General features: G+C 45.5%; 3 protein-coding genes and 1 pseudogene across 4 annotated transcripts in view; 2 read left to right on the top strand and 2 right to left on the bottom strand.

Moving 5' to 3' along the window:
• The window catches only part of Tmod3 (tropomodulin 3), a 58,388-nt gene extending 53,727 nt beyond the window's left edge, over positions 1-4,661 (top strand). The window contains exons 10-11 of one of the 2 annotated variants that reach the window (XR_015048983.1): positions 35-106; positions 2,314-4,661. Coding sequence is in view for 1 of the 2 variants with exons in the window: in XM_021173025.3 (XP_021028684.1) it covers positions 2,314-2,348 (35 nt within the window). In the remaining variant the exon portion in view is untranslated. The remainder of the gene's footprint in view (positions 1-34; positions 107-2,313) is intronic. The other variant, XM_021173025.3, reaches the window with a different exon arrangement.
• A 10,443-nt stretch (positions 4,662-15,104) lies between these two features.
• LOC110302645 (RNA polymerase-associated protein LEO1-like) lies at positions 15,105-30,365 on the bottom strand. The gene is made up of 9 exons (XM_021173440.3): positions 29,139-30,365; positions 28,425-28,600; positions 27,995-28,079; positions 25,255-25,349; positions 23,655-23,789; positions 21,649-21,781; positions 19,680-19,896; positions 18,167-18,265; positions 15,105-17,124 (listed from the first exon to the last, which is right to left on the bottom strand). The coding sequence occupies exons 1-9, from the start codon at positions 29,217-29,219 to the stop codon at positions 17,072-17,074; spliced, it is 1,074 nt and encodes a 357-aa protein (XP_021029099.2). The 5' UTR covers positions 29,220-30,365; the 3' UTR covers positions 15,105-17,071.
• Positions 30,366-35,579: 5,214 nt separating this feature from the next.
• Leo1 (LEO1 component of Paf1/RNA polymerase II complex) lies at positions 35,580-59,580 on the bottom strand. Its single transcript, XM_021171691.3, has 12 exons — positions 59,450-59,580; positions 55,034-55,792; positions 54,051-54,155; positions 52,840-52,934; positions 51,889-52,034; positions 50,815-50,899; positions 47,308-47,402; positions 46,256-46,390; positions 44,828-44,963; positions 43,773-43,959; positions 40,888-40,985; positions 35,580-35,772 (listed from the first exon to the last, which is right to left on the bottom strand). Exons 1-12 carry the CDS (start codon positions 59,505-59,507, stop codon positions 35,668-35,670), a joined length of 2,004 nt encoding a protein of 667 aa, XP_021027350.1. The 5' UTR covers positions 59,508-59,580; the 3' UTR covers positions 35,580-35,667.
• Positions 35,884-35,997, top strand: LOC115031978 (U6 spliceosomal RNA; annotated as a pseudogene).
• Positions 59,581-71,013: the final 11,433 nt, after the last annotated feature.

Raw genomic sequence — 71,013 nt, 5'->3', positions numbered from 1 at the left:
CTCTTATAACATCTTGTTGTTTTCTCACTCTCAGCTATCCACTGAAACCCTCCTCCTACTCGCCATCTCTCCAGCTGAGAAGTGTCACAGCTATAACAGAAAAGAGGTTGTATGGGACACATGCAATATGCACTTCACCTTGGCGTCTCGAGCTTTTCACCTGTGTGCTAGCTAACTGCATAATTAGCTTTCTGTGGATTTTTGTTTGCTGTGTTCTTTCTTGTAGATCCTGTCTGTAACATTTTCTAACTTTTTTTTTTGTAGCATGCATTTTAACATCTGAAATGGTTTGCCAAAAACAGCTAAACCCCACCTTAAGAATTGCCTGATGTTTCCCTTTTTTGAGTATATTCGTATTTGTTTCAGGTCTCCTTGGCTTTTCTCTCTCTAACTTTTCAGTAGACACTTGAAACGTGTTGCTCTTCCCTTAGGTTGGAGTCAGGGAAGCATGAGCAGCCGAGTACAGTTCACAGAGACTGTATCCTTTGCCTTTAGTTTCTGACTCCACCCAGACAATGGCGGGACAGTTCTTATGCACACCAGTGAATGTCTGGGCCCAGCAGTCGGTAGTCAGAATAGCATGGGAGCAGCCATTACTCTAGCTGGGTACAGAGAAAACAAGATCCCCGATGATGCTCAGCCTTTTCACAGGCTGGTGACATTGAACCACATATATGTGTGTGTGTGTGTGTGTGTGTGTGTGTAAACTTTTTTTAAGATTTATTTATTTTATGTATGTGAGTACATTGTTGCTCTCTTCAAACACACCAAAAGAGGGCTTCAGATTCTATTACAGATGGTTGTGAGCCACCATGTGGTTGCTGGGATTTGAACTCAGGACCTCTGAAAGAGCAGTCAATGCTCTTAACCATTGAGCCATCTCTCCAGCCCCATTAAACCACTTCTAAGCTCACTAGTGGCAGGTAAGGTCTTCAGCTTCAGGAACTTGCTGTTGTGACTAGCTCCTCTGACAGCCAATTTAGGCTAAAGAAAGAGGCAGTGACCTGTGCCTTGCATCCAGAAGAGAAGTGGGGAATAACCAGTCCTATTGACTCAGAGAATCTGAGTGCAAAGTGCCAAAACCAATAGCACAGGAGTGCAGATCCTCTAAGGTAGCCAAGTTGGCTGTCCTCATTAGAAAGGTGCCTCAGGGCCAGCGTGTAATCCGTGTAGTGGCTGAAGGTGAGCCCTCTGTACTGAGCCCACTGTCTGTGCAGCAGTTCTACCTTAACTGTGGCAGAGAGCATTTCGATTCCGTTATCCTCCTGCTACAGAGGAAAGTTGAGACAGACCAGAGAGCCACAGCACACACCATAGCAAAGTGGCAGAGCTGTGGTTATGTTCCTTTGCTGGTTCTGCAACTTGGTGTTGTGGCCTCTTTGAATAGTGCTCAGGCATAGTATGGAGTACTGAAATGGAGTGGTTGGTAAATGCCCTTGGTGACTGATAGTCGAAAGAGCAGAGTAGCAAGTTCCTGGAGCTGAAGGCCTTACCTGCCTGCCACTAGTGAGCTCAGCAGTGATTCAGTGTCACTAGAAAGGGCTGAGTGTCACCAGGCATGAGCGTATTGTTTGCTGTCATCTGGAACAGCTGGATAATCTCTTTCAGCAGCCAACATTTAGTATCCAGAAGGAAACTTTATAAAGAGAAGGGGAATTTGGAGAGCAGTTGCCAGTCAGTGATTACATTTAGAAATGGTTAAAGTATTTTTATAGATTCCTTCAGTGTAAGGACGTGTACCTCACCCGGGGAGCATGCATATCGTTCTAGTAAAACTTTAAGTTTTATTTTATGGTTTGCTGTTTTGCCTGTGTTTATGTCTCTGTACCGTGCGTGTGCCTAGTACCTGTGTAGAGTAGAAACAGGCGACAGATCCTCTGGCACAATTGTGAACTGCCATGTGGGTGCTGGGGATCGAACCTAGGTCCTCTGGAAGAACATTGAGCCATCTCTTCAGCCCCCTGATACAACTTTACCAAGGCTCGCCGATGCCATTGCAAACATTGTGCTAATTGATTATTTCCTTAGACGTAGGTGTGCAGTTTTGTTCTATAAGCAAATGGCTTGAAAACTGAGTGCCGAGTGCTCGGGTTTCTGTGTAAGCACCGGTGTCGGAAGGTGTATAGCTCTTGCTCAGGAGCCACTTGATTTTCAAGTAAATGACAGTGACAGGTGACCAAGCATTCTAATAACAGTCACATGCGTCCTCAATTCGTTTTTATGAGACTTTATCTGTATTATACAGAAGTTTGTTACAAGCATGTTAACATTTTATAACCAAATATGGATGAGTAACCGACTTTCTTCCCACAGTGCGCAAGAGGCGAATTGAAGGAGACCACCAGTAAGCGTGGTGACCTTTAGAAGACTGCAGATCACCAGAGGCTCGTGTTTGTGGCAGCAGATGTAAAAATTACCTGGGTGGAAGGGAAAGACTGGAAATCTTTTTTAACTATATGCATTATTTTCCTAGCTTAATTATATTTGATTTGTAAAATCAGTACTAGGTATTATTTTGTATTTGTAGCATTTCTACTGAGACCAGTTTAATTTAGCTTAATTGAATGGTTTATGATGATTTTTAGGTAAAAATGCAGTTGTGGAAAGTTTCAAAAGTCGTGTATGTAAGAATAATTTGAATGAACATCTTGAGGACCACTCTTTTTTAAATCAGAAGGGACACTGCTGGCTCAATATTAATGTTGCTCCTCATACACTAAGGGTAAGGCGCACGGTGGTTTCCTTTTTAAAAATCAATGAATTTAGGCAAAAGTATGCTTTTTCCTTATTAGGGAAATAAAATGTCAGAATTTTGAAAGGTGGCTCAGAATCCATTATATCTACATAAGCCAAAGCAGGCCTTCAGGAGACAGAACAGCCATCTGTGTTGCGGTTTCTGCACACATCTAATGAGTCTCAGCTGCACGGGGTTGCTTGTGTATGTTTCCAATCGTCCTTAGTTCTGTCCCACTGCATACCTTGTTAAACGTATAGTTACAAGTATTTTTCTCTGCTGTGGGCATTACAGTTTTGTAAAAGCTAATGGTTGAAAAGCATCCGAGTAGAGAGGTTCTTTTCCCCATAAAAGGCTCTTGGCCAATACTCAGTTATTGAGAGTAAAAGAGAAAAAAGAAAGGCGCTGTTAGATGTAGGAGAGTTCAAACCTGAAATTTGCAAGGTGGCCATCTCACTGATGAGCAGTGTCAGTCAGGAACTGACGTGAGCTAGCTATGGTGGGTCACTCCTACAATCTGAGCAGCTGAGAAGGTAGGATTGCCAGATATTCAAAGCCGGTCTGAACTACATAGGAACCTCCAGGTTAGCCTGGGCTACATATGTGAGAACCTACGTCAGGAAAAGGAAAAACAAGCTTGTTGTCTGATAAGAAGCGCTATATGTGATTCCATAGGTGCAATGTAGTACTGCCTAAACAGTTAGTCCCACTCCACAGCGTTCCAGCCAATCACAAAGACTGCTGTTCTTCAGAAACCCAATTTTAGTAGATGTTTCCTTTCATCTTGTTTTTTTTTAAGTCCATATAATACAAATTAATTTCTGTATCATAGGTTATCTTTATCACCTTAGCTTTAGTTAGAGTGAGGATTTGATCTGTGTACAGTGGGGTTGGGTGAGGCTGCCCACTGATGCCCTGCTAGAGGACGTGCGTCTGTATCTATGCTCTGCCCCATACAACTCCTACAGGAGTGGCAGAGGCACACACAGCACAGACAGTAGAGAGGAAGAAGGCCCAGGGAAGCATGAACAAGTCGACGGTTGCTTATACCATGCCAGTGCTGGTCTGTGAAGTATTATACAACTGAAGAAAAGACTTCATCAGTAACGAGAGTGTGGAGTCATCTGATTGAATTGATACCTTTTAAGAATTATAATGGAGAACAGTGTTTACCTTGATCTTTAAAAGTCTGGCACCTCATTTTGGTAGCAGTATTTTTAAATTCCTCTGAGATTTTTATGACATGGTAATAAATTAGGACTTTGTAATAGTTTTAATTTTAAGCTAGAGATTTTTCTAAACCTTCAAGTTTTATGCATGATTATCTAAGAGAATATTCTTCACATTTCTAAATCGCCCTTTTAAAAAGCCTTAAATTGCCCATTTTGTAAAACTATATATTCATATTTGTCTCAAATTATAATTTTCAGTATGTCTACATGAAATTGTATCCATTAAATTCACCATTAGTAGCTAATATTCATGCCTTGAAAATAGATTTGGTGCTATAAACTTATAGCTAGAACCTACTATAAGTAGGTTTAAAGAATACATAAAATACATTTTCTTACAGTGCCTATCATTTCAAAGACCAAATAAACATTTTGTGTTAAACATATTAGCAGACTATTTATTGGTCATTTCAAGGAGGATGTTTGTGATCCTTAAGTAGCACGTTTTCACTAATGAAATGAGCTGTGTCCTTTACAAGGGGTACAATCCTGAAAAGTTACATGTAATAGAACTTTAAAAATTGTTTTATGGGCTGGCGACTCTTCTGAAGGTCCTGAGTTCAAATCCCAACAAACACATGGTGGCTCACAACCACCTGTAATGAGACCTGACGCCCTCTTCTGGTGTGTCTGAAGACAGCTACAGTGTACTTACATATAACAATAAATAAATCTTTTTAAAAAATGTTTTATAACTGATAGTCCCTTCATGTGTTTTCTTTAAAGGTGATATAATAAAATTATAAAAGAAGAATGTCTGAATAAAATATTAGTTGTATGCCACATTATGTTTAACCTTTATTGCCACTAAAATAAGAAGTTATTAAGCTTCATAAAACCTTATGGTTCCCAGGGCTGGCTGATTTTTCTGTATAAAGTCAGGAACCACTGTTACCTCTCAGCAGATGAGTAATGGCTCACCTGGAATTACAGCCACCGCCAGCCTGGAGCCTTGCAGTGTCTGGCTGTACTCCTCCAGCGCAGCTTCGCTTTGAACAGCATCCACTGGAGACGTGGCACCAAAGAGAAACGAACTGTGGGTATCTGAGAGTCAACAGTTGCTGTTGCTGCCAGGCACGGGTGTGACTTCTTAGATCTGAACATGTTCAGAACTGTCTTCTCCATCAGCTCTCACAGGTCGCTCACTTCAGTGGGTGTCGTGTTTCCTGCACTGCACTGTTATTTGGTTCCATGAGTGCTTCCCTGTAAAAAAATCAAGCATGGGACCTGGAGAGATGCCTCCATCACTAAGAGAACTGACTGCACCAGGCTGTGGTGGTGCCACCTTTAGTCCCAGCACTCAGGAGGCAGAAACAGGCAGATCTCTTGAGTTCGAGGCTAGCCTGGACTACAGAGCAAGTTCTAGGACAGCCAGAGCTACACAGAGAAGCCCTGTCTTGATAAAAAACAAACAACATAGCACTGGCTGCTCTTGCACAAGTCCCAGGTTCGGTTCCCAGCACCCACAGCAGGCAGCTCCGGTAACTCCAGTTCCAGATATAGTGCCCTCTTCTGGCCTCTGTGGGCACCTGTACATATATGGCGCACAAGCAGAGACGCAGGCACACACCCATACACAGACAAATAACAAAAACTGAACAATATGCAGATTTTTATAGTAAACATTTATAACATTTCATTAGTTTTCAACTTTACCTTGCAGTTTGTCGTTTGAAGGACCAACCTTGGAGGTTAGCTTATAAAAAGTCACTTCTTCTAAGTAAATCGTTTTAATGGATGCCACATATTATCTTTGGTTTTTCTTTTGTCATGTGTTTTAGAAAGCCTTCAATAACTGTAAAGAATTGGACCTAGGACCCCAGCTTTCCAAGCTGGGTGAAAATAGACTATAACTGACACACATTCCCTCCCTTAGGGTGACCCCTCACCCAGAAAGACTTCATGCCTTTTTCTACGTTGTCAGTGTTTAGATACAGAGCAAATAATTCCCATAAAAATCTTCCAGATATTATAGTTCATATATTCAGACAAGTTTAAAAGCAAATTATCAATACTTTTCTAAATATTATTTATATGTGTATGTGCACGCACATGGTGTTTTTAAAACTCAGTTTTTTAAAAGCTCTTTTTAAAGTTCCTTTTTAAAAGTTCTTTTTAAAGCTCAGTTTGTGTATTTCCAACCCTTAATCCAGAGAGCCCAGTTACAGTTTTCACAAGGGGAATGTTCTTCCTATCTTGTTTTCATTCCAGTAGTTAGACTATATATACTCCCAACTGAATAAACAAAGTGACAGTAACTCCTAATTATTCAGATGCCTCAACTTTGGTTACTAAGAAAACACAGTTGAGTCCATGAAGGGTCAGGCAGCTGGATGTGCAGGCTTGAGCCACTCTGCACACTTCATAGAACGTGCGAGTGCTAGCACTAGTCAGGGCTAGTCTGGCTTCCCGGGAAGGCTTCCAGCCTGCATGCTCCAGTGTCCGCTCTTAGCCTTTCCGTCTGTGGCACTGATGGCCCCTGCCCTCCATGTGATGCAGAAGGCGCTGTGTGTTTTGTTCGCCTTCTGGGTCTACCTGGCATACTCATTGTGTCTTTTCTTATGCTCTCCCAATGAGATCCATGCTTGGGTTTGCTTCCTGCAGTATTAGTGAGGGTTTCTGTTGCTTATACTTTTAGAGGTTTAGTCCATTATTGTCATTGCAGGAAGTATGGCGGCACACAGGCGTACACGGTATTGGAGAAGGAGCTGAGAGTTCTACACCCAGATCAGAATGCAGCGGGAAGAGAGTGACACTAGGTCTGACTTGAGCTTCTGAGCCCACCCCCAGTGCCATACTTCCTCCAACAAGGCCACACCTCCTAATAGTGCCACTCCCTGGTGGCCCAGCATTCAAATCTGAGTTCATGGGGGGCCATTCCCGTTTAAACCACCACATCATCCAACAGCCGTTCCCACCTAAGAGAACACAACTCCCCTACACAGAAGCAAAACCAAGCCCCTTGTGTGAGTCTCACCTCCCGTCATCATGCTTTCACCCCTTGCTCGCTCTTTGCAGCAGGCAACAGAAGCTTTCCAGGGAAAGCAACAGCCCCTGCAACTGGTCCACATGATCCTGGTATGAGGCCGAGCTACTCCTCCATGTGCCATGTGTCCACCTCGTTTCTCCAGGTTGGATTTGTTAAGGGAAAGACTGTACTCAGTAGCCCTCAAAACAGTATTTTCTCCAGTGGTTAGAGGTGGCCGAGAACAGGACCATGTGTTACTACTGGGCATCACTTTATGTCTTGTCTCAGGATATCAGCAAAAAGCTTATTGCAGCTGCTGCCATAGGGTTCTCCCCTGCTTGGGGTTCTCCCCTGCTTTGCTCCCAAAAGGGATTCTCTATTTCTTCTTCCTATTTCTATCTAAAAAAAAAAAAAAAAAAAAAAAAGAGAAAGAAAGAAAGAAAGAAAGAAAGAAAGAAAGAAAGAAAGAAAGAAAGAAAGAAAGAAAGAAAGAAAGAAAGAAAGAAAGTGAGGAGGATGGGTGGGTGGAAATGAAGGAATTGGAGAAACAAAAAAATGGATGAAATGGGAAAACTAGAAGAGACACCACTGTTGGTACCAGGTCCTCCAAAACCTGTGACATCACATAGGCGACAGCATGACCTATACACACACCTGTTGCCATGACAGTGGTCACCATATTCCCAGAATCCATTGGGCTCACCTCCCACCTTTACCTGTAACCACATCACCATCCATACATATAAGAGGAATGCCCCTCCCTCCCTCTCTCTCTCTCCCTGCTGCCACCTTGACCTTTTAGCTAAGTTGGGAGCCTCTATTTCCTTTGCTCTCCCCACCCACTCTCCTGAACTGCTGCTCATCAGCAGTTCCTCTGCTTCTCCTCCTAGCCAGTCAACCTACTAACACGAACATGTTGTTTCCTTTACCAGCTTCTCAGGTGGACCCCCAAGTCTGGGACGTCCAGAGCCCCTCTGTTGCTAAACATCACTCCCCTGTTGTCATCCAGTTACTGCACTCTCCCAGGTACATCACCCAAGCCCAATGCCCCCTCTCTCTCTCTCTCTCTCTCTCTCTCTCTCTCTCTCTCTCTCTCTCTCTCTCTCTCTCTCTCTCCAGAGCCTCAGGGGACTTAAGCCTATCATTTCTGACTTAAGGAAAAAACTCCTTCACCCCACCTCTTCCCCCTTTAATACCCTTATACTAGCAGTTAAGAATCCCCTGGTTCGCCGTGCAGTGGTGGCACATGCCTTTAATCCCAGCACTTGGGAGGCAGAGGCAGGCGGATTTCTGAGTTCAAGGCCAGGCTGGTCTACAGAGTGAGTTCCAGGATAGCCTGGGCTATACAGAGGAACCTTGTCTCGGGGGGAAAAAAAAGAATCACGAATCACCTGGTTTGTACTGGCCGGTTTTGTGTGTTGACACAGTTGAAGTTATCACAGAGAAAGGAGCTTCAGTTGAGGAAATGCCTCCATGAGATCCAACTGTAAGACATTTTCTCAATTAGTGAGCAAGGGGGAAAGGCCCCCTTGTGGGTGGGACCATCTCTGGGCTGGTAGTCTTGGTTCTATAAGAGAGCAGGCTGAGCAAGCTAGGGGAAGCAAGCCAGTAAAGAACATCCCTCCATGGCCTCTGCATCAGCTCCTGCTTCCTGACCGGTTTGAGTTCCAGTCCTGACTTCCTTGGTGATGAACAGCAGTATTGAATTGTAAGCTAAATAAACCCTTTCCTCCCCAACTTGCTTCTTGGTCATGATGTTTGTGCAGGAATAGAAACCCTGACTAAGACAATCCAAGACCTCAAGCCCATTAATTCTGCAGTGGTTCCCCTCCATCCTGTTGTAGCTAATCCTTACACACTTCTTTCCACTGTCCCCTCTCATTTCTCAGTCTTAGATCTCAAGGATGCATTCTTCTCTATCCCTCCCGACGCCCAGTCACAGATCATATTTGCCTTTACCTGGACAGATCCTGACACCCACTTTTCTACTCAACTTACCTGGACTGATCTGCCTCGGGGATTCCGGGACAGCCACACCTATTTGGCCAGGCCCTGGCTTCTGACTTATTCTCTTTCTCTCCCTAAAGCTAAGATTGTGCTTTATGTAGATGATGTCCTTCTCTGTAGCCCCGCTCTAGAGATTAGCCAAGCTGATATCTCTGTTCTTCTAAATTTCCTTTCCAGTCGAGGCTACAGGGTCTCACCTTCTAAAGTCCAACTGTCCACTCCTCAGGTCACCTATTTGGGACTAACAATTACCCCAGACCACAAGAAAACGTCTGATTCAGTCTCAGACTGTTCCTTCTACAGAAGAAGAGATTTTATCATTCCTAGGAATGGCTAACTTCTTACGTTCCTGGGTTCCTTCCTTTTCCCTTCTTTCTCTCCCCTTATGTGAAAGCAGCATTAGGCCCCACCCACGAACCACTTCTCAAACCTGTTACCAAGCCCTTTCAGAGGCTCCAACAGACTCTCCTTAAGGTCCCAGCCTTACATCTCCCTGACCTGACTCGCCCTTTTGCCCTGTAAGTAACTGAAAAGGAGGGATTTGCCCTTGGAGTCTTAAGTCACCAACTGGGACCTTCTTTTGCACCTGTAGCATACTTGTCAAAAAGACTAGATTTAACCATCCAGGGGTGGGCACCTTGTATTAGTACCTTAGCAGCCGCTGAACTCCTTATTTGAGAGTCAAAAAACTAACCTTGGAGGCCGGGCGTGGTGGCGCACGCCTTTAATCCCAGCACTTGGGAGGCAGAGGCAGGCGGATCTCTGAGTTCGAGGCCAGCCTGGTCTACAGAGTGAGTTCCAGGACAGCTGGGCTACACAGAGAAACCCTGTCTAGAAAAACCAAAAAAAAAACCAAAAAACCTAACCTTGGGGTCACCTATAACTGTCCTCTCTATTATAATCTGTCACAGCTCCTATTTTACAAAGGCTTACAGACTCTACCTCCCTCCAGAGTTCTTTCTCTTCAGGTAGCACTAATGGAAGATTCCACACTCACCTTCCGATCATGCCCGCCTCTTAATATTTCCAATCTTCTTCCTCGGCCTTCACACATACAGGAGGGCACATTGCCTCAAGCCTTTTATACTTGGCATACAGGTAGAAGCTCCTTTCTCTATGAAGGGGCTAGAAAAGCTGGCTATGCCGTAGTGTCAGACACCGAGGTGGTGGAGGCACAGGCCCTTCCTGCTCATACCACCAATCAACAGGCTGAACTAAGAGCCCTTACCCATGCCTTTCAACTGGCACAAGGACAATCCCTCAACATCTACAGCTTCCAGATCAGCTTTCCATATCCTCCTGTCGCACACCACTATCTGGAAGGAGCATGGGTTACTTACCACAAAAGGAGGGTCAGTAACTACTTCAAACCACATTATGACCATGCTAAAGGCCTCCCAACTCTCCACAGCTATGGGAAACAACTGAGCCGATGAGGCAGCCAGAGCTGCGGCCCTTAGGGACCTAGACTCATCTCCCCCTCCTCAGGACATCCTTACACTGCAACTCACATCCCTACCGTCACCCCCTGACACTCGCAAACTCTGTCCTATCTTCACCAACTCTTTCATCCTAACAGCCAGGCATTGTTCTATTGTGTTAAGACCCACCTACAGCCTACTCCTGAAGACTTAAGTTTCTTACAATCTATCACTGCTTCTTGCAAAATCTGTTAGATGTCAGACTCCAACTCAAGGTATCGTAGTGCCCTTTTCCTATCAGCCTAGAGGTTCCCTTCCTGGAACTGACTGGCAACTTGACTTTACCCACATGCCCACTGTCATGTGCCAAGTGCCTCCTGGTCTTGGTGGCCACCTTCTCGGGGTGGATGGAGGCATTTCCCACACTAACAAAAGGGCTCACAATCTGTGATCTCCTCCTGTGAGAGATCATCCCCCAGTTTGGTGTCCCAGCCTCCCTCCAGTCAGACAATGGTTCCGAATTTACTTCCCAGATTTCTCAAATTCTATCTAAGGCCCTGGACATCCCCTGGTATTTTCACATTCCCTACCACCCTCAATTTTCAGGTAAGGTAGAAAGAACTAACTGCTCTTTAAAAACCACTCTTGTTAAGCTGTCACAGGAACTTCACCTTGATTGGGTGAAACTCCTACCTCTGGCTTTTCTCAGGCTACGAGCTCTCCCCAAGTGACCTCTCCTCATCTCGCCCTTTGAACTCATGTATGGACATATGGTCCTAACTCCTGGACTTCACCTAAACGCTCTCCCCTCCCAGACCATCTACTCATCCCATTACTTTGCCACCTCCATTCTCTCCGATGGAACTTTGCTGACCACCATCTACCACAGCCTCACAGTCACCTGTCCACTGTCTGTCAACATTGGAGACCAAGTCCTCTATCCTCTCCAGATCATCAGCCTTCACCCCTCTCTCCCAAATGGCAGAGCCCTTTTAAGGTAATCCTCATGACCCCTACAGCTGCTAAACTCGAATGACTCTCTCATTGGGTCCACCTGTCTCACCTCAAACCTTTCATCCCTCCACCTAAAAATGACTCTTCTTCCTACATGTCAACCCTAACAGGACCCTGCTCTGTTAAGCTTCGGAGAGCATCAAGACCACCCACCTTGTCCCCAATTCCAGAAAATGAGGCTCCACTCTGGCAGCTGAGCTCCACCTCACTGGATTAGACACGGGCTTCTCATCTTCCCCCTACTATTTGTTTCCATCCGGGGTAGCCCTTACATCTGGAGATTCGAGGTTTCAGAAACCCCCACAGATGATAAACAGTTTCCAAATAGGGTCAGGAAACTGATCCATAGCTGGATGCCAGGAACAGATCCAAATCGCTATCATCCCTGTATCTGTTATCCCATCTAAATATTATGATCTCTCTACTTGCTTTCTCTTTGGACCAGACAAAAGATTATTGTAGAAAATGGCCAGATGAGTATGGGGGCTGCCCATATTGGTCTTGTCAGATACATACATATGCTAGGATCACAGACCAATCATTTTTTCTATCAACACCAAAAGACACACAATTGTACATACAAGACCCATGGGATTCCAGGTGGGAGACAGGAGTTGTCGGTAAGCTCTACCATAAATATCAGCCTAGTTCCCCAGTAAGTACTATCCATATTCAGAGAAAATATGTCTCAAAAATATGTCGCCTAGATATCAGAAAAGTAGGGGAGATAATCAAACCCTCCTCCGAGGTCCTTACTTCTTTGACATCACCCCTCATAAATGGTACTAGTCATTTCTCCTTTTGCTTCAGACCTTCACCTCGACATACCAACTCCTTAATGTCACCAGGCCCGGTTGCTTTAAAGACTGCTGATTATGGGTACCCCCTGGAATTAACTCACAATTGTCACTTACAGCCTCTCCGGTGATACTGCCAAGTAACCTCACCTCACCTTTTGTCAGCTGCCCTGACTCTGATGTTGCCATGACTCCATACCTTACCTCTATCCATCTCTTTGGCATGGCAAACCTCCAGGAGACATACTGTAGGAACACTAAGCTCCCTAGACTGCAATAGAACCATAACCTTGATATATCATCTCTGCCACAATGCCCTGCAGTCCAGATCACGTCAATCCTCTGTGGCACTCAGGCATATCGCCTACCCGCCAGCTGGTCAGGTACTCCTGCATGTTGGTACTCCTTTTCCCTGAACTGGGAGTAATCCAGGGCAATGAGCCCCTGCCAATCCCAGTTGTAGATATGATAGCTGCTCAACATAAGAGGGCAGTTCAAGTTGTACCACTCTTGGTCACTACGGGAATAGCCATAGGTGCTGGCACTGGAAATGCAGGGATAATGACTTCCGTGACCCAATATAATAAGTTCACTTCCCAGTTTAAAAGCGATCTTCAAGAAATGTCTGGAATTGTGCTTGAAGCAATCGATTCTTTGGCAGTCATGGTGCTTCAGAACAAATCGGGGCTAGATGTCCTTACAGCTAAAGAAGGTGGTTTTGCCTGTTCCTCCAAGAAGAATGCTGTTTCTATGTAAACCAATCTGGGATAGTGAGAAATAAAATCCAGGAGCTACAGTCAGACATCAAGAACTTCAGAGACCGTGAGAACTCCAGTTCTGGGATTTTCAAAAACCCAATATGGAAGTGGGTACTCCCTATTGTAACGGCTTTTCTAGTCATCCTCCTGGTGGTATTATTTGCTCTCTACCTCATTAATCTTGTTTCTACATTCCTCTAGTGACAAATACAAAGAAACTTCTAACCAAACTATTAGTCAGTTCCTGTTATAGGATTACCGGCCACTGTCCACAGAGGAACCTGATGCAAACATTTACCATACCAAGTGGATCCCAATGGTGAAAGTCAACTACACCCCAAAATTAACGACACCCCTAGACAGCAGGAAGCAGTTTAAGAGACACATCACCCTTGTTCCCTTTTCACCATCGGCTTCTCCCTTCTCTTTTCTTCTCTTTATAATAAGAAGGGAGGACCATTGGTCCCAGGACCTCTGAAACCTTTGACATCACATAGGCGACAGTGAGACCTACACACCTGTTGCCAAGACAATAACCACTATATTCCCAGAATCCACTGGGCTCACCTCTCACCTTTATCTGTGACCACATCACCATCCATCCATACATATATATATATGGAATATATATACACATATATATATGGAATGCCCCTCCCTCTCTTTCTCTCTCTCTCTCTTCCCCCTCTTCTCTTTCTGCCGCCACCTTGCCCTTTCTCCTCAATAAACCTCACGTAGAATGGTTTGGCCTGGTGTGGTCTTTCTGGAGCAGCCACCGTGATACCAACAACCATTCTCTTGTTTCTGAAAGGGTTGCATAGTTGGCTGTGTGACTGGGGAGGTGATGGGTAGAAGTGGGAGCACTTGGAAAGTGAGCAGTGCTAGAAAGAAGGAGCAAAGGGACTCAGACCCAGGGGCTGAGAGTCAGAGCTTCCCATGGGATCAAAGAAGGAAGCAAATGGAGGCAGAAGGCAGATCTCAACCTGCCACTGAGTCCCACGGCCCCTGGACCGGGCAGGGAGCAGGATGTGCAGCCTCCGGGAGCGGGAGGCCATGCAGGAAAAGCAAAACCCGCTGGGTTTCAGGGAAAGGGTCTGCCTGGAACCACCTGTACCTCCGCAGGGGCAGCCTCAGGTTATGAGGTCACCACCATTAGCTTTCCTGCCATCTCAAGACCCCATGCAAGCCTTTTCAGACTAGAGTGGCCAAGAATCACCAGGTTATAGGGGAGGAAAAACTGATCCAAAAAGTATTTGGTTCATTGATTATGTCTAGTTATAACTTCTCACTGAACACAGTACAATTAATGGCATGAAACAGAAGAGGAGAAATGTAATGAGAATTTTTTTTTTAAGCCCAGTTATGGGCTGGAGAGACGGCTCAGTGGTTAAGAGCACCAACTGCTCCTCCAGAGGACCTGAGTTCAATTCCCAGCAATCACATGGTGGCTCACAACCATCTGTAATGGGATCTGATGCCCTCTTCTGGTGTGTCTGAAAAACAGCAGCAGTGTACTCACATACATAAAATAAATAAATAAGAATTTTTAAAAGAGTAAGGTGTGGGATATGGGGCTGCTTCGGATTGTCCACTGCAGCTGACTGTGATTTGTCTTGTGCTCTGGCAGGAACGCGATTCTGCCCAGTTGAAGACAGTTTATGATTGGCCTTCTGGGGAACTCTATGAGAGGCACCTGCTGCTCCTCCCACTGTCCCCCTCCCCTCCCCCCCTCCCCCGTTGCTCCTCCTAGCTGCTGGTTTTTCCTGGTTGGAGATAATTCTGAGAGCTCTCCGTCCTGAGCAGCTGGGACTTCAGACAAGCATAGCTTTGCCCAGCTGAGCAATACCTTTTTTATTTAGTAGTTTTGTGTGCTTAGGACTTCCTGATTCCAAAGCATTACCCTGGCTGGGGTGGAATCCCAGCATGCAGTCTGAGCTTTCCCATTGCCTTGTGTGCTAACCTAAAACCTTGCCGTACTCTTTTAAAACGACCAGCTTGTTGATTCCGCCGAGCTACTCTTTCCTATCAGTCATTGTGTCCTCCCCAAATCCTCATGCTGTAGCCCCAGTATGCAGGGGTGGTGGGATTTAAAGATGGGCCTTTGGAAGGCAGATCAAGAGAAAGAATGCACACACTTAAAGCCCTTGCAATTCCACATACCCACTTTATTTGTCTCAGTCTTATTCATGAGTTACATTTGTCTTGGTTTTGTTTGACGCCTGAACAGACCTTTATGGCCCTGTATATTTCTCTGTCCTTTGAAGTCAAGTATTAAAGTTTTTCTTGTACTAACATATCGAAACACTCGAAATGTTTTATAAGTAGAAAAGCAATTAATTTTCTGACATTTAAATAACAAGTATTATCCGCACAGCTTATAACACAATAAAGTGTCTTTTGAAGACTAGACCATAGGCATTTAAACATTGTATACTGAAACAAGTAGCTTTATAAAGTTCATCAAATATCCTATATTCAGACTTTTTTTTTAATCTCTTTAGTTTTAGGACCTGACATTCACTCCTTATGCCTCCTCCTTCAGAAACAAGCTTGCTGTGGGGAGGAGAGTGAATGGGAACAGAGTATAGCATGTGTATGAAGATGCCACTGGGAAACCCTGCTTTGTATGCTAAGCTGACTTATTAGTAAAAGATAAAGCTTATTCATTCCCCTGAGATGCTCTTTCCTGCCTTATGGACTCTATTTTTATCCTCCCCAAATTCCTGTGCTGAAGCCCCGACTGGGAGTAGTGGTGGGATTTGGAGATGGACATCTGGAAGGCAAGTGAGAATATACAAGGTCCCCAAAGTGGGACTCTCATCCTAGAACTCATGGTTTAGGACCAGCAAGAAGGTAGCTGGCCATCTGTAAGCCCTCACTAGGACTAAGCCTTGGTGTTAGGATGTGAGGCATTAAGTCTGTTGGAGCCACCCAATTTGTAGCCTGTACTGCCAGGGTTGAACCATGCAAAATGGTCAGTAGTAGGCCATCTTTGTATCAGTGTGCAGTTGGGTCTGTCCATAACATGTTTCACTGACTCTGAGGGTGGGGGGTGGGGTGACTAACGCCCAATGTCCTTTGCCTTACTGCAAATCATGTCTTTTGTATACGCCAATTTAGTTTTATGGACAGACAAGAGTGTGTGTAAATTGGACCATATGAAATTATTTTTGGTTCAAGTACATTCAGTAATCAACTTGAAGTACATTACTAACGGCCCCAGGCTGGCCTCAGACTCAAAGTAGTCCTCCTGCCTCAATCTTTCAAATGCTGCAATTAAGCCTGAGCTGTAAGTCAGCCAGACCTGGCTGAAATCACTGTTTTATAAATAAAAATGGCCGTGTTTATCCTCCTGGGGATGGTGAGTCATGAAAACTCATGCAGCCCAAGGTGCAGCTCTCCTGATCGTGAGAGGCCGAGAGGCCAGAGAGTGCTATGGGCGGGGCCTGATCAGTGCTCCCTGAGTGTTCCCTGAAGCATCCCAGTTAAAATTGCAGAGCCCAGGGATGAAGTCTGCATGGCTAAACCACCTGTAATGCCAAACTGCCGAACAGTTTTGCCCTTCAAATGTTAAGCTTCCTTTCATGGTCTGTAGAGCTAGCCTAGAGGTTCATGGATCTATCAGAGGCTCCAGATCGGCACAATGTACAGGAGCCCTGAGCCTGAAACTGAAGTTAAGGACCTCTGGGTATTCTAGATAAGTCTGAATGCTTTCTAGAGCTAGTAGTGGCCAAAATGCTTTTACTAGACAACCACAAAATAGTGTTATAAAAGAATAAAGGGGATGGGGGTGGGGCCGCACACAGTTAATCCCAGCCATCTGGAGGTAGAGACAGGTAGATCTAGTGAATTCCAGGCCAGCCAGGGCTACATGGTGAGAGCTCATTTCAAAACAAAACAAAAGATGCATAATACATGCATACATACATACATGAAATGAAAATGGAATCTAGGGGTTTTCTGCATAGCCCATCTCACTGTTTCATGTAGGTCAAAGGGATTGTTCTGTCTTGGATAGATTTGATGGGCTAGGGATGTACCTAAGTAGTAGGAAGCAGTTCAGCACACACCAAGCCCGAGATTCAGTCCCAGCACAAACAGGGGTCTAACAACTCGACTGTGCTGGACACCAGTGCAGAGCTACAGCTCAGCTCTCCTCTTTCTTCTTTGTCTTCTTCTGGAGGGTTTGTCTCCTGGAGAGACATGAAGCACGGGTTATAGAATTCAGTGGGAGGCATTCCTCGAAGCTTTGTCCACACTAGTTCTGAACTGATGGGAGAAATCTGCCAGAGACCTGTGTTCAGGTCACAACACCTGGGAAGACAGACCCCTGGGACCTGGCTGCCCTGGGTGGCCGTCATGGTAGGAGGGACACTTCATTCAGTGTGGCATTTCTATCACATTACTTGAAGTACATTATTTTCTTTAAATGCTTCTATAAATTCGGTGTTTTAAAGTCTGATTTTAGAGGCTGAAGAGATGGTTCTTTTGAGAGGCCTCAGGTCCGGTTCCCGGTACCCACATGGTGGCTCATAACCACCTGTCCCTCTATTTGGGGTAGGGAAGGTTCCATCATTGTTTTCTGGACCACAGGCGCTGCGTGCATGTGGTATACATGCAAGGAAAACACTCATAAATTAAAAAAAAATCTTAAAAGACTGAATTTTCAGAATGCTTATGTATGTTTTAAAATTATTTACATCTGTATACACACATAAAAATGAATTGACAACACTACTTAAACATTAATGCAGCTGTGAAGCTTATCCCCCCTCTGGAACGCAGGGCATGCTAAATGCTAGGAAGACAATGACTTAGTATGTCCCAGGAGTGACAACATAGGAACCCTTACATAATTATGACTTAAAGTGTCTTTGCTCTGTGATCTTACAAGAGAAAGGGAAACAAGGAATCCATGGGAAATAGCACAGACTGAAGCAGCCTTCGCTTGCTGTTCTATCCAAATGTCAGGCACCTGTCTACCCACACTGAGTGCCTGCCAGTCTCTAGATGAACGGTGATGTCTCGGGCCCTGTGTCCTGCCTGTACTCTCTGTAGAGCTGGAAAGCCTCACTCTTGTCACACCTGTGCAAAGCTTCTCTTCGTTCTTCAGGGTCTGTGTGGCCTCGCAGGACCCACCCCTGCCAGGCATCATCTCACTGGGTGTCAGTGAACTACGGAGCTGGCTCATGGACACAAGGCCACCCTAGAATTGAGTAATCGTAGCTTACCTACCTCGGTCACTCCTGAATCTCTTTGCTTTGAGTAATCCTCTGGCTTTTTCTTCCCCTGGTCCCTCATGATTGCAATCTGAAGAAGACATGGCTTGGTTCTCTGAAAGCAAAAGGACTTTAGGAACGGGGTTGCCCGGGCTGCAGCCACCTTGAGTTGTAATTTCCATGTTCGCCCCTGAGTAACCCTTGTCTGCCTTCCCTACTATTTTCTAGCACACTATAGAGGGCCACAGCCATTAGAACGGCTGTGGAGCTTTCTGTACAGATGTGGTACTATCTCAGGCAGGATGCGATCACGCCATCAGGATTTGCTCCCTGCAATTGGTACTTCCTTCCTTGAGTGAAAGCCAGCTCTGTCTTGATTGCTATATGAGTTCCTGCTGCTGTGCCCAGACTGTGAAAACCCCACAGAGACCACCAGAAACCACAACCCACTGTAATCACATGAGGGTTTTTATTCAAGCTAGAGCTTGGGCCACCAACCTTCCTGATGGAATGAACAGGAAAGAGAGTGAGCCCCCAGGTCTAAGTGAAGGGGGTTTATACAGGAAAAAAACCACAAGCCAGTATTCTTAACTGTTAAGCCATCTCTCCAGGCCTCTCCTTTTTTATTTAGTCTTCCACATGAACTGAATGGCAGCTTGAGACATTCTCGGGTTGAGCTTTAAGTGCCCCGAAGCCTGAGAAACACATAGCAGTGTGGGTTTCAATTGTTGGTTTTAGGGTTTTGTTTTATTTCTTCTGCTTTATTTTGTTTTTGAGACAGTCTACCCTGGCTTGCCTAGAACTTATTAAGTAGCAGCCCAGGCTAGCCTCAAACTCAAAATCTCCTGCCTCAGCCTCCATAGTGTTGATGGTGAGCTTGCACACCACCCTGTCCAGTTATTCATAATAGCTTTAAAAATAATAAGGTTTAAATACAGAGTTAATTGTGCTAATGCATACATTTCCCTTCACAGTGCACGCCACGTTGTTTTATGTCTTCTTTCTTTCTCTCTTTCTTTTTTTTTTTTTTTTTTTTTTTTTTTTTGTATCCCAAACTGTTTATTGATTGTTCATCATGGAAAATGGATGCACCTTTTTAGGGTGAACCAGAGATTAAATACCTTTTGCAGGAAGGAATATCTGGGAAGGGAAGCTTATTGGCTAAACCCTCAGGGCCTCTAGATACCTCATTAGCATGGACAACTGTCTGGGCTACATAACCACAGGTCATGTTTCCTATGTGGGAAGTGCGGCATGTGTTCCAGGCCAGGAATCTGGTAGGGAGCAGGGAGCCGCCTCCTGTCTCAGGCGGTGCCAGGGTTTTGTGTTTCCTATGAACAGGTTTTGTATTCTTTGGAGAAGTCTTACTTTCAATTAACCTTTTCTATGGTGAGTGTCCCTAACCAAAGCAAAATGAAAGAGGGTGTGTGTTCTACGGTCATAAGGAAATAATAATAGCAAGATGAAGATCTCACCAGAGTGAAACTAGGCCCTGCCTACAATGAGGTGTGGCAGCTGCACTGACTTACTTTTGGCTGCGCCCTGGTAACGGCTTTTAGTGGTAACCTCGCTGGAGGCCTTGCCTTCCTCATCTTCTTCCTCCACCTCCTCTTCGACAACATGGTTAGGCTTCTGGATGGTGGAACTCCGACCTGGACGCTGCTGCTGCTTCTGCCTCTGCATCCGGCTCTTCCTCCGCAGACGGACTTTCCGGGGAGTAGATACCCTCAGTTCTTTTTTCTGCATCTATTTTAAAAAAAAAAAGGCTGGGGCTGGAGAGATGGCTCAGTGGCTGCTCTTTCAGAGGTCCTGAGTTCAATTCCCAGCAACCACGTGATGGCTTACAACCATCTGTAATGGAATCTGATGCCCTCTTTTGGTTTGTCTGAAGAGAGCTACAATCTACTCATATACATAAAATCAACAATTCTTTTTTAAAAAAGGCAAATTTTCAACTTAAAAAAAAAAAGACCTACTTTCAGCAGGATGTGGTAGCATGCACCGGTAGTGGAGACTAAGGCAGGAGGATATCTTAAACCAGGAGTCCAAGACCAAAAACAGCGCATGCAACGTGGTGAAAGTCTTTCCAACAAAAAGGGGAAGGAGAGAAAGGGAAAAGGGAGCCAGCTATTCTGTGCCCATTCAAACCCACTTTTAAAGCTGTGTGACGCCAAGTGTCTTCTACCCGAGTGGCTATAAGCCCACACAGCACATGGTTTGGTGGAGTAAAGGCAACACACAAGTGGGAATGGGGGAGGAGTGCTGGCACCTGATCTCTGTGTGTGTGTGTGTGTGTGCACACATGCGTACACGTGCAAGAGTGCACCTGGGAGCTGTGTACATCTCTGATTATGTCACTCACAGCTCAGAAGTAGCAGTCGGAGAAGCCCCTTCAGACACGCCCCTCTGGGGCAGTAGAAGCTACCTGTGTTCTTCCCTAAGCTGCAGACACCTGACCTGCTGAGACTGCACCAAGCTCCCATGCTTCCCAGACATTCCTAGTGTAGCCTTCAATGCAAATACTATACCTCAGCTTCCAGAACAGGCTGAGGCGATTAGACCTGCTCAGCATGCCAGACTTAGGAGCTAAAAGAGCTAGCTGAGCCAGTGTCGTACATGGCAGAGGGTTCTACAGTCTTTTTTATTTCCTTCCTATTTTCTTTTCTTTTTCTTTTTAAATATTTATTTATTATATGTAAGTCCACTGTAGCTGTCTTCAGACACTCCAAACACTCCAGAAGAGGGCATCAGATCCCATTACAGATGGTTATGAGCCACCATTGTGGTTGCTGGAATTTGAACTCAGGATCTTCAGAAGAGCAGTCAGTGCTCTTAACCGCTGAGCCATCTCGCCAGATCCCCTATTTATTTATTTTCTTTTTACTTCTTGTGATACCAGGAATCAAATCCAAGGCTGTACCCACTCGAGAGAAAGCATTCTGCTACTGAACTTGGCTGTACTTTTTTCTATAGTTTTTTTTTTTTTTTTTTTTTTTTTTTTTTTTTTTCCGAGACAGGGTTTCTCTGTGTAGCCCTGGCTGTCCTGGCACTCACTTTGTAGACCAGGCTGTGTACTTTTTTCTAATGTTGGAAGGTTTTCTGTGGAGTCACACAGAGATGAGAGTGATGTTATCTGTAATCCCACTGCAGTCATTGGTAGTGGTAAGTGTAACTATAGGCAGGAGAGTAGGATGGTTCCCCACTGATTACAACAAATAAAATAGCAACAATAATAATGGACCATATAGTAATGGATAATAATAATAATAATGGACCGTCAAGAAGTCTCAATGGGTCAAAGCTTGCTGCACTAATCTGACTACCTGAATTCAACCCCCAGAGTCCTCAATGAAGGAAATAACAAAGTCCTGAAAAATTGTCCTCTGATGCACACTTCTACACATCACACACACACACACAGGGTAATTTTTTTTTCAAACTTCAGGAAAACAGCTCTAAATGTACAAAAGGTCCCAATATAAAGCTGAGTTAATATACCTTGATCAAATCTGGGCATAGCCACTCAGGATCATGATCAGCCATCGGGAGAATTCTGATCTGTGTCTTTGAACTTCTGTTCCCAAATGAAAGGGTCATCTTCTTGTATGTGGCCCTGTCTGTACAGTAAGGTCTGCCGGGAAATGAAATATCTGTCTCACATTTATCAAAAACACCAAACCTGCCCATGGGTAGTGATGACCTCACACTAGGCAGAGGAAACAGGCAGGATTACAGTTCTGGTCCATCTGTTCACTGCTCAGGAAAATGGGGTGGGTGACTCAGGCTGCAGGAGGAGAGGCAGGTGGCCAGATGGAGTGCTTTTACAAAGAAAACCCCCAACTACAATGACAGACAAGGAACATGAAATCTCCATTCCACAAGAGGGGAGCATGCGCAAACAGGAACATTTTGAGAACTGAGTTGCTCCCTCTACTCAAAAAAAGCAAAAATAAAATGTAGGCAGCCAAGTGTGTGATCCTGTTTCAAAACCAAATTGAGCCACAGTGGCAGGAGGGGGCCTCAACAGCTCAGGCCAAGTCGTGAATCTCAGCGGGGAAACAACCTGTAATCCCACCACTCAGGCAAAGGCAGGAGGATTGCAAGCTTGAGGTGAAGGAGAGTCGTGAGTCCAAAGCCAGCCTGGGTTACGTGGCAAGACTGTCACACACAGTAAATGCTTCTTGAGCATGGGAAGGCAGCTCCTGACTGGGTCCAGAAGTGAAGAAAGGACCCGAGGAAAGAAACCTTACCCCAGTGCAACTCAGAGCAAGTGGTAAAAAACAAACCCAGAACCAGACATGTTTCAGGATGGAAAGGTTGGGCTTCACTTCCTATGCCAGGTTTATGCGCCAAGTTAACACAATACCCCTGTGACACGCACATTAGATATCTAACGAGCCTGCAAATCTGTGAGCTTGAGATCCTCAAGACTATATAACCTATGTAATTGGGTTTTTAATTTTTTTTTAATTTACAAAGTTGCACAACCATGCCCACAATCTGATTTTAAAATACCAAAGCATCTTCAAAGGAAGCATGTGCCCACTGTAATGGAAAGTGCTGTATCTCTCTCTGTCTCTCTGTCTCTCTGTCTCTCTGTCTCTGTCTCTCTCTCTCTGTCTCTCTCTCTCTCTCTCTCTCTCTCTCTCTCTCTCTCTCTCTCTCTATCTCTCTGGAAGTTGGCTAAAGGGAAAGGTGTCCAGAAGGGGCCAAAGCACCCACCCACTGCCACCTCAGAGCCAGGCCCATGTCTTGAGTGGGCAAAGGCTACAGCACTTTGGTCACACCTGTTGTAAGCACACCTCAGCACTACACTCTGTTGACAAGTTTAGCTTTCTTGGGTCAGTTTCACTAAAGAGTGAGAACCCAGCAGACAGCAAGCTACAATGGTGGTAAGCCTTTCCCAGGAGCACTGACCAGCGACAGGCCATGCACCAGTCCCTTGTAAGTGTCTGTAACATGAGCTATTTCCCTGAGAAACCTGTAGTTATCTTTAAAAACTTGTCGGGGCTGGCGAGATGGCTCAGTGGGTAAGAGCGCCCGACTGCTCTTCCGAAGGTCCAGAGTTCAAATCCCAGCAACCACATGGTGGCTCACAACCATCCGTAACGAGATCTGGCGCCCTCTTCTGGAGTGTCTGAAGACAGCTACAGTGTACTTACATATAATAAATAAATAAATCTTTAAAAAAAAAAAAAAACAAAACATTGTCATCCTGGACCCAGCTGTGCCTGTTGCTGAACTGCACTAGGGGATGATGTCAGGGAAGGGGCGGGCTTTCCGAGCACAGCTCTGCTTGGCTCTTTAACTGCAAGGAGCAGCATGTATGTGCATGTCAAAAGTTACCAAAAGGGCCGAGTAGTGGTAGCACACGCCTTTATTCCCACAGAGGCAGGAAGATCTCTGAGTTTGAGGCCAGGCTGGTCTACAGAGTTGCAGGTCAGCCAGGGCTACACAGAGAAACCCTGTCTGGAAAACAACAACAACAACAACAACAACGTTACCTAAAGGTAAGTCTGGACTGAAAGATGGCCTGACCACGGAGACCAGTATCTTCCCGGATAAACAGGTGGTTTCGATTGTCCTGCAGTGGGGTTTTGTAGATATCATACACTTCCTTGCCTAAATGCAGGGACATGCTGGAAAGGGGTAACAATTCAGGTATTAGGATGCTTCGTGAACAGCCCAGGATCCTGTCCTCAGAGAAGTCATAGGAAAACAAACACAGCCTGTTTCCAAACGGGGAAAGTCTGCCTGTAATCCTCGCGCTTGGGAGGCGGAGCAAGAGGATCAGGAGCTTAAAGATCATAGCACAGGCTCAGAATCAGCTACAAAGTGAGCTCTGGGCCAGGATGGGCTGTGAACCCCTGTCTTTTGTTTGTCTGTTTGAGACTGTGTAGCCTTGGGTGGCCTGGAAATGAGTGTGTAAGCCGGGGGATGGGGGGGGCACTATTTTATAGAGATCAGCCTGCCTCTCTCTCTCCCACAGTGCTAGGATCAAAGGTGTGCTCTACTACAGGAGATGAGACCCTGTCTTTAAAAAAAAAAAAAAAATGAAATCTCTTCTCTTTGTGGTGGTTTAAATGAGAATGTTGCCCTAAATGGTCAGAGGTACCATTGAGTACTTGGTCCCCAATTGCTGCTGTTTGGGTAGGGGTAAGAGGTATGGCCTTTGAGAGGCCTTTCCTTTAAGAGAAAGTATGTCATTGGACGTGGCTTCTGAGGTTTCAAAGCCACTGCCAATGCCAGTTAGCACACTTTCTGCCTCCTGCATGGCTGGAGAGAGGTGAGGGCCACTATCCCTGCTGCCATTGCCATGATGGCTTCCTATCCCTCTGGAACTTTAAGTCCAAATAAACCTCTTCTATAAGTTGTCTCTGACATGGTATTTTTATCAGAGCAATAGAAAAGTAACTTAATATGTAGTTCAGAGTAAAAAGTGGTAAAATCTACTTTTTAGCTTATAATAGAATCGTCTTATAAAAATCTTCCCATATATACCTTTAAATTAGTAAACTGAAATGAATTTTAAAATATTTCAGCCGGGCAGTGGTGGAGGCAGACCTTTAATCCCAGCACTTGGGAGTCAGAGGCAGGCGGATTTCTGAGTTCCAGGCCAGCCTGGTCTACAGAGTGAGTTCCAGGACAGCCAGGACTATACAGAGAAACCCTGTCTTGAAAGAAACAAAAACAAAAACAAACAAACAAAAAACAAACAAAAAAAACAAAAACCAAACAAACAAAAAAACAAAAACAAAAAATTCTGTTTAGGGGCTCAGGCTAGGGTCTCGGGCTATCTGTAGCCTAGTTTAGGGGCTCAGGCTATCTAGCTCAGTTGGTAGAACGCTTGCCTTACAAACATGCAGCACTGGGTTTGATTCCCAGCACAGGTTATTTCAAGTTGCCCTGATCTCTCAAAGGCGAGCCTTGTAGCTGATGGAATCGAGCCAGACTTAAGCTCTCCCACTACCGGGCTGTAAGGCCATAACTGCTTCTCTCTCTCAGGCTTCCTAGGTAAAGGCAGCAGCCTAGATTTCCCCAATTCTTAAGTCCTACAGAACACTTCAAGGTATCCAAGCCTCCCTCAAGTGTTCTAACACTCACCTTCCATCTGACCACTTGACTATCCGAGCATTGCTTTCTTTAGTTTTAAAACCTTCTTGATCCCGGCAGATCCTCCAGCGTATAGTATTTTCCACCTGGTTCAAAATAGAAAGGTATTAGACAACCAATTTACCTAGCTATATGTTCTTTGTTCCTCTAATAATGCATAATCATACACTAAAAATTGATGGGTGATAAGAAAGTGGCTGATTAGCTGGGTATGATGGCGCACGCCTTTAGTCCCAGCACTTGGGAGACAGAGGCAGGTGGCTTTCTGAGTTAGAGGCCAGCCTGGTCTACAAAGTGAGTTCCAGGACAGCCAGGACTACACAGAGAAACCCTGTCTCAAAAAACCAAAGAAAGAAAGAAAGAGGCTGACTGTGCAGCTCTGCCACTCATTGACGACAGACGTCTGGAGGAGTGGTAGCTAACCAGGCACTCTGTGCACGCTTCCAGAGGCCTAGGTCTGAGCAGTGGGAGGAGGCTAAGACGGACGCTGCCTGAAACCACACCTAAGAGCTCCGTAGGAACAGAGAGGTTAGTCCACACAAGGTAGGCTGCCAAAATCCACACCAACTGAGGGTGTAACATAGTGCTAGAGCAATTGCCTAGCATATATGAGGTCCCTAGTTGTTTTCAGTACACGCACGCACACACACACACAATTTCTTGGAAGGACTGTGGGCCGCTCACAGGAACTGATCAAATAATCATGGATCCATACGGTCTGAGCTAAGGCCTCTGCATATGCATTCTGGCTGTATAGCTCAGTGTTCTCGGGGGACTATGAACAGTGGGAGTAGGGATGCTGCGGACTCTTTCGTGCTTGAGACTCTTTTCCCCCTACTGGGTTGCCTTGTCCAGCCTTGATATGAGGGTTGGTGCCTGGTCTTATTGTAACTTGTTATGCCCTGTTCAATTGGTATCCCCGGGAGGAAGAGTGGATCTTGGAGAGAGGCAAATTTGGGAGGAAGGACTAGGAAGAGTGGAAGGAGGGGAAACTGTGGGTGGGGATGTAATGTATGAGAAAATAAATAAAATTCCTCCTTTTCCAAAAAAAAAGTGTGTATGTGTGTGTCGGGGCCAGTGCCATGGCTCACTGGATAAAGGGGCTTGCTGCCAAGCCTGACTACCTGAGTTGAATCCCCATGATCCATGTAATAGGATGTGAGAACTTCTGCCCATTGGTTTTTGATCCATGTGCACATACACGTGCATGTTCTTACACACACAGATAAATGGTTTTTGTTTTAAGAAAAAAGGGTTTCTTAGTCTAATGACAAAAGCTCTATGACAGTTTAAGTTGTTTTTTTTTTTTTAAAGACTAAATAACTAGGAGCTAGAGAGATAACTTAGCAATTAAGAACATTTGTTGCTTTTTCAGAGGACCCAGGTTCAGTTCCCAGCACCCATATTAGACAGCTCACAACCATCTATAATTCCAGCTCCAGAGAAACTGATACTCTCTTCTGGACTTTGCAGATACACACACACACACACACACATGATCTACTGACAGACAGACAGATACACATGAGAATGATGATGATGTTCAAGAATGGTAAAACAATTACCAGCAAATTAAAATCTGAGCCCAAATTTATCTCATGAAGTCGAGAACTGCAAGTCAAAAGAGACCACTAAAAACAGCCCATGCCAGCGTTACCCTCTGTGTGTGAACAATGGTGGTCCTTTGTCATCCCAACATTCTCAAGAGAAATCCCCTACTGGCAAGGTCTGCTGCTGGGCACAGTCTCCATGTGGTGGGAGGTTGCTGGAACATACCTGGGAGGGAGTGTGGGGCGGGGCCACACCTTCCACTGTTCATCCTGGGGGACGCTAATGAGTCTCAACAGTTTCCACCTTTACTTATTATACCGATATTATAATATAGGTTTAATTTAAGTTAAAACTTAAACTGAGATGGGCAGAGGCAGGCGGATTTCTGAGTTCGAGGTCAGCCTGGTCTACAGAGTGAGTTCCAGGACAGCCAGGGCTACACAGAGAAACCCTGTCTCCAAAAAAAGCAAAAACAAAAACTGAGATGGGGCTAGTAGGTGCACACCTTTAATCCCAGCACTTGGGAGGCAGAGGTAGGTGGATTTCTGAGTTCGAGGCCAGCCTGGTCTACAGAGTGAGGTCCAGGACAGCCAGGGCTACACAGAGAAACCCTGTCTCAAAAAACCAAAAAAACAAACAAACAAACAAAAAAACTGAAAACATTAGGAAAGTGTCAATTCTAAAGGAGGGAGAACAGGTGTATGCTTACTCCCCTAAAGATATCTGGAAAGCCGGTTCACCTACGTGTTCTAGCGGTGTCTGTTGAGTAAGTGGGAAACGTTAGGAACGTTCTTAAGCTCTAGTCTCACATTATCACCCGTGTTTACTGTCTAAAGGAAAAAGAAGTCAGGGGATGGAGAGATGACTTAAGATTAAGAGCACCTGATGCTCTTTCAGAGGATCCAGACTTGGTTCCCAGCATCCACAGGGTGACTCACACCCATCCACAAATTCCAGTTTCAGAGGATTTGATGGCCTCTTCCAACCTCTGCAGGTACTAGACACAGATGTGGTGCACATACACACACATGCAGTCAAAGCACTCACTCATGAACTAAACATAAGAAACAATGTGAGGAAGAACTCAGCCGGCATGGTAGAGCATGCCTGTGGCCACAGCTACTCGGAGGCTGAGGAGAGGGGGGACTACAAGGAAATGGAACAGAAGATGGCACAGTACCTTCAATTTTAACCTAGCTTTGTCTTCCTCACAGAGCACGTTCTCATCTTCAAATTCATCTTCATAATACTGAGGATCAAATGGTCTAAATTTTTGCCATATTAGTCATAATTAGTGATTGAATGACTATAAACTGATCGTCTCTAGAACAATATATCACTGCTGAAAAGTGACTTCATGAGAACCTTCAGGAAGTATGCCAATACTATTTCCTTGAAATTTCTTTTTAAAACAAATTTCTGGGGGGTGGGGGTGGGGGGTTGGAGAGATGGCTCAGTGGCTAAGAGCATGGAAAACCTGGGTTCCATTCCCAGCACCCATATGACAGCTCACAACTGCCTCACACTCTCTTGTTCTCAGTCATCTTATGGGCTCATGACAGATAAACTACACTTTTCAATCTCTTGAACCTTTTAGTCAGTTCTCTTACTTAGGATCTATCCTGAGAAACCTGGGTAATTTAACAAAATACAGTTCATTTCCCAAGTCCGAGTTGATGCTGGGAACTGCTATTTTCACTCTGGTTTCAAAGACGCGGCGTTCCAGCTGCTGTTTCCAAGACACTCCAAAGGTTCCAGCTGTGCTCTGCGAGTGGCAGACACAGGTCTGAAAGGAAGTGATGTCACACACACTTTAGGGACAGCCACTCCTTCCTCCAAGCCTCTCCCTAAAACATCACCCCAACCACACCCACAAGGAAAAAGAGCAACAATAAATTTCATGGGGAAATTAAGATATGTTAACCTGAATATATTTTGTTGGCATAGCCATTATTCTATTTTGCAGGAGACATTAAGGAGTATAAATAATTCAACCCATCATTACTAAGTAACTGCCCAAAATCAGAAAAGAACAGCAATGTTGCTCACATGGCACATCATAAGCATGGGTAAGAAGACCTTTTCAATCAAAGGTGTCCATGGTAACAGTCCCATAGTCCCACCCCTCAAGTTTGGCACTGCTCTCATTCTAATGGTTCCTCCTGTGCCTTCTAATTGTTTCCCTAAATGACTAAATCAGCTGGGAATGTCACATTAGTCCTCTCTGAACACACTCCCTCTCAACATGAGAGACTCATTACCCCCAGAATCTTTTCTCTTAGCCTTCAGTCCTGTGAACAGTTGTGACTGGGGATTGTACTCACAACAGGCTGTCTTGGAGTAGGTGCTTGCTGGTCCTCATCGCTCTCTGAGGAAATGTCATCTATATCTCCAAACAGATCCATGTTCCCACTGTCATCTTCAGTGTTGAAGGAATATACATTACTAATTGGTCTAACTAAAGTTATTTTTGATTTTTAATTATGTATATGGGGGAGAGTGATATGTGTTACCTGAGGGCAGGTCAGATGGGGGTCAGGTCCCCTGGAGGTGGAATTACAAGTGGTTGTGAGCTGCCCACCACAGGGGCTGGGAACTGAATTTGGGTCTCCTGCAAGACCAAGTGCACCCCCTCCCTGCCTCTAGCCCCCTCACTGATGTTCTTAGTGCAGATCCTCAACACTTTCCCAATATTTACAAACCAAATCTGTACCAAACCATCTTGAGCTGGCTCCTCGAGCCTGGCCTTTAGCAAGGCTCCCTTGAGTGTCACCAGGAGAGCCATCTTGAAGAGGGTTCCCAGAACTGGGCATGGTGGTGCACACCATGCGTGGTGGTGAGCCCAGCATTTAGGAAGCAGAAAGGGAGTTAGGACTAGCCTGGACTACATGAGACCCTGGTTCTAGGGATTCCACTGGCTGTGACACTTTCTCATGGCCTGTTTGTCATGTCATGCTTATCTGTGGGATCAACAAACTATCACCTCACTATGAATAATGCCATGGGTTCTCTGCCTTGCTTGTTTTCCTAGGGTCACTCATCACTAGGAGGGAAGCGGTTGCTTTGATGTGAAAACACACACCCTGCCTGTGGGGACTCCTACCCGCATAGTGAAAAACAGCTGTATAAGCTAGCTCCTGTATAACAGATATGTATAAACAGATCCTTCCGCTACAGACAGGCCTTCAGAGAGTGCAGCCCTGTGAGTACCTGAACAAGAGCCTCACAGCTAAGACATTTCCATGTTCCTGAGCGCAAGGATCTGAGTGAGAGAATTCCTATGCTGTTCTAAGCTGTTGTGCACCGGGATGCCTGGACATGGAACAAAGACACTTTCTCCTCTCATCCCCTGTATCTCTCCCCATTCTCTTTATTCTCCAGGATCCCTAATGGCCTCATCCAGTCTTAGGATACGTAACATGGACACTTGAGCCCTCCACACTCAAGAGGATGAACTACAACAGCCAGCTTTAAAAAGATTATTAACGTGACTAGTAAAGGAGACGCTGGAGCTATGAGGCCCTCTGAGACCCTCTGACTTTAAACTCTGCCATTATAACCACGGACCAGATAATGATGTTCTCAAAGTTCCCACCATTCCAAAAGGTCTTCTATAGGCCCCCATCAACTCTGGAAAGCAATGCTATAGCCCATGACTGAACAAAGCCACTTTATACTTATACTAGTTACCTGTGCGCACGAAGACCAGCAACCTTAAATAGTAAACAGTCTAACGGAACAGCTCGCCAATATAGCAAGACCGAATTCTAGCCCGGAAACATTGCCTAGATTTTAAATACAAGGTTTTTAGCATTCATTTGCATGTTTATGTTGTGGAAGTCAGAGGACAACCTGCAGGAGGCAGTTCTCTCTACTGTGTGGCTTCCGGGAATCAAACCGAGGTCATCAAACATGGCACCAAGCATCCTAGGCCACTGAGCCATCTCAGTGGCCCGACTGAAAGACCAAGAAGACACAATGACAAATACCTTGAGTAAAAGAGGGCTATACCACAAAATGTAGCTACTCAAAATAACAAGGGGATAATACAAATAATCCAGTTACCTGATGATTATAAACCACCGAAATTTACTACAGAAGAAATCACCAAAACAACCCTGTCTCTATTAAGGAAACCAAACTGGTAGTTAAAAAGCCTAAATAAATAATAAAATAAAAATTCAAAAATTGGGCATGGTAGCACATACCTTTAATCCCAGAACTGGTAAGGAGAGGTAGGCAGATCTCTGAGTTTGAGGCCAGTGTGGTCTACAGAGGGAATTCCAGGACAGTCAGGGCTACACAGAAAAACTATCTCAAAACAAGAAAAAACAATAACAAACAAACCTTTATTTATGTATGTATGTATGTATGTATGTATGTATGTATGTATGTATTGGTTTTTCGAGACAGGGTTTCTCTGTGTAGCCCTGGCTGGCCTCAAACTCAGAAAGCCATCTGCCTCTGCCTCCCAAGTGCTGGGATTAAAGGCGTGCACCACCACTGCCCAGCCAAACAAACCTTTTTATCTAGAGGCTCCACTGGATTTTGATAGCTGGATATACTTAATATAAGCCCTAACCAGCTATCGTAGCAGAGCGGTGATAGACTTTTTAAAGTACTTTTCTAGTATCTTATCCTTACAGGAAAAAAAAATGTAAAAATATTTTAACATTTCCTAAATTGTTTTCTTCCTTCAAATATTTCGGCAAAGCAGACATAGTAGCATACCTGAATCTAGGCTACATACTAACAACTGTCTTAAAGAAGAGAAAAAAGGGGGCTGGAGAGATGGCTCAGCAGGTAAGAGCACTGGCTATTCTTCCAGAGGTCCTGAGTTCAAATCCCAGCAACCACATGGTGGCTCACAACCATCTGTAATGGAACCTGATGCCCTCTTCTGGTGTCTGAAGACAGCTACAGTATACTCATATACATAAAATAAATAATTCCTTTTATTTTTTTTAATGTAAAGAGAGGGGAGGAGAGAGGGGGAGAGAGAGAGAGAGAGAGAGAGAGAGAGAGAGAGAGAGAGAGAGAGAGAGAATGGGCTACCACTCATGTCAGTAATCCTAGCAATTAGGAGCCTAAAAAAACCTAAGTTCAAGCACAGCCTGGGCTATACAGCAAAACACTGCCTAAATAAAATAAATAAAAATTTAAAAACAAAATCTAATACATTTAAAATTACATTAAAGCTTAAAGTTGTTTGCTAGGTTACTATAAAAATATAGAATTTTAATTAGAAAGATAGCTAAATACAGAGAACAACATCCAAATGCAGGCCTGAGAAAATACTGGGAAGAGGTAAAATTATTAGAACTTAAACATTTAGCCAGATATGGTGGCTCACACCTGTAATCCCAGTATTTGGGAGACAGAAACAGGAGCACTACTGTGAGTTAGAAGCTATCCTAGGCTACAGAATAAGACGTGGTCTCAAAAAAAAATTTTTTTTTTTTTAACTAACAGCCTGGAAGCAGGCAGATCTCTTGTGAGTTTATGGCTGGCCTGGTCTACAGAGCAAGTTCTAAGACAGCCAAGGCTACCCAGAGAAACCCGGTCTCAAAAAACAAACAAATAAAAAAAAATAAAAAAATAAAAAAATAAAACAGAACAAAAAACCTTCCCCACCCCAAACACACAAACTTAAAATTCCTCAAGAAAGTGGCCCCGAGAGCCAGGACAGGTCTGCAACCCCAAAGCCTGGGGGGCTGAGGCAGGAGACCCTCTAGGGTAGCTTCAGTCTGTGAGGACTACAAAGTGAGGCTGCCTCAAAAGAACAGACCTTCCCAGAAAAACCCCTCGTACCTGAGGAGAGCAGCCTCGTACCTGAGGAGAGCACTGGCCTGGAGACTCTGGGGACTCTGGGGACACTGCGGTTGGCTCGGCTAGCCTGGCTTCACAGGGGACTCGGCTGCTGTGGGAAGGAACTGCAACTCCTCACCTGAACTGCTGGTGGAGCCCTCACAGAAACTCGAACAGGAAGTCCCCTGAAGGGCCCAGGAGCAAACAGGAAGGAGCTAACCCCACTCTGCTAGCCAGCCGTCCAGTCTCCCTAGAGCGCCCCCAACAGGCTGGCTGGCAAAGATGAACACAGCATCACAAAACTCGATTGATCGGCTTAGAGGACACACACACACACACACACACACACACACACACACACACGTTGCCTTGGGAAGGCTGGTTGGCAAAGATGAACACAGCATCACAAAACTCGATCGATCGGCTTAGAGGACACACACACACACACACACACACACACACACACACACACACACGTTGCCTTGGGAAGGATGGAGGCAACAAAAGGGCTCTTAAACCGGGCAGAGGAGTTTCAGCTCACCTACAAAATACACAGGAACTTAAATTCTAAGTAAGAAAAGGGGTGGGATGGTTAGTCAGGATTTTTTTCTTTAAAAAGGAAAAAAAGTTACCATACTTTTAAAGATTAAAATTAGTGGCAGGAGAGACGGCCCCTGTCGTTAAGTGTGTATGCTGCTCCGGCAGAGGACCCAAGTTCGGTTCCCAGCACCCATGTTAGGCATCTCACAACCACGAGTAACTCCTGCTCTAGGGGATCTGACGCCCCCTTCTGGCCATCTCAGGTGCCCCACCACCACGGTACATATACACAAACACACATAAATAAAAATGGTTAACTTTTTTATGTTTTGTTCATTTTACATGTATTTTTAAAAAGTATAGGGCTGGAGAGATGGCTCAGTGGTTAAGAGCACCAACTGCTCTTCCAGAGGTCCTGAGTTCAATTCCCAGGAACCACATGGTGGCTCACAACCATCTCTAATGGGATCTGATGCCTTCTTCTGGTGTGTCTGAAAACAGCTACAGTGGACTCATATAACATTAATAAATAAATCTTTTTTTTTTTCTTTGGTTTTTCGAGACAGGGTTTCTCTGTATAGCCCTGGCTGTCCTGGAACTCACTTTGTAGACCAGGCTGGCCTCGAACTCAGAAATCCGCCTGCCTCTGCCTCCCGAGTGCTGGGATTAAAGGCGTGCGCCACCACCACCCGGCTAATAAATAAATCTTAAAAAAAAAAAAAAAAAAAAAAAAGATATATGGGGCTGGAGAGATGGCTCAGCAGTTAAAAGTACTGTCTGCTCTTCCAGAGGTCCTGAGCTCAATTCCCAGCAACCACATGGTGGCTCACAACCATCTGTAATGGGATCTGGTGCCCTCTTCTGGCACACAAGTATACATGAAGATAGAACACTCATATACATGAATAAGTACATCTTTAAAAATAGAGTCTTTTTTTGTTTTGTTTTGTTTTTTGAGACAGGGTTTCTCTGTGTAGCCCTGGCTGTCCTGGAACTCACTCTTTAGGCCAGGCTGGCCTCGAACTCAGAAATCTGCCTGCCTCTGCCTCCCGAGTGCTGGGATTAAAGGCATGTGCCACAACGCCCGGCATAAAATCTTTTTTTTTTAAGTATATATGACTTACTGTAATTATTCAAGCACGTTGAATTGTAACCCTACAAATGAATTCATGTCCACACAGAATCTGAGAGTGTGACTATTGTAGATTGCCCTTGTGCTGTCTGTATTTTGATGCTAATTCTGTTTCCCCCTGAGGGGCTGCCTTGGATGAGGACATACTGGGGTGACTTCATGGGAACCTTCTCCCCATTTTTAACTGGTAAAATAAAGGCTAAAGCTGTAAGCTTTAGAGAGGGGAAAAAGGAAGAGACAGGAGGCAGGAGAGAGACGAGAATGAACCAGAAGAAGAGGATGGAGCTGAGCCAAATGGTTTGGAGAAGCTGCAGGTAGCCAGGGATTTCATAGCTGGATGATAAGCAGTGTAGGGTACATTTGCCCAATCTAGGTATGCAGCTTGTATTTATATTAATTGAGTTTTGTGGTTTTCTGTGTGGGCATTTTGGGGTTGGAGATTTACCATTATAAATGTGGGTGGTTATTACAAGTCTCTAGTGTTATCATTTTACTGGGCTAAGGGGAGCTGAGTGAGTGGTAGCTGGCTTTCTGCAGGCAAGTCACAGGGGGTGGACGGCTTGGGAAGTGTCAGCAGCTAGACAGCAAGCTGGCCATGGGAGCCATGGGGGGTGGGCAAGACTGCTGTTGCTGGTGCATAGCTGGCTTAGCATGGATCATGTTATTAAAAACAAAAAACAAACAAACAAACAAAAAACCAAAACCCAAAACTACACACTACATGTGACCTTATTTGGGATAGGTTTCTGCAAAAATAATCAGTTAAAATAAGGTGATGCTGGATTAAACTTGGTCCTGGGAATAGGGATTCTTGTTATTGCCAACAGAGTGCAGTAGAGAGACACAAAAGTGTACAAGAAAGTAAGCTATGTTGACATACTGCCACAGCCAACAAATTCAGGAAAAGGAAGGAAGGGTCCTTGGGAAGGAGAATGGCCACACATTCTCCTCAATTTCAGTCCTACAGACTACCCACAAGTCTGAGGAGAATCATCTCTACTGCTTTTCAACGTTCTTTAACTGCTGAGCCATCTCTCCAGTCCAGGCTTTACTGCTTGAAGCCAACCACCTTGTGATCCTGTTAGGGTGACCTAGGAAACGGATCTTTGTGTGGAGTGAGAGAATGGTTGGCAGAGCAAAGAAATCCACCAAACCTGGACTCTCTAAAATGCCTGCAAAGTCAGCTTGCTTTTTAAATTTTTTTTCTGGGAAAAGCAGTTTTCTTAAGCATAGGGACGTGCCTTAAATGTTTTATTACAATCAAAATTTCACAAACACAGATCAATTAATCTCAATCAAAATAACTCATGTTTATATTGTATTTATAGACAAGCTGTACAATATATATATAAAACGCATTCACAGTTTGTAGTTCAGTCATCTTCTTCTTCTTCTTCATCACTGATCACATACTTCTTGTGCTTTTTATTCGCTTTATCATCGTCTTCTGCTTTCCTCTTCCCAGAAGATTCACCTTCCTGAACAGATAAAAACATTTACAGTCTGAAAGTTAGAACATTTCTAGGGAAGTTTATCAAAATAGCTGAGTTGAATGACTCATTACTAAAGTAACTTTAAATATCTTGCAGTTGCTTGTTTCAGCAGCAGCACGTGTACTAAAATTGGAATCTAAAACTGCAGACAAGATTAGCTTGGCCCCTGGGCAAGGATGACACATAAATAGTGAAGGGTTCCATATTTCTAAAAAAGAAAAAAAAGAGTGCAAGGCATGGCGGTGCGGGGCGTGGCGGGGCATGCCTTTGATTCCAGCACTTGGAATACAGGAGGCTAGGACAGAGGCAGGAGGATATCTGTGAAGTACAAACAAGCCTGGTCTACAGAGTGAGTTCCAGCCCAGCCAACTCTACAAGTGGTAAAAATAAATAAATAAATGGTGATAAAATAAAAAGATAACTTTGCAGAGTTCAAGCCCAGCATATTATCTTGTACAGGGAAACCACTGTAGACACAAAAAACCACCACAACCTGGGCTATGGGGTCTGCCCTAGAAAAGGTTAGGACTCCCTTAGGACTCCCTCAAAGAAGCACAAGCACACACACACACACACACACACACACACACACAGTTTCTTAAATGAAGATTCACTTGTCCTGATGGAACATTTTGTCCATGATCAGGTACTTAATCAACAATCTCTCTTTTCTCAGTATTCCACTTCTTTTCCCTATCTAAAATTTATTATTTTAGTAAGTATCAATTTTTAAAATAATTTTTGTTTGGATATATTAAAATCATAAAGGTTTTTGAGAAAATATTTATAGACATCGAAGGCCTATATACACAGAGAATCTATTAAATTCTATTAAATCTATTAAAATCTATTAAATTCATTTGCACAATCCTCTAACAGCAACATCACGTAGGAGGTTTTCTAAGGAAGCAGTTTCGACAGGCAGAATTCAGCTTCACATTTAAGTCAACACCCCCTCAACAACTTTGACACTGGCTGACACTTCAGAACTGTCACAAACCACACACACACACACACACACACACACACACACCCCTGAGTTAAAGACATGAGAAGCTGGATTACATAGACCAGAGGCTGGCTGCTGGCAGGATGAACACGACCTTGGACTGGGTCCCTAGCAGAACAAAACCAACTTCCATGGACACACAGTCAGGGACGGCTGCAGAATGCTTCAAGATGCAACGTGGCATGCACACTCATTTCCTGATCTCCTTGGCTGAGCTTCTGAAGACAGGCAACACCCTGCACTTACTTCTTGCCTTTCTATCCCAAATGTATTCCTATAGACTGTGCATGCCACAGCAGGGCTCAACAAAGTCTGGAGGCCTCACAAGAGCTGGCGGCAGTAAAGCAAACTCAGTAAGAAGATGGATCATGCCTCCAGGATGTGACAAGCCGCCTCCTTTCCACTCTCCAGCCTAGAGTAGACCCAGCTCCTTCTCTTGGGCCCCCATCGAGAGAGGCAACACTGACTTCTCTTCCCACTGGAAAATCTTGCAAACACATTACAGCCTGCACATAAACAGGGTGTTTGGTGTCTAGCTGTAAAACTCTTTAATGGTAGACATTAGATCTGAGTGGCTGAAAGAACTGGCATGGTACTTCCAAAAATGTGTAAGGTTTTTCCAAAAGCTCTTAGAAAAGGTACAGCATCAGCCCAAGGTCAGGGCCTCCCAAGGAAGTCTAAACAGTGCCAGGTCCAGCTCACTGTCAGGGCTGAGCAGCTGTGGAAAGCCTGCCAAGACCGACTGATTCCCTAGAAGCTACATGCAACATGGGGGCCCCAGAACTACAACAGAGCCATCAGGATGACCTTACTTCAAGCATGCAGAAAGCTGTCTTACTGAACACAGCTGAAACATGCCCCTGTGCCGTACATACTGAAACAATAAGAACAAGACTGAACTAGAGCTTGATAATGCAGCCACGAACACGGGTTCTTACAGACACAGGCAGCTGTGACATAAGGCAGAGCAACGAAGTGGGTTTCAGAAAGGAGAGCAGAAGAGGGAAGAGGGGAGCCAGGCCCTTCCGACGAACCCTTCCCACCTTCACTTTCCAGCCTCCATCTGATCAGTTCAACTCAGTGTCCCCTTTTCTTAGCCACCCCCTCCCCGGGGAACCGAGAACAAGGCAATCCCACTCTCCCCATTTCACTGCCTTTGAAGGGAGAAGCAGGGTTTCCACAGGGTTCCCTGTGAGCAAAGGGGAAGGCACTAAATAAAGCACCTCCCTTTACACTGCTCTCCATTTAGGCTGGGGAAAGAAAGGCAGTGTTCCCTGTCAGTCTCAATGTCACCATGTCCCCACATCCTACAGTACTGACTACAGTACAGTTAGAAGGCACTCAGCAAAAGGACAGACTCAGGGAAGACAGCTGCCTTGCCCCGTGGCATGGAAATGAGAACTGGAAGGATGGGTAGCCCTCAAATTCAATGATGCAGCTGATGATAACCTTTTTTCCCCCACATTTGTTTTTTGAGACAGAATTTCTCTCATTCATAGCACAGCTGTCCTGGAACTCACTATGTGTAGCCTCTAGGGAGCTACGAACCACCACAGGGTAACAACCTAACTTGCCCTTAGCCTCCAAGGCCTGTTCTGGCAAAGCAGTAGTTCCTGATGTGGGTACCATGACACCTGAACATTCCCCTACAGCTTAGAAGCACAGCCTGTTCCTGGTCTTTGAGAGGGATTTGTTATGCAAAACAGCAGGAAGGTTCCTCTCAGTCCTCACTGTCACCCACCACTGAGCTGCCTCATAGCAAGAGGAAGAGGTGTGTGTCTGTCAGGAAAGGTACAAGAGTGCAGAGATTCTGAGAGTGTGCTGGGGGGACCTGGAGGAGGGGCTGCTGTAAGAGAGCTTGAAGGTCACCCAGGGTGTTTAAGCCACAGGTCTGCACATTCTCAGCCCAGCCAGCCACAGGGTAAGCTGTCAGGCATATTGCTTACTAGACAGTTCCGTGGCACTTGTCAATTCTCACAGCTCTGCTTGCCAAGGATCAGCAGATGCTTAGAGGAGAGCCCCCGTTTGCCAACTGTTCATCCCACTATAAACACACGATTGAGATGCTGCTTCATCTAACTCACAACAAACATGGTGCAGAATAACGCGAAGAAACTCTGTCGGCAGCAAGCTACTCCCAAGAACATCACAAAACATAGATGCGGTACGCAACAATAACCTAAGAACATACTTTTGCTTCACATGAGAAGAGTTCATAAAATCCCAAAATGAGTAAATCAGCCCTAAAGCAAAACAGGAAACTATCCACTGCTACATACATATGGCAGACCAGTACTCAGAACAGCCCTCTCACTGAAAACAGCGAGCGAGGATGGCAAGGCAAAACAAAGCACACCAGAGGCCAAAACATAAGCGGAAGCAAGAAAAAAAAGCAGGCTCCTCCTCGGAGACACTGAGCTATGTGATCTCTCTGGGTGGCCAGGACAGCAGACAAGGGCCCCAAGCCTTCCCTGTAAAAGCAGAATGGGGTAGAAGCCTAGCGCTGGTTCTCTGAGAAAGGGGTCTACAAACTTAAAGTATTTGTGTAGTACATTAGGGCAGGGGGCAGGTCCACTTGTACTGCAGTGTGCATGGAGAGGTCAGAGAACAAGCTGTGGCAGTCAGCCCTCTCCTTCCACTCTGTGGATTTCACAGACCAAACTGGGTTGTCAGGCTTCACAGCCAAATCAAGCACTTTCATTGTCTGAGTTATCTAGAGAGACTTCATTCTGGGAACAGTTTCAGGTGGTCTTAGCCAACTGCCGTGCAACGCACCTTGCAGAGACACATACAAATAAGCCAGGCCCGGCTGTGCAAACTTGTAGTGTGAGTCTCAGCACTAGCAGGAGATCAAAGTAAACTCAAGGCCTGCCTGAACTACACAAGAATCCAAAAACCAAACCCCAAACCAAATCAAACCGAGGAAATCATCTTCAGAGAAATGAATCTAGGCATCAAAAACTCCCATGGAGGGGCTGGAGGAGAAGGCTCAGAGGGTAACAGCACTTGCTGGTCTAGCAAAGGACCTAAATTCACACCCATGTCAGGAGGCTTACAAACCTGTGACTCCAGCTCAAGGGGATCAGATGTCTTCTTCTGGCCCTTGTGGGCCCCCACATATATGTGCAAACTCACATACACAGAGACTCACACATACAGACATAAATAATAATAAGTCTAAAAAAAATTCTCATGACTATCAACTCAGTAAACCAATCCAAATTAATCATTAGATCAGAGAATATAAAAAGAAATATGGTACCTTATTTCTTTGAAGGAAGAAATAAATACTGCCAGAAAAATGCCCTGGTCTGTCTTGGGCTTCAAGACCCACAGGCTGAAATGCTAGCCTCTGAGATGAGGAGGGATCTTGGAAGGTGAGGGTTGTAGTAACTGTCTCTCCCTAGGATTGAAATATTCCATCCCACAGGACACTTCTTAAGTAAGAACAACTCCAAGCAACTTCAGGAAGCCCCTGAAACTGACCAGATTCACAATACCCATTCCTAAAAAGTAAGCAATAAGAGCTGAGTCCCTCTCAGAGGAAGTGACTCTGAGATGAGCAGAGCTGCCAAGACTGTGACAAGCTCTAAGACCACACCAGCCACCTGGAAGAAGCAAAACCCAGGCAAGCTGCTGGAAGTTTAGACCGACGGAGGCCCCTGGAAAGGACACTCCAACCTGTTGAGCTGCCTGCAGACCAAGCAGTGTGCTGCCCCAGATCCCAGCATCTGTGGGTGGGCCTTGGTGGTAGAGTTGTCTTTGAGTCACATCTGGTCCTGGTAGTAACCCCAGTAGAGCTCCCTAGTTCACCAAATTGAGCTTTGGTGGTGTCTGCACATTGGTCTGCCATGAGTTTCCTATCTGGGGTGAGGAGTTGTGTCTCTCCAGGGAAGGTTTTCTCACACAGAGTAACCATGAAAGGAGTGGGTACTTACACAAACGTGAGCCCAGAGCCTGGCCTATCCCAGGCAGTTTGTGGACTAGGACCTTTCTGAAGAAGTCATTTGTGTCTGTCCTGGAGCTCCTGTCACCCCAGGAACCCAGTCCTAAGTACAGGGTAAGCCTCGAATCCAGGACGAGTGGCTTACCTCATCACTATTGAGCTTCTTTGCTTTAAGTAACCTTTGAGCTTTGTCTTCCTCGGAGCCCTCATCACTGTCCGAGGAGTAGATTCTGGCTCGTTCCTCTGAAAACAAAGGGATTGCACAGAGTCATTTTTAAAGAATCTATTCATTTTTGAATTTTCCCTCCAATAACACCTTCAGTTCTCTCTGTACATTTTCCACAGAGGAACAAGATAGTATCTATTTGTCCCATTCTTCTGTGTCCACAGAGGAACAAGATAGTATCTATTTGTCCCATTCTTCTGTGTTGTGCACATGTGCTATGAACATGCGTGCACATGCATGTGGAGGTGTCAGGACTCACCCTCCGCCACTCTTCTAGCTTATTTAGTGAGGCAGGGTCTTCCTGCCAACCCTAGAGCTCACCAATACAGCTCATCTTGCCAGCCAGCTTGCTCTGGGAATTTCCTGTCTCTGCCTTCCAAAGCTGAGTTACAGGTGGCCCCAGATGGGCACCACCCAGTATTTACACTGGTTCAGGGAATCTGAACCCCAGTCCTCATGCCTGTGTGGCAAGTGTAACTGAGCCTCCTCTGTACCAGTTTTAACTTTCCTTTTGTTTTAAATATGTTTTAAAATGAACCAGGCTGGGCAGTGGTGTTGCACGCCTTTAATCCCAGCCCTTGGGAGGCAAAGGCAGGCAGATTTCTGAGTTCGAGGCCAGCCTGGTCTACAGAGTGAGTTCCAGGACAGCCAGGGCTACACAGAGAAACCCTGTCTTGAAAAATAAAAAAATAAAAATAAAAAGAACCAAGACTATTCTTTCCTAATAGAATGCCTTCCCAGCTCCCTATATCTTTGCTAGGTGAGTACTGTACTATGCTAAGAACCAATGACCTTGTCTACCTGGTTTAAATCTCTGATGAACTGGATATTAAATACCCTAATCCTTGAATGCATCTCTAACATTCTACATAAAAAATGTTAAAGTTAAGATTTTTGTGATAGGTCTGGAGAGATGGCTCAGTGGTTAAGAGCATTGACTGCTCTTCCGAAGGTCCCGAGTTCAAATCCCAGCAACCACATGGTAGCTCACGACCATCCGTAATGACATCTGACTGCCCTCTTCTGGTGTGTCAGAAGACAGCTACAGTGTACTTACATTTAATAATAAATAAATAGCGGGGCGGAGCAAGCAGAGATCCTGAGTTCAATTCCCAGCAACCACATGAAGGCTCACAACTAGTACAGCTACAGTGTACTCATATACATGAAATAAAAATTTTTTAAAAAGATTTTTGTGATAAATTAGCATTGGCAACATAAAGAAAGCCACTGTACTAGGTTCTCAAAATAAGTAGGGAAGGTATAACAGGGCAGCAGAACAACTATAGCCCTGTAAGATAATAGTCAGATAAGGGAAACTTAGGTGTTGGTAAACCTATCACTCATTTGGGACCAAACATTAGGCCCTGAGTTTTATACTCAGTGACGCACACAACGAAAAGCATCAGCAACCCTCATTTCTCATTTTACAGACAAGGCAAATGATATTCAGAAATGAGAAGTCGCTTGCTTGAAGCTGACGAGGTAAGAGAAGCAGCTTTAAGAAGGCTCATGCACAATACACCAGCATCATGCACAACACACCAGCGTCACGCGCCGAGCATACTCCTTCACTCCTCAGCCCGTGCTCCAGGCACCATTAGTAGACTGACTTATTCCAGAAGACGTATGAGAAGTTCACAGGGGTATGGAGCCCTTCTGAAGTCACTGTTAAATGTGTCAGAATGAGCTGGGCATGGTGATGCATGCTTGTAACCTCACTCAGGGACCTGAGGCAGAGCAAGTTCAGGAATCCAGGCATCTCCTGAGTCTGCTTTTCTTTCTTTCTTTCTTCTCTCTCTCTCTCTCTCTCTCTCGTCTTCCTTCCTTCCTTTCTTTTTTTTCTGTTTTGTTTTGTTTTGTTTTGTTTTGAGACAGGGTTTCTCTGTATAGCCTTCGCTGTCCTGGAACTCACTCTGTAGACCAAGCTGGCCTCGAACTCAGAAATCTGCCTGCCTCTGCCTCCCAAGTGCTGGGATTAAAGGTGTGTGCCATCATCGCCCGGCCCTTCCTTTCTTTTTTAAATACATTATTGCCTTTATTTAATGTGTGGGTGTTTTGCGTGCATGCATGTCTCTGCACCATTTATGTGCCTAGTGCCTGCAGAGGCCACAAGAGGACATCATATCTTCTGGGACTATAATTACAACCATGAGCCTCATCAATAAGAGGGAAAACATCAGAGCACTGCTCAGAGATCAAGCAGGCTGTCTCAGGTGTGCCTGGGTTCAGTGTGTGCTACATAAACACCAAGCACAATGAAATGAACACTGCTAGGAGGGCCCTGCAAAGCTGATGGGCAGAAGCAAGTACCATGTGCTCTCAATAGCTTGATTTCTTTATAACTGTCAACTTAGCTGAGTAAGGAAGTTTATGCCTAGAATACAGCAGCATTTGAGAAGCTGAGGCAGGAGGATTGCTGAAAATTTGAGGACAGCCGGACTAGAATGAGACCCTTCCTCAAAACAAAAACTGTCAACCTTTCAAACTGAAAACCGGAAGGTCTAGGGGTAAATTTGGATGAGGCCTGATATATACACATGCCTGCAACCCCAGCACCCAGGACACAGGCAGCAGGGGGCCATGCAAGGAAGGACTCTAAAGACAAAACAGCTGGAAGGGAGCCTCGGGAGGTCCTGCCCTTCCAGGATGGCCTCAAACAACTAACAATGATGGTCTTACTGAGACCTAGCCGGAGACAGTAACACCAGAGACAGTAACACCGACTCTTTAAGCTGTCCAATGACCGGTGGTCAGCGCATGCGCAAGTGAACACGCATGAAGCAGCTTTACACCACACTCACCGCGGATGCCCCCTTTGTAGCGGTTTTTAATGGCAGCCAGGCTGACGGACTCCTCGCCTTCCTCCTCCTCATCGTAGCGATCAGGCTCCAGGTAGCTGGCGCTCAGCCCCCGCTGGTGCTGTTTCTCTCGCATCCGGCGCTGCTGAGACTCCCTCCTGATGGAAGCCCTCAGGCGCTCTTCTTCTTTCTATAAGAAAGCAATAAGCCCTTCTGCTATGGTTTGAAAGTGACCCCGATTCCACTGGAAGCTAAATCCCAAGCTAGCTAATTCATGGGTTAACTGGTAAATTAATGAAGTGATGAGCTATTGTGGAACTGACCACTATACAGAAGTGAGCCTGCTGTCTTTCACTCTGCACCGCCATGGAGGGTTTCTACCATGATGGAACACAGGAAGAAGGCCTTTCATCGCCACTGCTCCCTAGCTCTTGGATGTTCTTAGTCATGAAACCTTTTTTTTCATTAATTGCATCTTATTTATTTTGATTGTTGGGAGTAGGTCAGCTTATGAGCGCTGGGTTTATCCTTCCATCATGTAGGTGCTGGAGATTAAACTTGGGTCGTTAGGCTTAAGGTGGAATAAACTTCATACCTTGCTTCTCTGACAAGGTCTGAGCAGACATCAGGCTGGCCGAGAACTCACAATCCAAGAGTGACTGAGGCTCTAGGTTTAATCCTCGGCACCACAGAACACAACTCACACAGTTACTCTGTGGGGCTCTGCTCTAGGTCCGCTGCACCCTCCTTAGCCTGCCCACTGAGCTCTGACGCTGTAGATGATTTAGTGGTATTGATATGTGAAGACTCTGCTATTTCAGTGACCAGTTTTGTGGAAGTTTCCAGCCCTGCTGGGAGACAACCCAAGAGCGTGCATCTACTTTATCAGCATCCACACATCTTTCCACTTGATAAAAGCTTAGGAAAGTAACATAGCTCGTGTCATTGGAGGAGGGAAGAGAAGTCCAACAAGAGACGGTGAACAGAAAAAACAGGCGGTTGGAGCAATCTGTTCTTAATATGCAAAGCTGTTCCAGGATAAAGCCTAGTCAACAAACCTTAATCATCTCTGTGCGCTGACACTCAGGGTCACGACCAGCCATTGGTAAGATTCGAATCTTCTGTGTCTTTGAGCATCTATCTGCAAGTGACAGGGTCATCTTCCTGTGTGTGGCACTGTCTGTAGAGTGAGGCCTGTGGGAAAAGAACAGAAACTTCCCACTGTTTCTCATGGATATTTGTGAGCCAGTCAGACCCACATCACAAAATAACAAAGCCAGCAGCCGCTTCCTAGTCACCAAAGAAGAGTTTAGAGGCCAGACCTCTAACCTGAATATTCTCCTTGGAGGACAGAACACCTTCCTTCCTCTAATTCACTGTCAATCCTCTCAACCTGTCAGTTGTGACCCCTTTAGGGGTCTAATGACACTTTCACAGAAGTTGCACGACCCTTGTACAGGGCCATGCATAAGATATCCTGCATATCAGACATTTACATTACGATTCATAACAGTAGCAAAGTTACAGTTATGAATAGTTTTATGGTTGGGGTCACCACACCGTGAGAACTGACTGGGAAGGTTGAAAGGCACCTTTCGAGCTTAATGAGCTTAATGAGACAGGAAAAGTGAAAAGGAGAAAGCTGGGGCCAGCTAGTCAGGCAGGGGTGGCAATGAGATGGTAAAAGTGAAAAGGAAAAAATGGGGCCAGCTCGTCAGGCAGGGTGGCGCCCCTTTGATCCCAGCACCTGGGAGGCAGAGCCCCGCAAATGTCTGAGTTCAAAGCCAGCCTGGTCTACAATGTGAGTTCCAGGACAGCCAGGGCTACAAGGAGAAACTGTCTGGGAAAGAGAAAGGTGTGGGGTGTGGGGTGAAGACCGTTGTACAGCACGACCCCCAAGGCAGCAAACAGCCAGGCCCCAGTAGTGTTGTGCACACCACACCACACAGCTACCCACTGAGACAATCTCACAAAATCAAAGTTGTCCAAGGTCACGAGCAGAAACAGCTGAAGCAGTACAATTCTGAAGGTCAGTGCTCCCTGCAGAGCAGTGTCACCCAGGAAGGGGGCCTGCTTATCCCCAAGGGAGGATGACTACATGTGCCCAGGGGACACATTCCCACAGAGGCCTGCCCCAACAGCCCCAGTATTCACATCCCCCAGCTCAGCACCCTTCCTCTGGCACTAGCACACACAAGCCCTAATTATCAGTTTGTCTCTAAGTCAGTTTTCTTGAAAACAAAAGGATACATTTGGCCAGCACAGACAAGCCCTTTAGGATTCCGGCAGGCAACTAAAATGCCAACTTTCTGTTAAATCACAGCCTCCAAGAAAGCAGCCTCAGCTGTCCTTGACTAAAGCCTCTGCGCCTCCACAACTGAGAACTAACCTCTGGGCCACAGAGCTACAGAGCTCCACTGGGGGGCGGGGTGGGGCGGGGAGGGGACAGGCTTCACAAACCAAGCAGCAGTACCAAGAGCGCTTACCTGAAGGTGAGCTTCGTTTTAAAGACGGCCTGCCCCTGCAGCCCAGTACCTTGTCTTATGAAAAGATGGTTGTGGTCGCCCTGCAGTGGGGCTTTGTACACATCAAACACTTCATTCCCTAAATGTAGGGACATGCTGAGGAAAAAAAAGACCTCACAAATTAAATCCAAGGCTTTCACTGCACAGCTTTAATTACTGAAAATGTGATTCAATCAGTTTCCCTCTTTACACAGAATGAAGAAACCCTCCATGCTGGGAAAATGACCTGACAGAAGTCACACCTGCTGGGACTCGGGCCCAGCCCCACTGTGTTCCCAGGGAAGGATACTTTGCCTCATATTGCAGGTAGTATTCAATGGGGTTAAGATTCTAAACCTACATTATGTTTAGTTTATTGTCTCCCACCTGCCCCCCTAGCAGAGCTGTAGCCATTTTGTTCCATACCCACCAGCTATTTCATATTATTACTGTAGTGCGCCTGCCAGTCACTGATGCAGAAAAATAACCTGACACAGAACAGGGTCATGCTGACCACATACCCTGTTAGGTTCTGTATGTTGTGAAGTTTGTTGACCTTAAATTCCACAACTATAAGCTTCACGTAGGACCCATCAAGTTAAAGGTCAACATGAACTGTTCTGTCTAAAATGGCTTGAGTCAGGGCGGACCACCAGGCAGACCTTCCAGCACCTGCGTGTGAGCTCATTGTGGTTTTGCAGTTTTAGCTTTCGTATCTGACATTTAAAAATATGTTCAGGGTTGTAGCCTCTGTGCGCAAATTCTGAGCTACGGCCCTGACTCGTCAGTCTTAGAGCATGCCTTCAATAAACCATCCCTGTCTGAGACTGCTGCTCATGTGGTTTGTGGAGTGGCTCCTGGACCCCGACACCAACAAGCTCAAATGACCATTTCTCTCAGGTTTTCTGTGCAGTCACAGGGAGTAACTGATGGGGAGTCTCTAACAAGAGCGAGCCCCCCCCCCACCCCCACCCCAGTCCAGAACCTCCTCTCCTCCTGCTCTGGGCACTCAGTGCCAGGCATTTCTTACTCACCTTCCATCTGACCACTTGACTATCCGCGCATTGCTTTCTTTAATTTCATTTCCTTCTTCATCTCTGCGTATCCTCCATCTTATAGTGTTTTCTACCTGTTTTAAAATACAAACCTTAGAAAGCAAGCCTGTAGGATTCCCCTGGAGAGACGCAGCCAGAGAATAAGTGTGTGTGGTGACAGAACAGACAACAGTGAGATCCTCCTGGGGTAATTAACGACAGGAGGAGACAGTGTTGAAATGAACTTTGGTTCTGTGAGTATTACGATCATAGCTTACAGCCAGAGCAGTTGAACAGACACAAAGCCTGCTCTTGCACACGCCTGGGAAATCACAAACACAAAAAAAACTCTGAGGCACAGGAGACAAAGCCTGAGCCCTGAAGAGGTTAAAGAAAGACACATCTGGAGAGAAATCCATCTCACAGATCTAAAAACCATTGAAAGTGAGACCAAGACCCTCTGCCTTCTGGCCCCCTCACCACACACGCAGGGGCTCATCACCTGCAGGATGGGGAAATGCCAGATTTAGAAAATGAGTCACCAGTACAGAAATTAAAGATTTGATGGGCCTTCCAGGAGAACACAGCACATCAAATGCGTGGGTTTTGTCACACTACATCCTGGAAACACTAAAACAACAGCAGAAGGGGGAAATACACAGGCTCACTACAAGGATTAAAAGAATGAGAACATTCCAGGTGTGGTGGTGCAGGCCTTTGCTTCCAGGGTATGGGATGCTGAGGAAGGAAGACAGCAGGTCAGAGTCCAGCCTGCCAGCCTGGGCTAAAAGGGCAGGGTTGGAATGAAAATGGGGATGGCAAGGAGAAGCAACCACGCTGGTCCACGCATTCTCCCTGCCCCCTCCCATCTGCCTCAGCTCCACAACTGGGGAGGGGAGGGGAGGGGAGGGGAGGGGAGGGGAGGGGAGGGGAGGGGAGGGGAGGGGAGGGGAGGGGAGGGGAGGGGAGGGGAGGGGAGGGGAGGGGAGGGGAGGGGAGGGGAGGGGAGGGGAGGGGAGGGGAGGGGAGGGGAGGGGAGGGGAGGGGAGGGGAGGGGAGGGGAGGGGAGGGGAGGGGAGGGGAGGGGAGGGGAGGGGAGGGGAGGGGAGGGGAGGGGAGGGGAGGGGAGGGGAGGGAAGGGAAGGGAAGGGAAGGGAAGGGAAGGGAAGGGAAGGGAAGGGAAGGGAAGGGAAGGGAAGAGAAAAAATCCTGAGACACAGGAAAACAGCCTGTAGACCAAAGAGACCACTGACCTAGAAAAAAGGAGTCTCTGAAGAGGGACTCCCCCACTAATTGAACTGTCAAATTTCACTGGTTTGCCCTGGGATATTATAGAAAATTACTTGTATGATTAATGAAAATAAAACACACCTTGCAGCAAAAACAAACAAAAATAAATAAAGGAATTAGAATGAAAAATGTGCCACTAGTTCTGTTTCCCCTCTATGTACAATACATTAGAGTAACAGTTGGTTTTGTCAACTTGGCTCAGAGACAAATCTGGGAGGAGGGAATATTAGCTGAGAAAATGCCTCCATAAGCCTGGCCTGTGGTAAGGTCTGTGCTGTATTATCTTGATTAATGATCAATGTGGGAGAGCCCAGATCATCCTGGGCAATACCATCCCTGGGGCAGGTGATTGATTGATCCTCAGTTGTATAAGAAAGCAGGCTGAACAAGCCACGAGGAGAAAGCCTGTGAGCAGCACTCCTCTATGGCTTCTGCTTCAGTTCCTACTTCCAGGTTCCTGCCCTCATTTCCTTTCAGTGATGGATTGTGATTATGAAAGACTAAGATGAAATAAACCCTTTTTTTCCCAACTTGCTTTTGGGCATGGTGTTTTATTAAGCAATAGAAACCCTAACTAAGACAGTTAGCTACATATAATAAATATACAAACACATATATATATACAATATATATATAGGCATTGTCTTAGTTGCTTCTATATTGCTGTGATAAAACACCATGACCAAGACAAATTATGAAAGAAATTTATTTGGGGCTCACAGATTCAAAGAACTAAGTGTCCATGCCCATCACGGCAGGGAACTTGGCAACAGGCAGGCAGTAATGGCACTGGAGCAATAGCTGAGAGCTCGCATCCTGGACAAACAAGCACAAGGCAGAGTTTATTGTGAATAGTGTGGGATTTTGAAATCTCAAAGCCCACTTCCAGCAACATAACTCCTCCAACAAGACCACACCTCCTAATCCTTTCCAAACAGTTCCACCAACTACGGACGAAGTATTTAACTAGAAGAGCTTTGGGGACCATTCTCATTCAAACCAGCACAGGTATCAGTGGCTGAGAAGACATTTTGAAAGTTGCCTTTGAGAACACACTATGAGGTCTCATTCTACAGAAATGAAGCACATGGAAATACTTCTGAAGACACAAAACCTCACAGAGCCACACAGCTCGGCCCTGGTTCATCAATGAACTAACTGTGCCACCAGTTAACTAAGACTGTTCACCTTGTCTCAAGCATCACTTGAGAAACACAGCATCCAGGGATACTCTCAATTACAGCCCGAAGTCTGAAGAAGAGCTCGCTATATTAAACTCTGACACTTTGCACTTGGAAGCACTTGAGGTTTTGGAGCAAAACAGTGATGTCTAAACTGTGATTCTACACTGGAACCTATGGTGGCTATACTGCTATTTACTGCTGAACCATAACAGAAAACAGAAAAATGCCGAAATGATTAAGTTAAAAGGAGCAAAGAACTACCACATTCATTTATATAAATGATGGAAAGAATGAAAAACAGAACAATTACCTCAGAGGCATTAAAATGGCCACGAAAAATTAATAGCGCTAACTCTAAATCAATACACACACGCTCCAAGCAAATAATAGTGATAGACGATTGATAGCAGTGCAGAGACAGTCCAAACCATCCATCAGTCGAAACCTACTCACTGGATGATCTTGAACAAATTACTGGCATTTTCCATCCCGGTTCTCACTTGCTCCACATCTCCACAGAGGTCATGGAACAGCTCTAGACACCTGTGCCCTTAGACAGGAACCATCTTTACCACTACCAATGTGAACCACCAATGTTACCTAGGCACTTATGAAGCTGTTGTGTGAAGAATACAGTACTACAGAAAATGAAGAAGCTCAACCTCAGGCAGGTAGCTCATGCCTGTAATCCCAGCACTAGGAGGTGCAGGAGGGAAGATCATGTGATAAAGGCCATAGTAAGTCCCCGCCTTAAGTTAAAAAACAAAAAACAACAAGAACAAAAACAAAACCAAGTATAAGGGCCTAGGTTCAATCCCCAGCCGGCATGTAAGTGACCAAAGATACACCTCCATGAACAGTATACACAAAGGCTCAGAGTTCAGTCCCCAGCTCCAAAAGGATTCTAAGACAGCTCACTCAGTTGATAGAACAAGAAACACACACAAAAAAAAAATCTTCAAAGCTCAAGTCTCGGGTACCTGGTGTCTACCACATTGACTCTATAAAAAGCAAAGCAAAGTCTGCATGGTACCTTCAATTTTAACCTGGTTCTCCCCTCTTCATCCAGCATCTCCTCATCTTCAAATTCATCTTCATAATACTGAGGATCAAAAGGCCTACAAAGTGTATTTTTAAAAAGCTATTAACATTCCATAAACAATACTGCCATAATATAGTTATAAACCATATATCAAATATATTGTGAAGCTCAACTTGAAAGAAGTATTCAAAATATACTAGAATTTAAAATTCTGATGCTGTTATATATTACTTGAAATAAAGTACAAACAAGGCTAAACATTCCAAATAGCTGGGTGTGGTGGCATATGCTTTTAATGCCAGTACTTGGGAGGCAGAGGCAGGCAGACCTGTGAGTTTCAAGTTAGTCTGGTCTCCGACTGAGTTCTAGTCCAGCCACGGTTATATAATGAGACAATGTCTAAAAGAAAAAAACAATTTTTTTCTCAATTTTTCATATTACATTCATTTCATATTATTTCATTTTTTCTTTCTTCCAAAGAAAAAAGCATATATGCTGCAGCTTCCTACATCATTTTCCTTGTGGGGGAGCTGTGTAAATGGCCTCAGAGAGGGTTAACTTAGGAACCTCCATCAACATGGCTTCACTACAGTGTGACAAGAGCTGCTTCCGTGGCCAGCAGACCTCAAGGCTTCCCACCGCAGTGCTGTTGGGCTGTAGGAGTTACTGTGTGTCTATGCATCCCTAAGAGAGTATCAAACTCCTAACCACAGGCAGGAGGTCTCCCTGAGGCTTTCCTGTTGTGGGATGCTTGACTGACTTTTTCAGACACATTTCTCTGCTAGTCGACTGAATGAAAGTAAGCAAAACATGTTCATGTATACTCATATTTCTTTTCTTTTTTTTTTTAACTTTTGTTTTGTTTTTTTTTTAAGACAGGGTTTCTCTGTATTACATACAGTCTTGGCTGTCCTGGAACTCACTCTGTAGATCAGGCTGGCCTCAAACTCAGAGATCTGCATGCTTCTACCTCTCAAGCACTAGGATCAAAGCCATGCACCATCATGACCAGCTAATACCCACGTATTTCTAGCCAACGCCCAGAAGACATCCTAATGTCCTTACCTGGGCTCTACACTGAGAAAGTTGGGCAGTTTAACAAAATATAAGTCATTGCCCAAGTCCGTGTTCACTTTGGGGATCTCCACTTCTATTCTGGTCTCAGGTATGGGCTCTTCCTCCTGCTGATCCTGGGGCAAGCCATTTTCATCCTAGTGCAAGAAAATGCAAAGTTAGAGCTGCGGGGACCAGGTGACGTCCAGTTCAAGTCCCACATTTCATTACGTAAGGGAACAAGAAACACTGTCTGGTTTTTATTTTGTCCTCTGTTTCATTTGAAACAGGGGCTCACTCTGTCGTCCAGGGTGGCCTAGAACTCACTACCTAGTCCACGCTGGCTTCAAATTCACAGAAACCCTCCTGCCTCCACTTTCCAAGTACTTGGATTATGAGTTTAGCAAGAATCATATTTAGATACTATTCATCAACCTCCAAACATCTCAGGAAAAGCAAGCAGAGTCTCGCTGCCTTGGGGCAGAGCTTCTATGATCAGTTGTCTCCCCAGAGTGTCCCTGACAAATGTTCAATCAGCTGGCGCCTATGTAGCCACTCTAATGGCATCAGAGAAGGTTACTCACACATGGTGAATCTGAGGCCAGCCTGGGCTACATAGCAAGACCCTGCTTCCAAAACTAAACTTAAAAAGTAAAAAGGAATGAAGAAAAATTATTAACAAAGCACACATTTACTTGCATGAGTAAGAAAAACAATTAGGTGAAAGGATCTCAAATCCTGGGTGTTTATGGTCTTGCCCCGTGAGGCTGGGCACCTCATGGTAGCCGCACTCACTTCTCCTCCATGGAACCAAATGCTTCCTACAGAATTAAGAAAGTCTACTCGTTATAGTTCCATACTGTAATTTAGATAACGACTTCCTCTTCTTAAGAGAGAAAGAGGTCCTTCCCCTCTAAGACAGTCTCACTTGAATATGGGCTAGCTCACGCTACTTTCACTTACCACAGGCTGTCCTGGAGTTGGGGGCTTATCTTCTCCATCACTCCCTGAAGATATGTCATCTGCACCTCCGAACAGATCCATGGTTCCATTATTATCTTCAGTGCAGAGGGAAAAACACAGAGTGTTAACATCTGGTCTTCATTTGAACATCCCCAAGATTTCTGGGCCAGCTCCAAGAAATGGCATAAATCCAGATCTTGAGCTTGGGTAGGGAGGAAAAGGGCACCGTGGCACATGTGTGGACAGACAGGCACTGTGGCATGTGCGTGGAGAGAGAAAGTCACTGTGGCACACATATGGAAAGATGTGTGTGGAGAGGTTTGCACACTGCACAGGAAGCTCTTTTCCCCCCTCCATCTCTGCATCCTTCTTCCAGTTTCCCCTTCTAGCAAGGTCTCATTCTCACAGGCAGAGTCACTGATGCACCCATCAAGACAATAATGTGTGTAAGCCAGCAAAGCAAGGTGAGGCACCACAGCAAGGAAACAGGAAGACAGAAGAGTTGTTTCAGAGCCAGCTGTCTAACCAAGCCAGAATTATTGGTAGTCACATGTTCTAGGATAAACCTATGAGGCTGAGTTAGAGAGACGTGGCAAAAGACATGCAGCTGGACAGCAAAGCAAAGGTGACCAGAGTACTGGACGCTCATTATACGACTTCCTGTTTAGGAGGTGAGCACAGCCATGTCTTCCCGTAGTTCCCTTAGCTCACGTCACCAGCCAGCGACTGTACACGTACGTGGTTCACTTGTCTCAGAGTCTGCACACCCTCACCACCAGACGGCAAGGTGTAGGACATGGCTTAGAACGGCAGCCGTGTACTGCAGAGCCTCAGGAAACATCAGTGAACAACGGACACAGCCTACCCAAGTCTCACCGCTCTGTAAGAGGGTCTGCATCACCCCATTTTACACCTTAGAAAATGAGTTTAGTGAAAACCCTGGGGAGCTGGATGGAGCACTGGGGTAAGGATAAGAGGGTTATCCTTAATCAGGCTGCGGCACACTGTCACTTCCAAACCGTCCAGAGGCTCAGATAAATTCACTCAAACTGTAATAACGAAGCGGGTTCCTAACAGCATGAGCTGCACAGAGTACACTGAACACATACACACAGTCTTCTGTGAGTCCTGCAGTCTCAAGGTCTGCCAGGGCACGACAGTTACAAGCAGAGAGCTATGAACCAGACCTGCATACAAGGTAAACGGGCTACCTTTGGGCACCTCGGTGTCGCTGTCTGCCTCGGAATCAGATGGAATCGCGTTCTTGCGCTTCAGTCGTAAAACTTCATCTTCACTGTCACTGCCTCTTGCAGATTCTAAAAGAGCAGAGTTAGAAGATGTGCATAAGCCGGGCATGGTGGCACACGCCTTTAATCCCAGCACTCGGGAGGCAGAGGCAGGTGGATTTCTGAGTTCAAGGCCAGCCTGGTCTACAAAGTGAGTGCCAGGACAGCCAGGGCTACACAGAGAAACCCTGTCTCGAAAAACCAAAAAAAAAAAAAAAAAAAAAGAAGATGTACATAATCGCATCCTAGCTTCCCAGGGAAATTGTGCAGCAATGAACAGAAAAGGACAATAATACATCGAACAGGCTGGATCCGGCTACCACACATTATGCTACTCCAAAAAAGAAAACCTAACCTGGCAAAGCCAGTGCCTGTCATCCTAGACCTAAAGAGGCCGAGGCCCAAGGAGGCAAGAGCATAGTGGTAGAACAGGTCAGTATGCGATAAGGTTAGTCCAGGGTCGTGGCTGTAAAATAGGTCTCATAACACGCTGTCCTGTGTCATGATAGTGGTAGCCACGTAAGTCTATAAACATGTCAACACAAATTAAACTGCACACAAACAAGAGTCGAGGTAAATATGAAAGAAGAGAAGAAGAGAAAACAAAAATGAAAAACAGGATAATAAAGATGGGAATAAAAAGGAATAGAGAGATGGCTCAGTGGTTAAAAGTATTGGTTGCTTTTCCAGAGGACCTGGGTTCAATTCCCAGCAATGAGATGGTGGCTCACAACTGGCTGTAACTCCTGTTCCAGGGAACCCAACACTTGATTCTGGCCTCCATGGGCACTGCATGCACACAGTGCACAGACATACATGAAGGGAAAATACCCATCTGCATATGAAAAACAAAACCCTTTAAAAAGACACAAGATGCACCCAGATCTGTACTCCCATGAACGTTTTACCTGACTTCTGGTCCTGCTCCTCCTCACCGTCTGAATGCCTTCCATCTTCATCTGAGACTTGTGGCCTTTCATCGTCTGAGTTTTGCATTTTCTCCTCATCGGACACCTGTGGCTGGTCCTCATCGTCTGAATTCTGCTTCTCCTCGTCATTATCAGAAGCTACTGGATGCTCATCGTCAGAATTTCCCTTCTCCTCCTCAGACAGCTGCTGTCTGTCATCATCAGAAATCTGGGCCCGGTCCTCGTCATCTGTGTTCTGCATTTTCTCCTCGTCGTCGTCAGAGTTCTGCAGCTTATCCTCATCGGACCCTTGCTCCCGCTCCTCGTCATCAGAGTTCTGCAGCTTCTCGTCGTCTGACTGGTCACTTTTATCCTCTCCATCCCATTTCTCATCATCTGACTGGGCTTTTTCAGACCCTTCTGCCTCTGAGTGACGGCTCCCTTCGTCCGACCTGTGGCCCTCATCATCGTCATCGTTGTGGGCTTCAGAGCCACTGTGCTGGTCCTCGTCAGAGGGCTCATTATCCTCGTGGTCAGAGCGCTCGGAAGCCTCCGACCTATTGTCTGACCGTTCAGAGTGATTGTCACTGCCACTGTGATGAGAGGCCCCCTCCTCCTCACTGTCGTCTCCGAACAGTTCCTTGTTACTGGGCTGTCCGGAGTCACCTCTGTCATCCTGATCACTTTCGCTGCCAGAGGCGTTGCTGCCAGAAGCGCCGTTGTCCTGGTCAGAGTCCGAGTCGGACTCAGACTCGGAATCTGTGGGATCGTGTAAACACAGAGGAATATCAGCAGAGCGAGGAACTCTAGAAGTCCATCTCAATTTGCTAAAAGACAAACAGAAACTGGCAAAACTGCTGAAGCCAATTTTCTCACTGCTCCAGAGACAAAAAAGGTTCAAGTACCAGAAGGTCCAGTTAGGAAAACTTAGCAGACCTGCACTAAGCAGGCACAGTAGCTCATACCTATAATCTCAGCAACCCAGGAAGCTGAAGCAAAAGGATCAGTTCATGCAAATATGAGGCCACCCTGGGCTACACAGTAACTCCCAAGCCATCTTAGGCTACAGAGTGAGACCCTGTTTCAAAAAGCTGAAATAAATAAATAAATAAACAAAGTAGAACCCTTCATGTTTACCTCAGACCCCACCACTGCCTCCTTCTTAGACATGAAATAAAACAGTGAGCAGCCCTACATTCTGGTACAGAGAGCACTACTTGGTTCAGAGTGACATCCCTGCCACTATGATGAGAGCCCCCCCACCTCCTCCTCACTGTTATCAACAGTTCCTTGTTACTGGGTGGTCCTGAATCACCTCTTTCATCTTGATCACTTTCTTGACCAGCAGGTAGTGGTCCCTGTACCGGAAATGCAGCAGGAAGAGAAAAACAAACAGAGCCTAGAGCAGAAGTATAGAAAAACAATTGTACACGGTCCCATCGGAGCACCACCTATGCATTATGGAGTGAAGAATGTCATGTTTGGTTTGTTTACAAACCCCAGTTATGTCATATGAGTACGTTTTTGTTTAATCCCAAGAGTGGACTATGGAGCTGCTTCAGTTTGCCTGCAGCCATTAACCATGATTGTCTCCTGCTCTAGGAGGGGTGGGATTTTTGCCAGATAGTTTAACTCTGGGGACTCTGGGGAGGGTATAGACACAGAGCTCCGAGAGAGCAGAGGGCACACTGGGAAAGCTGCTGCTCCTGATTGCTGCTGCGGTTTATCAAGTAATCATGAACAAAGTGAGCAAAGAGATGAAAAGAAGAAGTTGTAGATATCCTGACGACAGAGTGCGGATGGATCCAAGGACCACTATGACCCTAATCAGCACAAAGTCGCCTACAGAGGTCTGCACCCCCTTTTCCCTCTTTCTCACCTTCTTTCTCTCCTACCTAGTGCTGGGGGGGCGGGGGAGGGGAGAGTAGGGTGTGGAAAGGGATCAGAGTGGAGAAGGGTTGGAAGGGAGGTAGAGGTATAAGAACCCAATCAAATAGTAATACAAATATGCCAACAGAAGAAGGTAATAGCTAAAGAAATAATGACCCAAACAGAATGAATCTAACATCCAAGAAGTTTAATTAATGCCACATTGAAAAATCTTAAGGAATCCACAGCTAAACATACCAAGTTGTCAAAAAAAAAAAAAAAAAAAAAAAAAAAAAAAAACACCCTTGAGCAGGGCGTGGTAGCGCCCACCTTTAATCCCAGCACTTGGGAGGCAGAGGCAGGCAGTCTGAGTTCAAGGCCAGTTCCAGGACAGCTAGAGAAACCCTGTCTTGAAAAAACAAAAACAAAAAGAAAGTAAGAAAGCCCAAAGTAGATAATCAATAAAACCAGTAGTTGGATTTTTTTTTTCCTCCATTAAATAAGTTCTTGTAGTCTCAGTTGGCCTGCCTGCAACTGGTATGTAGACCAAACCTCAAGCTTGTGCCAATCCTTCTGCCTCTTGTCTTTTGAGTTTTAGGATTATAGAGATGTACCATCATGCCTGGCTAACAGTTCATTCTTTAAAAACATTAACAAAATTAAACCGTTAGGCAGACTGTACAAGAAAAAAAAAAAAGCAAGACTCAAATTACTCAAGTCAAGAACGCAAGTGGGGATGCCGTTATAGACCTTACAGAGTCAATGATTATAACCATAAACAATGCTAAAAACCTAGACATACTCCTTCTGAGGTCAAGAACAGCATCTACTTCTGCAAGTCCCATTCGACACCATAAAGAGAGTACCAGCCAGAGCAAGGTAAATAAATAGGCAAGAGAAAGAAACAGTACAACTATCTCTAATCACCATGGCATGGTTTCACATGTAGAAAACCCTAAAGGAGCCACAAAAACAATGACAGTAAATATATCAGCATCAGGATAGACAAGATCAATGTATAGCAGAAATAGAAAACAGGAAGTAACTACTAGCTGGAAGTGGAGGTACACATCTAACACCAGCACTCACTGAGGAAGCGGAATCGGGAGTATAAAGCCAACAAAGGCAACATACACAGCAGATCCCGTAGAAGAAAGAGTGGGGAAGAAAGAGAAGGAAGCACGCAGACACGTAAGCAGACAAGCAGGCAGGCCTACCAAGTTCTACCCTGTCACATCCATAGCAACTTCAAGACTAAGAGCAGTTGTCAAAGACAGGACACCAGACCCTGGAAGTCAGTCTTGGAGCATCCACTAACTCAATGGTAAAATGGAAGAAAACTGCCATGACCTTAAAAGAAGTTTTTAAAAGGGAAGAAAGGGGAGGGGAAGAAAGCGTACAACTGCAATCATCTGTACACTCCACTTCCCTATGCTATGGGTGGCTATGCACTACAGGTACATCTTACTAAACGACGCTTTCACCAGTGGATGCAAAAAAAGCACTAAGCGTTAAGCACTAAGTTGGGGAGCGGGAACCTGTCTTCTCATGATTACATCCCCAGCCCCTAGCAAGGTAGCCAGGCGATGATAGGGATCCTTGTTTACTGAATGAATGAAAAGCTTCATGGAAAACATGGAAAGGTGTACACAGAATTGTGCCTCGAAGACACAGAGAATAAACTATGAGCAAAACACACAAGCAAAAGTTGTGGGACGGGAATTAGTGTACATATTCCAGGCTTATCCAGAGCAGAGCTGGCACAGGAAGAGTTTAGTTCTCTGTACTTTTACCTAGTGCTCCCTCCACAACTGGAGTAATTTCATACAAACTGGAGTTGGTGACAAATGGGGGGAGGGGCAAGGAAAATGACATGTATAGAAGTAAATTTGGGCCTGGGGGGCTGCAAGAATTCTGAAGTTCATCTCGGATCTTTCCTCATTCTTCTATTCACATCTCAAATTCAGATATTCGTAGACCTGTACCTGATATGCCCCCCATGAACCATCATTCATTCATTCATCACCAAATCCTGTCACTCCTCTCCAAACACTCCGCAAGCTTCCCCATTCTTACATCACAGACAAGGAAACTGGCTTTCCGCACAGGCTCTCCAAGGGCACCCATCGCCAGTGCGTAGTAGTCCTTCTGTAGAGCTCCAACCTGATCCCTCCCAGACCCTTCAGGGGAATCTGCACTCTCCCATCAACTCGCCCTTTCACACGGGGCGTTATCACGCCCGATGGGCAGTTGAACATGTCTCCACTCATTCACTGCCACCCTTTCAATTGGCCATGTATGCACGGAGGGGCGCAGGCCACACGTCCTCCCTTCTGCTCCCCCACGAGTCCAGGCCGGCCCCTGATTCTCCAGGCACTGACTCCGCGGCGGTCTCCCCGGGAGAGGCGGGCACCGCCGGGCATGCAGGGGGCGCTGGGCAAGAGCTTAGGGACTTCGCGTTGCCCGGCGCCGCGCCTCCGGCCGAAAAGCAACCCGACGCCCCATGCGCCCATCCGCGGAGCTTGCCCGCCCGCCCGTCCGCCGCACCTTTGCGCTCGGCCTCGCTCTCAGCTTCGCTCCCGAAGAGGTCCTCCATGTCCGCCATAGCAGCTTGGTCCGCGGCCTTGGCCTGCTCGGCTCGAGCCTGCTTTACGGCCAGACCCGTCCAAACACGACGTGTCGTAAAGAGCCGCACAAAGACCTACTTTACTTTTGTGACCTAGTTTTCTCCAGCACTCGGCTGGCTCCGCCCCCACCCCACTCCACCCCCGCCCCGGTGTCTGCGCTCGCCCGCTAGTCCGTTAGCCGGCTCGCACGCGGTGCGGAGCTTGGGATGCCGGGCAGACTTGTTTACGACCTGTCAGCTGCGGCCAGGTTTCTTAAAAATAGTTGAGGGCGGGTGTGGTCGCTCTGCACTGAGGAGGCAGATCTCTGTGAATACCAGGCCAGGTTCGTCTACAAAGCGAGTTCCAGCCAGCCATGGCTACATTCGTAGACCCTGTGGCAGAAGAATAAGAAATAAGTCATTGAGAGCTCTAGCCTGGAGTAGTTAGTGGTGCACGCCTGTAATCCAGCACTCTAGAAGCAAAGGGTCAGAAACCCAAATTCATCCTCAACTGCATAGTAACTTCAAGAGCAGCGTGGAATCCTTGAGAACCCCCACCCTTAAAATAAAAATTAAAAAAACAAAACAAAACAAAACAAAAACCTGGTGAAAAAGACCTGGTGAGATCGCTTGTCGGCAAATGACTTGCCCTTAAAGACTAAAGATCTGGTTTCCGAAAATCCAGCGCCTACTTAAACTCAGGCACAGCTTCCAACATCTGCAATCCCAGCTCTCAGGTCCAATAAAGGACCTTGTCTTAAAATACAGATGCTAGATGGTGGTGTCTAGGCCAGCCTGGTCTACATAGCAAGTTCCAGGACAGCAGGACAGCCAGGGCTATACATAGAGACTCTGTCTGGGAAAAAAATTAAGGTGCTGCCTGGTGGGGTGAAGAGCAATTCAAGAATACACTGAAGAATACACTGGAAATCGGCCTTTGGCCTCTAGGCACATGGAAAGTAGCTCTGTATAGAGCTTGCCTATTATGAGTGAGGGCTCAAATTCAATCTGCACTGGGGAAAAATAAAAGATTTAGGACTAGAAATCCCAATATGAGAGGCTGAGGCAGTAAGAACAACTGAGAATTTGAGGCCAGCTGGGGCCACAAAGACAGCCTGGATTACTAAGAAGGATGGAGCTTTAAGTAGTTTTAGGTTAGTTTCTGACAGTATTTGCTAATTTCTGATCTCTTTATATTACATTTATTAAAATAAATTTATTTTTAATTTTATTTCTTTGTGTGTGTGTGTGTTTTGTTTTGTTTTGTTTTTTCGAGACAGGGTTTCTCTGTGTAACCCTGGCTATCCTGCAACTCACTCTGTAGACCAGGCTAGCCTCGAACTCAGAAATCCACCTGCCTCTGCCTCCCAAGTGCTGGGATTAAAGGCGTGTGCCGCCACTGCCGGGCTAATTTTATTTCTTTAAATGTGCATGGGTGCTTTACTTTGCATACATATCTGTGCACCACATGCATACCTGGTACCTGAAGATATCAGAAAGGGGCATCAATCACATTACCTGGGACTGGAGTTAGAGACAGCTGTTACTGTGAGACCCCGACTTAGTGCGTTTCTCCCTGGAAGGTAAAGCCCATGAATGTTCCCCAAGCTTGTTTTCCCTGATCTTTAAAAATACAGCTAGAAAGAAGCTCTTTGTTCTCTATAGCCAGCAAAAGATCTTTTTGTTTCTATACTGTACAACCGGAGATGCCTGCCTTCCTGTGCCAAGGACATGGAGATAGATGCTAGAGAGGAGGCTGCAGCTCACTGCCCCCCTCACCAGAAAGGAGCTGTAGCCAACTCTCCTCCCAACTCTCCTCCCAGCTCCTCTCAACTCCTCCCAATTCCTCAGCTAGCTGTTAAAAACCCCCTACTGTCACCACTCGGGGTCGAACTCCCCTGCCCTGCACAGTGGAGGGACTTCGTCCTCAGCTAGCTGATAATAAAACCTCTTGCAGTTTGCATCAGGTGTGGTTTTCTCTCTCGGGACACTGGAGTGCTGGCCAGCTCATCCCAGGACTTGAGCGGAGGCCCAGCATCAGGGGCCTTACATTACCTGCCATGTGAGTGCTATGAGTCAAACCTGGGTCCTCTGGAAGAGCAACCAATACAACCCAGCCAGTGTTATAACCACAGAGCCATCTCTCCAAGTCTCCATTTCTAAGCTTTTTAAAAAAAGATTATTTTTTATGTATATGAGTACACTGAAGCTGTACAGATGGTTGTGAGTCATCATGGGGTTGCTAGGAATTGAAATTAGGACCTCTGCTTGCTCCTTCCCCACTCGCTCCAGTCCCACACACTGTAGCTGTCTTCAGACACACCAGAAGAGGGTGTCAGATCTCATTACAGGTGGTTGTGAGCCACTGTGTCGTGCTGGGATTTGAACTCAGGACCTCTGGAAGAGCAGTCAGTGCTCTTAACCACTGAGTCATCTCTCCAGCCCATCTTTAAGCTTTTTTGATTTTAAAATTATAGATAAGGGATTGTGGATCAACAAACCTATAAGATGGGTATGGTTCTCAACATGTGGGTTGCAAATTCCTTGACAAATCTTTCTCTCCAAAAATATGAGTCACAATAGTAGCAAGAAAAACATCTATGAAGTAGCAACCAAAATAATTTTATGGTTGGGGACCACCACACATGAGGAACTATATTAAAGGGTTAAAGCATTAGGGAGGTTGAGAACCACTGCTAGAAGATATATTCTACTATATTACTGTTTTTATGTGTGAAAAAGGGGAGGAAATAGACTAAGTGGCTGTTGATAGCCTACCCAATATGATCTGCTTGGCCATAATGTAAATAATCACTTAAAATTCATCAGCAGTTTTAGATTTGTGTTAGGGGTGTGGGATTTGAAATGGCTCTGAATGCTGGGACCATAAGCATTTCACATTTAACTTATTTTATTTCACTTTAGAGACAGGATCTCATGTAGCCCAGACTGGCTTCAAATTCTCTTTGTGGCTGAAGCTGGCCTATTGAACTTCTTTTTTTAAAGATTTATTTATTATATGTAAGTACACTGTAACTGTCTTCAGACACACCAAAAGGGGGCATCAGATCTCATTATAGATGGTTGTGAGCCACCATGTAGTTGCTGGGATTTAAACTCAGGACTTCCAGAAGAGCAGTCAATACTCTTAACTGCTGAGCCATCTCTCCGGCCAGCCTATTGAACTTCTAAGATCTTCCTACCTCTTTAAGTGAAAAGACTGGATTAGAGTCACTTCACCTGGTTTGGTGTTTGACTTTTAAAACATAATAAATACATATCCACATTGAATTTTTAATATGATGTTAGGCTTCTCAGGAGAGCAAATGGGAAGAAATAAGTCAGCTGAGCGCCTTTAATCCAAGCACTTGGGAGGCAGAGGCAGGCAGAGCTCTGAGTTCAAGGCCAGCCTGGTCTATGGAGTGAGTTTCAGGACAGCTGGGGCTACACAGAGAGATGGTATTGAAAAACACCCAGCACTTGTCAGGCAGAGGAAGGTGGCTCTCTGTGAGTTCAAGGTCAGCCTGGTCTACAGATCAAGTTCCAAGACAGTTAAGATGGCATACTGAGATCCTGTCTCAAAAGAGTAAAGAAGGAAACAAAGCCCATACCTCTGTGTGATGTGTTATATAAAGATAAAGAGAGAAGAGATGTGTTCTATTGGGGGGGGGGCAGGTAGTAGTCAGGTATGGGGGAAGGGGGTGTCTCAGCGGGCCCATGCCAAGGCATCCCTTCTCCCTGAGGGACCAGCCACATGAGGATATAGTATAGCATAGTTTATTCAGGGCATGGGGAGGAGAGTTAAGAGGGTAGTAGAGGGAGAGAGAGAGAGAGAGAGAGAGAGAGAGAGAGAGAGAGAGAGAGAGAGGAGAAATAGAGTAGAGGCTAGCCATGAGCACGTGGAGAGAGGGGGAAAGGGAATGGGGAAGGGAGGGGGAAGGGACAAAACAGGAGCAAGAGAAGAGCAGGAGAGAGCAAGAGAACAAGAGAGGGAGGAGGGGGACAAGCAGCCCCTTTTATAGTGAGTCAGGCCTACCTGGCTGTTGCCAGGTAACCGTGGGACGGAGCATACCTAGCTGTTGTCAGGTAACTAACTGTTGGGTGGAGTTTAGACAGAATGCTAACACCATATGGCACAAAATTGGCCCATTGTCTCCAGGAGACCCAGCCCATCAGTAGAAGCAGGAAATGGTGGTTGCCTCTTGAGAAAGAAACCTGAGGACCGTAGGATAGGCAGGGGAGAAATGCCATCATTCATTCACTTTTTAAAAAGATTCATTATTTTTATGTACACACACACCCTGCTTATCTCTACATGTACTACCAGCAGGAGCCAGAAGAGGGCATCATATCCCCTGGAACTGGAGTTGTGAACCACTTAAAATGGATGCTAGAACCCAACCTCAAATCTTCAATATAGTACTAGCTCATAACTGCTGAGCCATCTCTCCTGCTCCACTACTGCCTTTATTTTTTTTAATACCCTATGGTTTTTGTATAAAGTATCTTCTAAAATTAAAGTCAAATTTAGAAATACTAAAAAGTTACCAAATGCCAGTGGTGCGTAATTAGTTCTGAGTGCAGAGATTTTCTTTTGTTCTGTTTTCTACACTTTCCTACAATGGGAATATATTAGAATAAGCAAGGGCATTTTTATTTTTATCTTGTAGGACAGACTGTGTTGTGTTTTTCCTATTAATGTGGCAAGCTGGTTAGGGTTTTGTTTGTCAACTTGACATAAGCTAGAGTCATCTGGAAAGACACACTCTCAAGTAAAAATATGCATCTATCAGACTGGCCTGTAGGTAAGCTGTGGGGGCATTTTCTCGATTAATGGTTGATGTGGGAGGGCCCAGTGCACTTTGGGTGGTAAGTAACACCACCTGTGCAGGTGGTATTACTTCTAAGTCCCCTCCCCTTGCTACTGCAGCAGCTGACCTCATCCTGCCTGCTGGCCTAGGTCTTTCCAGGACATAGCTCCCTGGTAACCCTCAACAGGCAGGAAGTAACTAAAGCCAGCCTCTTCCCAAGCCCCTTTGCGTCGGAGGGGAAGGCTCCTAACCAACAAAAGATCCACCTTAATTTCTCTCCTAAGAAACGCTTTCTGATTTAATAACGTAAGTAAGTAATACTACCTGGGCAGGTAGTTCTGTCATATGCCAAGCCCGGGAGCAGCACTCCTCCGTGGTTCCGCTACAGCCCCTGCCTTGAGTTTCTGCCCTGATTTTTCAAGATAGAATGTAAACTGCAAGGTGAAATAGGCTCTTTTCCTTCCCAAATCGCTTCGAGTCAATGTTATAAGAGAAAGCAAACTGACATTTGGCATGGGGGATTCTGACAATTGTTTTTATAATTGTACCAGAAATGCATAATGTAGTATAAACGAAGTCACACTAGTTGCCTTCCCCACCCCTGCCTCGTGCGTGTGTGCGCGCGTGTGTGTGTGTGTGTGTGTGTGTGTACACTTGGTACTATAAAATGTATTTGGATATGAAGCTAGTTTCCATATAGAAGAGTTTTCTGGGTGTTTAGAAACAGACACTTCCGGAAATTAAGTTTAAGCTTTTTTTTTCCAAAATAATGACAACTATTCTGTCCTTAACCCTCATTTTTTTCCCACTGCCATGTATCAACTGGGTTTTTAGGAGGTTCGATTGTCTACTTCAAAGCCCTGGTAAATTTCCTATGCAAATGAGAGTTTAGACAAGAAAAGATGAATGTGGAAAGTGTCTGGGTACACTTCCTATGAAAATGTGTATTTATTTGGAGAAAAAGAGGGGAAAAAAAACCCACATCAAACAGAAGAACGTTATTAAATCAGAAAGCGTTTCTTAGGAGAGAAATTAAGGTGGATCTTTTGTTGGTTAGGAGCCTTCCCCTCCGACGCAAAGGGGCTTGGGAAGAGGCTGGCTTTAGTTACTTCCTGCCTGTTGAGGGTTACCAGGGAGCTATGTCCTGGAAAGACCTCGGCCAGCAGGCAGGATGAGGTCAGCTGCTGCAGTAGCAAGGGGAGGGGACTTAGAAGACATAAACCCGCGGAGGAGGCGGGACCCGACGGGAGGAGAGTGACAGCTGTAAGAATACCCAGTACCCGGATGGAGAGACCAGAGGACAATAGATAGGGGAAAGGAGATGAAAGGACGTCTTTAAAGTGCCTAATGAAATCGTGGTGTTAGGGAGGACAGGGAGAGGACTAGAGGGATGGCTCAGTGGTTAAAAGAAGGTAGCGCTCTGTGTGTGTGTGTGTGTTTACCCCTCTGACTGTGGGTTCTGTAGACTAGGCTGGTCTTGAACACTGGTGGAGCACGCCTTTAATCTTAGCACTCAGGAGGCAGATCTCTGAGTTCGAAGCTAGCCTGGTCTACAGAACAAGCTCCAGGACAGCCAGGGCTACACAGAGAAACCCTGTCTCACTCCCGCTCCCAAAATGGAGACAAAAGTGGGAGAACACTTCCCAACTTCTAAAACATGAAGGAGAATGTCAAAGTCAGGAAAATCTACTCCCTTGCAATGTATGTGCTTTGGGGAAGGTTGAAGGGAGACAGGGTTTCTGTGTGTAGCCTTTGTTGTCTTGGTACTCGCTCTGTAGACCAGGCTGGCCTTAAACTCAGAGAGATCCATCCTGAACCTTAGCTTTTCCTCTAGGCTCCGCCCAACAGTTACCTAGCAACAGCCAGGTTGGCTTTCTATAAAAGGACTGTATGGCCTCTCCCTCTCTCCCTCTCCTCTTTCTTCTCTCCCTCTTCCCCTCCTCTCCTCTCATGTGTTCCTGGCCAGCCTCTTCCCTTCTTTCTTTCCTCTCTCTTTCTGTCCTTCTCTGTCCCCTTTCTTTCTCTGCCTCTACTCCCTTCCCCACACCCCCTTCCCTTGTCCCAAATAAACTTCATTTTATACTAGACCTGTCATATGGCTGATACCTCAGGGGAGATGGCCCAGCATGGGCCCGCTAAGGCACCCCCGACACACACACACACACCCATCATGCAACAGCATTACGAATCATGTCTCTGAGTGCTGAGATTAAAGGCGTGGTGCACCACAACGACCCGGCAAGCATGATTGTTTTTAAAGGCAGTTTCATGTAGCCCAGGCATACTCCTATCCAGCTCCTGAGACAGTTCTCTCACTCAGGAGGTGAGGCAGGCAGATCTCTGAGTTAAAAGAGCTGGCCTGGTCTACAGAGCTCCAGGACAGCCAGGGCTACACATAGAAACCCTGTCTCAAAAATAAATAGATAGATAGATAATAAAATAAAATAGACTTGGCCCAAAGACAAAACTGAAACAGTCTCCTTATAGTGGCACTGCCCAGATTAAATCTGTCTGGTGTATTTCCTTATTTAACTGGTTATTTTAGAATCCTGCGTAAACACAGAATGCCATCTCAGCAGAGGGTGGGAGCTCCTGTGCTTGCTCCGCTGGCCCTGTATATTTCCTCTCTCATGGGCGTCACTAGGAGGAGACTGGCTTCAGGCCTCAATTACAAAAGCACGGAAGGCTTTACCAGTAATGTGGCAAAAGGCCACAAGAGGGTGATAGTTATTGGTTTTGTTGCTGGTTTTCTGGTGGGTTTTAAAGTTTTGTTTTAAGGGAGCCCTCTCATTAGGGAGCCCTGGCTAACCTGAATCTCAAGATCCTCCAGCCTCAACCTCCAAAAAACTGGGGTTACAGGCAAGTACCACTACACCTGGCTGTTGATTCAGTTTTAAATAACAGCTGCTACCGTTTTAGGAAAATGTAAAATGGGACACTTCCCCTAAAGAGTCCACTGAAGGTTTTGTTTCCTCGACTGTAATTTATTCTCTTACTTAGCAGGAAATGACAGTGGGGGATAGTCCCTTACCTTGAGCGGGTGTGACATTTTAGGTTAATCATGACTCACACTGATGTGTGGGTAAATTCTCAGCTTTCAAATGTGGGAACATATGAGTTTGTCTTGCTGCTGCATTGTGTGAATACTGAGAATCAAACCAGGGCCTCAAGCAAAGGAAGGTTCTCTCCTGAACAGGCTGCATCTGCACACACCATTATCTACTACTTAGTGGAGGAATAGATTATGATCTTAGACTTAAAATGCCAAGAAAAACTAAGCAAAGGAAAATAGAATACAGATGATCCCACCAAACCCATAAGTCTTTTGGAAACTATGTTATTCTTTTTTTTTAAAGATTTATTTATTTATTTATTTATTTATTTAATGTATGAGTACACTAGCTGTACAGATGATTGTGAGCCTTCATGTGGTTGTTGGGAATTGTATTTAGGACCTCTGCTCGCTCCAGTCAACCCTGCTTGCTCTGGTCAATTCTGCTCACTCAGTCCCTGTTCCCTCTGGCCCAAAGATTTACTTATTATTATAAATAAGTACACGGTAGCTACTTCAGATACACCAGAAGAGGGCGTCAGATCTCATTACAGGTGGTTGTGAGCCATCATGTGGTTGTTGAGATTTGAACTCAGGACCTTCAGAAGAGCAGTCAAGTGCTCTTATCCGCTGAGCTATCTCACCAGCCCAAATATGTTAATCATTACAAGTTGTTTTTCTAGACAGAAGCAAGTCTTCAGACAAGAAGAGGGGATTGCAAAAAAAAAAAAAAAAAAAAAAAAAAAAAAAAAAAAACTAAGCCGGGCGTGGTGGCGCACGCCTTTAATCCCAGCACTGGGGAGGCAGAGGCAGGCGGATTTCTGAGTTCGAGGACAGCCTGGTCTACAGAGTGAGTTCCAGGACAGCCAGGGCTATACAGAGAAACCCTGTCTCGAAAAAAATTTAAAAAAAAAATAAATAAATAAATAAAAGAAGAAGAGGGGATTGGATCCCATTACAGATAGTTGTGAGCTACCTTGTGGTTGCTGGGAATTGAACTCAGGACCTCTGAAAGAGCTTCATCCACTGAGTGCTGGGTCCTGACCTGAAGAATATACTTTGAATTGTCAGAAAAGCTTTCCTCTGGGATATGAGATTACAGAGACATCTTATGTTGCAATTGTTCTGTTTCTGAAATGTTTCAGGAGACATCCTGTGGGCCCTGGCGGTACACACCTATGACTCCAGCCATCCATGAGGTGAGGGGAGGCACGAGAATCCCAGCTTTGAGGACAGCCTGGGTGACATAGCAAGACTGTGCCTCAAAGAAAAAGAAGCCAGCATTGTAGCTCAGAGGTTGAAAACTGGCCTGCATTCATGAGGCCCTAGCTTGGATCCACTGCACCGGACAAAAAGAATCTAGGCTACTTATACAATGCAGAAAGAACTGAAATGGAGGGGAGAGGGGGCAGTCAGGAAAGACAATGAATCCTGAAGTCTTCTTTCTTTGTTCTGGAGTCTCCCACCAAGGTCTGCTTGTTCACTCAAGGCCCTACCCCACCCCACCCCGGAATCCCAGGCCCCTCACAGTTCTCCCTTCCTTCTTGATTGCCCCAGCCAGTCCTGACTTTGGCTCTTATCTTTGGGTTTTATCATACACTGGGTATAAGCATTATTAAAACTTAAGGAGAGGCTGTCTGGTTTTGCTTTGTGTCTGTTAAACATTCCAGAGCCACAATAGATAATTCCTAAAGGTTTGCTAAATTAGTTTGAAATTCGGGCTGGAGAGATGGTTCAGCGGTTACAAGCACCGTCTGCTCTTCTGAAGGTCCTAAATTCAAATCCCAGCAACCACATAGTGGTTCACAACCATCGGTGGTGAGATCTGATGCCCTCTTCTGGGGTGTCTGAAGACAGCTACCGTGTACTTACATATAATAAATAAATAAATAAATAAATAAAAGAAAAGAAAAAGAAAATCAAAATTGTTCATTTAAAAAAATTAGTTTGAAATCCAACATCTAAGGAAATTGAAAAGAACATGAAAAGTTATCTTCTTAGAGAAAACATATTGCAAAGGATAAGTTGGGGTTTTAAAAATACATAGGCTCAAAAAAGAAAGCAGCAAAGATAGAAACATTTCAGGAATACGCTGCTGTTTTATTTGCTTGTGGCTGACCACAGTTTGATGGCTGAATTCAGCAGAAATGTGACCACTCACAGTATGTAGGCTGAAAGCTCAGTCTCCCTGGTGGAAAACGACTACAGCAGAGCCGCCTGCCTTCCAGCAGAGCTCAGAAGAACATGGTCCTTGTGTTGGGCTCCTGATAAGGTCAGCAATGTCTGGCTCCTGGCCACATCAGTAGAATCGCTCTGTCTGCGGTCTCGTTGCCTTTGCTTCTTCAGTGTATCAAACCTCCTTCTGCCTCTGTCTCCTAAGGGTATATGCCATTGTATCTATGGCCCACCTCAAAACTCTTGACTTAACCACTTCTGCAGTGGTTTTTTTCTCGATATGTAGGTCGCATTCACAGATCACGAGGGTAAGAACCTTGGCATGGAGCCTTTCTCTGAATCGCAGGAAAGTCTTGGCTTGCTCTCCAGCCCCCTCTCTTCTATGTAAAGATTAAAATTCCTAAAACAGCTGATTCTAATAACTTCATGACTAGGTCACTTGAGACAAACAGACGTTTAAAGCAGTGTGATTGGGCATGAGGAAAATACCAGAAGACTATATTCTCAGCTGTGGAACCCAGCACGATCAGTAGCAGATGGCACTGAGAGACGTGACACACTCAAAGTCGAACTTGGTGAAGTCTCGCTCTGCAGATCCATGGTACTCCCATCACCCCAAGAGTGGCAAGAAAGTTCGAGCATTAGAAGACACTGCTGGGGAATAACCACTGGGGTTTATAACCAAGTGAGTCTTCTTGCTTTAAATGGTTAAATGGAGAGAGTGTGTGCCACAGCGGCCTAGCCAGGTTTCCCATAATGCCCTGCTTTGCAACAGATTATGAGATTCCAGGCTCAGACCAGCACAAAGGAAGCAGCCACTCTCCTGCTGTCCTTATATAATTCCTACCAGGAGTGAGGAATTGGGGCCATGTCTCTGCAGATGAAAATAGGATTTTATGCAATAGGAAAGTAACGAATAATATATTCTGGGGGAAATGAAAAAATATGTCAATATTTCATAACTTTAAGAGGCTAGAATGGAACACCACATTAGGCAAGATAAAAATGTAGACTTACATGGGCAAGTCTGGATTTGCAGTGTGGATGGGTTTTAGCTCTTGGTATACTAACACAGAGCACTGCATCCTGGGAGAGGAAGGCAAACATTGTAACTTTCTTGCCCTTTAGATGAGGGAAATAAGTATCTTTATCTTCCCTAAGGTAGAAAATTAAGGGGCTGGAGAAATGGCTCAGCTGTTAAGAGCGTTTAACTACTCTTCCAAAGGTCATGAGTTCAAATCTCAGCAACCACATGGTGGCTCACAACCATCTGTAATGAGTTCTGATGCCCTCTTCTGGTGTGTCTCTAGACGGCAACAGTGTACTCACATAATAAATAAAGAAATCTTTAAAAAAAAATTGAGGTCTTATGCTGGCTACAAGAAGTGGGCTAGTACGAAATGTATATAGACTTGGCCAAGTATGTTAGCTTATGTCTTTAATCCCAGCGCTAAGGTGGCAGAGGCAA

The sequence above is a fragment of the Mus caroli genome, unplaced genomic scaffold (assembly GCF_978045245.1).
Source record: "Mus caroli unplaced genomic scaffold, Mus_caroli_1 scaffold_11, whole genome shotgun sequence".
Taxonomy (NCBI): Eukaryota; Metazoa; Chordata; class Mammalia; order Rodentia; family Muridae; genus Mus; species Mus caroli.
Note: the sequence above shows the minus strand (reverse complement) of the source record. Positions and strands in the feature narration are given on the sequence as shown.

Excerpts from the sequence above, each read along its gene's own strand:
- LOC110302645 (XM_021173440.3), bottom strand. The coding sequence starts at position 29,219 with ATGGATCTGTTTGGAGATATAGATGACATTTCCTCAGAGAGCGATGAG. Across the intron at positions 25,350-27,994 it reads AAGCTAGGTTAAAATTGAAG|GTGGAAAATACTATACGCTG; the intron begins GTACTGTGCCAT and ends ATTTTGAACCAG. Across the intron at positions 19,897-21,648 it reads TATGCCCAGATTTGATCAAG|ATGCAGAAAAAAGAACTGAG; the intron begins GTATATTAACTC and ends TTTTTAAAATAG.
- Leo1 (XM_021171691.3), bottom strand. The coding sequence starts at position 59,507 with ATGGCGGACATGGAGGACCTCTTCGGGAGCGAAGCTGAGAGCGAGGCC. Across the intron at positions 52,935-54,050 it reads CGACACCGAGGTGCCCAAAG|ATAATAATGGAACCATGGAT; the intron begins GTAGCCCGTTTA and ends TCTGCACTGAAG. Across the intron at positions 47,403-50,814 it reads GAACCAGGTTAAAATTGAAG|GTAGAAAACACTATAAGATG; the intron begins GTACCATGCAGA and ends ATTTTAAAACAG.